Genomic DNA, 72,089 nt, shown 5'->3' on the forward strand with positions numbered 1-72,089 from the left:
CCTCAAAGGGCCTTTTTTTACAAAAAAAGAAAATAATTTTAAACAAAATGAAACACCACAAAGTGCCCTTACTGTACATTGTACGACACATCATAAAAGGTTATTAAATTAATAAAAGCAAACATTGCGTTTTTAATAAAAACGCAATAAACGTTGAACATTTGATCGATCGTGATTTAATTTGCAGACATCACCGGCTCCGTTATCGAAGGACCCTTTACCCGGGCCGTTACCATGGCGACGCATCTGCAGCGAGACGCGCTTGTGTGCGTTTTTCTGGCAATATTAGAACGTATGCGTCATTCTTTGAGTAATTGCTATTTATTTTACAAAAGAAACGAAAGGTGTAACGAGTTACAATATGTTAAAGAGCTTTATTTTCTTTTATAATAAAGCCCCTTAAACAAAGATTTGTCTTTTATGACTGATATAGGTCCTAGTTACAAATTACAAAATAACACTTTTAATCATGAACCTTTGTAGTTGTCAACAAGGACATCTTTTCTATTGCGTTTTCTTTGTTCTTTTCTGTGTGATCTCTTCATTATCAAAGGTAACTGATATTTCTTGTGTTACAGCTTTTGTCGTAAATAGTTCGCGTGGTAATGCAAGCTTTCTTATCCTGTCATTTAACATAGTGGCTTAATAAAGGTGTCATCCGAGGAGCCATTAAAAATGACACATTATTTTCATGTTAAATTGTAGACGTCTAACGACTTTTTCTGAATTAAAAAAAATTAATGATAACAAAAAAATTATGTCGGGTGAAATCATACTATCATACTTCATACTAATATTATAAATTTGTAAGTTTGGATGGATGGATGGATAGATGGATGGATGGATGGATGTTTGTTAGAGTTTGTAGCCTAAACGGCTGAATGGATCTGGATGAAATTTGGGATAGATGTAGAGGATAGTCTGAAAAAACACATAGGCTACTTTCTTTTGTTTTTTTTTTTAATACCACGCGAACGGAGCCGCAGGCGGAAGTTAGTATAAATATAATTAAAAAAAAATAAAACAGTATTTTTAATTACTTTGCTAAAACATTTTTAGTTTTATACAATGATAACAGATAACAGATGGCGCTAGTAGTTTTGATTCATTGACTACTTATTTATAAGAACTACATATTTTAATTACTAAAGTGTCTTGTAATATTTATTACATATATATGACTAACTATACTGGTTAGTAGGTCAATAGGACCCTATCAATTTACTATTTGATAATTTAAAATCTATTTCTTATATACTAAAATACTACAATACGCACTTCTATAAAATTATTGCTAACTAGCTTTCGCCCGCGACTCCGTCCGCGCGGAATTAAAAAAAACAAATGCAAGTAGCCTACATGTTTTTCCAGACTATTCTCTACATCTATGCCAAATTTTACCGAAATCCGTTCAGCCGTTTAGGCTACAAACTTTAACAAACATCTAGCCATCTAAACTTTCGCATTTATAACATTAGTATGATTAGTATAATATAAGTAGCATGAATAATGAGAGTAAAATGGGTAAATTCCATAACTAGAAGTGATATAATTGAGCGAACTGGTAGTCGTTAGCTCATAAATACCTCGGAGAGGCTCGGAGTATACTATTAGGGGTGACTAGGCTAGGGTAAATCACACTGATCCAGTGCGGGTTCTTACACATGTCTTTGAATTTGTAGATTGCATCACGATGTTTTCCTTCACCGTAAGAACGTCGGATAAATGTCCTTACATATGTAATTTAAATATAAAAAAAACTGTACTTCTAGATTACGGTCTAGTCTAGTCAGGTTTTTAACAACTGCGCAATCGTCGCTCAAACAAGCAATCTAAGTTAACATAAATAAAGTCTATAGAATTTGCATTAATATGAATAAATTAAGTTCAAAAAGCAACAGGTATTTGTAGGGAATCTTCGCTTCAAAGATCCCGTCCGGATTTTAATTCAGTCTAGACGTTTGAAGTTTATTTCTTAGAGAGAAATGTTTAGCTCGTAAATTGGCTTCCGGCGACTTGTTCAGCTGAAATAAGCAATACCATGAATGCAGATTAAAATAAAAACATGTATAAAAATATTGATTAAACTCTAGTGATTACATTTTTATAGGTAGGTTTGTAAAAATCAATTACTTTCATTAACGTTGTGTTTTGACACGATAAATCCGATTTCAATAAAATGTGATTTCTCTGTAACGATATATTACTTTATACTTTATTTATATTAGCTTAAGGGCTCCGTAAAATAAAGTGCAATGCAATTTGTGTGTCAGTAAACTCGACCTACTTCGTCCCTTTGGCAGTAGGGTAGAGTCGTAACTCCTTTATATTTAATCAACAAGGGCAAGGTTAAACAAATCTTGTATTCAATATTGTAACCGGAGTTCAATCTGAAATCGAAGTATACTGTGTTCCGTTTTTTAAATTCATGCGACGGTAATGTACTTTAAACGTTAACGTAATTTGAACATCTCCATTTCAAACGAGTTATTACAGAGCTCAAACTGTAAGAGAGATCAATTTAAAGTCTGGAATTAATTTCGCTCTTTGTTGTTAGGATTGTGAATTCCTGGAAGTCAGAGTACCTATTATGAATATTTACGTGACTTTGCGGGAACGTATTCGTAACGTTATCGATAAAATTTTTATGAGATCTGTTGGTATACTTTACTTGCGCTGGGAAAATTAAATACAAACATTGTCGATGAAGTTACGAAAACGGTCTCAAGAATTTTCTTGATAAGCCCTCAGGTGTGCAGGAGACCTATTGAAAGGGCGCGTTTGATAAACTTTACCTAGCTATCGCTCATGAATCACTGCACTGTAAAATACAGCTACGTGGAATTTAACTATATTACGAGAAACTATTTTCTGAGTTCGTCTCTTCGTTTTACCGTCGTTTTCATTATATTCATTTCCTTTGTCATACGATAAGGTACAGCTTTTTAAAATTTAATTTCGGTGTAAAAGGTTTTTTATAAGCACGGATGCAATATATGTAATTGCAAAAAAAAAAGATTTTATAGCAACATGTATATGGCGTTAATAATGCCATTAATTTAAAAACAAAATTGCCTCGACACTTAAAAAAAATATGTACAGTTCTGTTTTGTATTTCACAGTCTTACTGAGTTTGTGTGTTCATTTTAATAAAAAAAAATATGTATTAGATGTCGTGTTTAATAGAAATTTATGGCCACCCTATTCTCAAGATTTTTCAAAGTTGGTAGCTCACCTCGCTGCGCATTCCTGTCAACTACAGAACCCATCTTTGATGCTCACTAAATCATTTCCCATCTATTTCCCTTTGAAAATTTTACATTACATCGATTTTCATACAATTTATTCACATTCGATACATTAGAGTTTAAGGGCAAATAAATTGACATTGGGTTCACATAAAAATGTAAAAAAGATGACAAAATAACATTAAATGTAAGATAACACATTAAAAAAATACGTACACATCCCACCTAACACACCTTACAGGGGTTAGGAAAATATGTTAGAAAGCATTTGATAATTGTCGATATTACGAATACGTTCTCACTAATTTTGTGCTCCGCACTTTTAAAGTCGATAGATAAAGAACACATTTAGGGCCTGTCCCACCAAATTGTATATTTTTTGATAACAATCGAACGTTTAAAATATATGATAGAAATCCTTATCCGACAGTGATGTCATTATTTAGTTATCTAAGCCTCTATCGAATTGGTGGGACAGGCCCTTAGACTTATAATACGCAGACGTAGGTACTTGTGAATTTGTAAAAGCTCTTGTCCGACTCTTATAGGATCATAAGGCTCATAATAGAGCTCTAATCGGATTATTTCATTTCAATCATGTTTGGGGGAGCGAGTACTGCGTTGCAGTCTATAGTCGAATTATATGGAAATTAGAAATTATATTTACACATTTCATTGGCTGACAGGGTTGCTTTGTCTATGGATTTATTTTCGAATGTTTTAATTATCTGTGACAACCTTATAAAAGACTAGCTGTTTCCGTGCGGCTTCATCCGTATGAAATTATAAAAAAAATCCTTAGTGACGACAGTTTGTAGTCTATGGTCCCTTTCACACAGGTTTTTTTTTCAATTTATTTACCTCCTAAGTTTAATAGCATGAAATATATAGTCTAAAGCGTTTCGTAAGTGTAGGGCTTTTTAATAAAGAATGATTTATTCAAAATGCTGTGATTGCTGACATCCTACGCCACGAAGTAGTATGTGTTTACTTTTTATTATATTCATAAAGAAGTTTGCATATAAACTGTTTTGCGACATTATTCAGTATATAGAAAGCTTTAGCTTCAATACAATGCAAGGATACTATTTTGCCGGTTACAAGATTGCGTGAATGATATTGAAATAATAAAACAAGCTTTTAATTAATATTCCGATATTCAAGTTCAGACTAAACAATAATAGATGTTAATTTATTCGTATAAAGACAACCTGAAAAATGAAATTTACATTAAATCTAGCTCATTATTTTCTACGCTTAAATATACTTTATTAAAGCACGAGTTCAGTCTCGTTAGTTAGTTTAGAATCGTTTAATCTCTTCATACTTTATCTTCAAACGAGTATAAAATAGGTTCGGGCTGAAAGGTGTGCGGGTTGCAGGGTAAGGGAGGGAGGGCATTAAGCCCCAGGCGCAGGATGCAGCGGAAAATGCTGGGAAAACTTAAACAAGATTTATTCAGCGTTTCCACGTTAGTGTAATACTCTAGGATATACAAAGACGAGAGATCATTTTTATAAAAAAGATTGTAAGTTCTTTTATGTCGGCCGTTTGTTATGGAAATTTCTATTTTAATCTTCTTTACATTTTAATAGTGATTTAAACATAAGATTTAACTTTATAACGTTATTTTATTTAGAACTAGCTGCTGCCCGTGACTTTGTCCACGCAATATTAAGATAAAAAGTAGCCTATAATATGCCCGTCTATGACAGCTACCTTCAGTGAAAGTCCGGTCAAAATCGGTTTAGCCGTTTCGGAGATTACCCGGAACAAACGTGGCTTGCGGACAGACAGATAGAACGACAAACAATTTTTAAATGCGATTTTTGTTATCAGCAACGCAAATACATCATCTACCCGAAATCTGGACGTTTTCTGAAGATATTATAATCAGACACTCCAATTTTATTACATGTATAGATATAGATAGATAAATAGAAGAATAGAAGAAAGAAATAGAATACAATAGAAGAAAGATTTTATCTTTTTGAGTTTGAGAGTAATTTCCATGCTAACATTATTTGGTTCTTTTAATCTGTCTTGACGGAAAAAAGTTTTATGAAAGGAAAATAACGTGTTCGGTAAACTTGAGAGAACTTTGCGTCATGTCTCATTACTTAAGTGCAGTGAAGAAACTTTTAAAACAAACTGTTTGACAACTTAGAGACTGTAAATAGTTTGGTTTTCAGTGCATTAGGAAGTTATTTAATTAGTATTAGTAGTGTTATTTCAGACCGCGTTAGTACTTTGTCGCTTGCAGGCACCTTCAGTTTTACTGCACAGTTAAAACTGGTGTGTAAGGAAACATTTTACTATCAGTTAAAATATACAGTTCTTATTAAACACGTCATTTATAACAGTAGAGATGGATAGTTCAGTTATATCTGTATAGTTGAAAATGTACGTGTGTGTGAATATAAAATGGAAAATGGACCAAATTTATAATGGAAAAATTTTAAATAACAATATAGACGTTTCTAACTTTTATGTCACTTTGCCAATAAATACTAGTGAACGATGTCTTTAAAGGACAAATTTAAAATTAAATAGGCCTAACTACGATGAGCGGATTATTCATAACCGTCAACCAGCTCTGTCCCCACGTGAGTACAAAATGTTTCATCTGTCCCACCTTTTAGTCCCACTGTCACCAATAACGATTAGGGAATAGAATAAGTTCCAACTGTTTCATCGTCGCAAAAGATGGGACGGATGATTTTTCTATTCTCATCTGTCTCCACGTGGGGACAGAGCGGGGTGACGGTTGGGAATAATCCCGATGAGCATATTGAAATTAGAAACAATACACATGTTAAAAGGTCCGTCCTATTTACCATAAAAGACATTGCTTGATTTGTGTTAATGTTGGTTCAGTCAATATTGCGAATGCTACGCCACTCATTTTGAATGAAAATGTTTGGAGAACTTTGAAGCTTAATTAATTATACTTGAAGAGTACTTCTTGCTTTGACGTTGGAGTATCCTAATATTACTGTGATTCCATAACTTAATGAAATATTCCAATATTGTAAAGGAAGTAAAGGAATGTCTCTTTTTATGTTTTCTGACATGAAAGCTCTGATTTTTCTGTTTTAGTATTCATGGTGTAAACTGGCGTAGAAACAGTTAATAACTGTGATAGTGTAGATGGATGGAATTTAGCCACCTAAACCGATGAACTAAACAATGAAATTGTATTTATGTAAAGCAGTGTATGGGAACGCATGGGCTACTTACTTTTGTTTTTTTTTTACTTCCATGCGGGAGGAGTAGCGGGCTAAAGTTAGTAGACTATATGTTTCAACTATAAGAGGTAAAAACGAACAGTAGTGACCCTTTGTGTTAAAAGATCAACGATTTCAATGGATATCCGTAACACCAAGGAATTTGCAGATGCGTGGCCGGTCTTTGACAGAGGTATGCTTTCTTTAGGTACTGTCGACGATATATCTTAGTGTTTTTTAAGACTTTGTCCAATACAACAACATATGTCGAATTTGTATTATTTATATTTATTTCTTTATATTTATTAAACTGTAGCGCCAGTGGTGGAGAAATTGAGAAGCAAAAGGTTAGCGTGGTATGGACATATTATGCGACGAAATGATGGGGACATAAACCAGAAAGTGTTGAGATTGAATGTGGATGGCTACAAAGGAAGAGGAAGACCGAAGAAAGTATGGATGGATTGTGTGAAGGAAGATATGCTTAAGAAAGGAGTGGATTCAGATATGACGGCTGATAGAGATGTATGGAAGAGCAGCACATACTGTGCCGACCCTCCATAAGGGATAAGGACAAGTGGATGATGATATTTATTAAACTGTATTGTGTACAATTTATTACCATTTGTTATCTGTTTGCTACCGAGTTCTACGACGGTAGATGGATATGATGTTGGTGGGTTTTGAATATAAAAAATAAAGTGAATGTGAATAATGGCCAAACACTAGAAAAAAGTCAGCGGTTGGAATCCGAACTGTACCAACTTATTTAAAACAAATGTTTCATTTTGTCTCCTCATCGCCGCATCCCTTATAGGTACCTTTAATGTAATGTTTTTTACAGTTAGTAAATGTAATTCTTCTACTGGGAGGTATGTACTAGAAATTGGTAAGCGACGGTTGCTTTTATATTCACCGTTATTGGAACATCATTTAAAAGTAAATAAAACAAGATTGTAATTAATTATTTAAAGTAATATTACAATTTAATTATGACTTAAGAGAAGTTAGTAAACCTTTATTATTGTCAAAATTTTATTGTAATAAATATGCACGTGGAAATATATGTAATTACATTATTTCCTACGTTTTTTTCTTATAATTTAAATACATGACTATTCAATTTTAATTCATTACATCAAAGTTTTAATTATTTAATTAATATCAAGCAAAAATAATTAAAATTCACTATAAATACTAGACTTAAGATTTTCCTAAACAATTATCATTACAATCTTTGGATACTATTAAATCTATTTGACAATATCTTTTTCCCATAAACCGTAATTAACATTTAATTACAATTTACATATAATATAATAATAATAATAAATTCATTTATTTAACTTTAAACTTGTTACAAAGAATTGAACCAGGGTCCCCGCACTAGGCACAGCCTGTGTCGCGAAGACCCAGCTCATCGGAATAATTAAAATACTACACATAATTAGACGGCAGCTAATTCAGCTATAATTACAATGTAAAAGAAGTTAAAAAGGGAATAAGAAAAAAAGAGAAGAACATGCAAAATTACGATTCTATCCATTAATAAACGGTTATTTACTCTTACTTACAGCAACTTAAGCATATAAACTTTATTAACTAATGTTTAAATACAATTTACTTAAACTTTTATTAATTGACATTTAATAAAAAAATACATAAACCTTTTAAAAATCACATTCAATTACATTTTAGATTAATCTTAATTATTTTTAATATTTAATTACAATTGACATGAAACTTGATTAATTAATGTTTAAGTAAAATTTACGTAAAGCTTCGTTAATTAATAATTAAATTTTATTTAATTAATTTACAATTAATTGTTTTTTTTTAATTTAAAAATCGGTATTTAGTACCAATTTAGAAAAACTTATTTAATTAATATTTAATTACAATTTAAACTAACCTTAATTAATTAATAACTCATTACTACTTTCTACTTATTTTAGCTCGATTATCTGTACCCTGTAAGTTCCCTTCCCTGTCCCTTCAACTGCCTTCCTCATTAAATCACATTATAATGTATTCGAAATTAGTTCCATTTTTCCGCAATATGGCGGGAGTTTTTGTTTTCCTGGTCTGTCTATACTAAATTATGAAGTTATTTTTAAAGGGGGCAAACGAGCGGGAGCACCGATATGATTACCAACATCCATAAACATCGGTAATACCAGAAGAACTGCGATGCGTTGTCAAAGTAGACATTAATAAAAGAATAAAAATGATTAGAGGTATTCTTATCTTATGCTTTATGATCTTCGAGAAATTCGAAGGCTTCAAAGTCTACAAGAAGAATCCTCTGATTGTATTCTTTTGATTATCGATTAAACAACGAACAAACCCGAATGATATTTGTAAAGAGGTTAAATTGGAATTTTATTGTCACAAAACAATTGAACGGTTATATCCAGTTGATATAAAGATCGGTGTTTTCAAATTTATTTCGCAATTCTTCAACCTTATAACTCGTAGGCATTCCAGTTAATCGAATCTATCGCTGGTTTACAACTAGAAAATAGTGAACCCAGACTGACAACACCACACATTTCAGTGTGGGTTCACACTTATTCTGTTGTAATCCAGCGCTGAACAACCACTGCATTGGAATAAAAAACTGGGCATAACAATGAACATGAGATACCTATGTACGATTTCGTCACCATCATATTTGTTCTGTTGTCTATTTTTTTAATGAATCGACTACTAGCACCATCCTACCATTTTCACGACGGAAAGTCGGCACAGTACTTACTTTTACATCTCTATCAGTTGTCATATATAAATTCATTCCCTTCCTACGCATATCCACTTGCACACAATTCATCCATACTTTCAATCTCAATACTTTGTTGTTTATATAATCCTGGACGTAATTACAAGCACAAAGTAATAATCCATAAATGTTTGCTTACTCTTATCTAAAGCTATTAATATACTTATTTAGACACGTTTATTTTAGCTCCAACTTATCTATCTTATCATAAGAGATCTAGTCTTAAATACTTATACAATTACTTACCTAACATTGCATTTTATTTACATTTTTTAGTTAATTAACTTATTGAGGTTTTTGGATAGCTTTTAAATTTTGTAGCTGTGGTAGAGTTGATTGTTATAATTTCCACTTCTAAATCTTCTAGAGTCGCTTTTTTTAAAATCATCATGTCCATAGGCTTGTGTTATTGTAAGTTTTTCCTCAAAGGCCGGCAACGCATCTGTAGTTCCTCTGGTGTTGCGGATGTCCATGGGCGTCGTTGACCACCTTGGTGTACACGCCGCTCGTTTGCCCCCTTTTACTATAAAAAAAAAGTTGTTCAGGTTCAAACACAGTTTGTACAATAGAACATATGAAATCTGCAATCTGAAACGAAACGCATATTGAACTAGCGTCAATTATAACTTAAAAATTGAAGAGGTAACTACAATCGCAGATGAGATAAAACGCTGCAGAGCTTAACACCTGCACAAGCCGGTGTAAACCGGTTTTATTATTCTGGTTTTTCGCAATAACGCAACCTCCGCCTTATTCGGCTAGTAGATATTCAGACATATACCATACCGTAGTAATATACAAAAAGATTGAAATAACTTGAACGACACAAATATAGAACACTCGAAACCGACGTTCATTTAGACCTTTACGGATGTGAAACAGAAGAAAGGGGTGTGTCAGGACCGCAATGGAAGACTGTAGTCTCTTCCAGTTTAGTTGTAATTCAGATCTATTAGATCTATCCAAAAGGCCAGGGTGTTGACTATTTGACATCTTTGCCATACCTTATAGTATTAAAAAATTCTGAAAAACGCTAGCTTCACAAACATATAAAAGTAAGCGATATGAAAAATACTTACGTTTCAGCAGACTGACTCTCTCCTTTCCTTGTATGTCATATTTTGGTGGGTTCAGCTTTCTTTCTTAATTTCACTCAATTTGCTTTATCCTCGACATCTCTGCTGAAGTTTCAGCAGGCTGGCCTTACTTAAATACTGAAGCTGTAATTTATAGTTTTTATTTAGCAGTTGCATTGAAGAATTCAACCAGAAAAGACCACCTTACTTGGATTCAAAAAATAAATTACATCTTCATTATTTCTGTCATAATGAAGTTGAAATTTGTAGGTTCTTGAATCCAAGTATGGAGGACTTATCGGGTTGAAATCCACGATGCTACTGCTGGAGAAGCTCGTCTGAGACGCTGTTTTATTAGTGGGGAGTGTTGCAATCGCTCGTCCGGGTCACGTTGCTCACGTTTTTGAATATGTCAACCATAATTTTAGGATAATAAATAACATTTATCAGGGAAAAAATATTGAAGATATATTTATGAACGTACAAAGTTATACTTTAGAATTACGTTTATGTCAGAAATAAGTGACTTGACCACATATGTTGCTATAAATTGCATGTTTAATGCTAGATGTATTAAAGTCATAGGCGTAATGTGTTGGAGAGTGTTTAATGCGTAAAAAAGAATTGTTTTAATTTTACCCAAGCGCACTAGCTGGTGGATGTATGTGATGTGATGCCCACCGGTGTAAAACACATAGAAAACAGCCCTAAAGGGTAAGTAATTCTGTGTTTCGTCTGCAGTTTGTACCGGAGACCAAATTCTTATCATATATCCCTTTTCAATCTTTTCTTTCCTAAGGAAGAAATTAGAAGTGGATACAGATTTGAAGTGGGAGAGAACTAAAGGAATGATAATTGTTCTTATGAGGCAAAATCAGATGGCTGATTGGTCATATGCCACCTTCTACTACATAAAACAAAATAAAGTCATTATTTCTTTCCTTTCGGATATTACTAAGAGAATAGTATGATATATCATCATCATCATCATCATCTCCTTATCCTACTCCCGTAGGGTCGGCGCAACAGGTTTTTGTCCTCCACATAACTTTATCATACGAGAATAGTATGATATAATGATAGCTAAATTGTGACATGTGATATAATAGTAATAACTTCCCAAGAAGCTCTCGCTAGACAGTTAGATTAAGGGCCTGATTCAAAAGGTATTATTTTAGAAACTGCACGCATTGTGAGGAGGTTCCTGTCTCCGCAGTTTCTTGAGTCATCGGATTCTGCAGCCGGTGGTGCTCTATTATTTACATGATATATTTTTTTTTATTTTAATACAAAACATGTAAATAAATCTATATATATGTAATGAAATTGGAGTGTCTCTTTGATTTTCACAAAAATCGCATTAAAAAATTTTCGTCTGCCTGCCTGTCCGTCTGTCCGCAAGCCTCGTTTATTCCGGGAAATCTCCAAAGCGGCTGGGGCGATTTCGACCGGACCTTCACTGAAGGGTAGCTGACATAGACGGGCACATTATAAGCTACTTTTTTATCTTAATATTGCGTGGACGAAGTCGAGGGTAACAACTAGTAAGTAATAAAGATGTAATTATTATAAACTATAGTATATTAATAACGACATCCCGAAAAACAAATACGAATAATGGTTATACTAACATACGATTTCTTCATTCGCGAAATTTTAAGGGATTATTTCCCTATTTTCAGGTAATGACGCAAACGTGACTGAAATTGCGTCCGTCGTTACCTCGTTTCGAAATACTTTCAAACTTCACCCAAAGATTAAAAGCGGAGGACCGAATGTTTTCACAATAATTTCCTGTTCCTGGAAATCGCAAAGGACCGTTGGCTTCCACGAGTTCCGACTTATGTAGTTTATTTCTGGAAATATAAAATACCCGAGTATTTTATTCGAATGTCTTAGAATTTTTTATCAGTGTTAAATTGTAAGTATGATTATTTTGTGAAGTAAATTTTTGTCCCATGTAAATGTATGGAAGAGCAGCACATACTGTGCCGACCCTCCGTGAGGAAAAGGACAAGTTGATGATGATGATTCTAGTCCCATGTCCGATCCAAAGAAAATAACAACCTACAAATAGCAATACAATAAGACAGTACGAACAAGAAAAATACTAACGTTCACTCTATAACAAATTTTATATTTCAATCTTTCCACAACCGTGCGGTTTTCGCGCACAGCCGCGATGTGAAACAGTCTGTCCTAGGCGGTATTTCCAAACTAATACGACTTAGGGTCCTTCAAGAAGCGAGGCTATCTTGCCTCAAAAGTGTTCTCGCCGCTCGTTTGCCCCCTTTTATTATATAAATAATCTCTTTTTGGTTAGTCATCCATTGCGTACGTCCATGTCATTCATTATTTTTTTTTTAAATAAAACCAGAAACATCAATACTTGCGAATACATATGTCACGGCAGTATAAAGTTTTAATAATAGTTAAAAACAGATTTTCGCATACTGCAAAAGTTCTAAAGGACATACGAGGAATCTGACTACAATACTTTGAAAACATCGTTAAATGTGCTTTCGAACTTTAAAGGATGGATTTCTGTAGAATTTGTCAAAGCTTTTCGTTAAAAGTTTGTGTACCTTTAAATAAGTACAGAAAAAAATGCATTTTATTAAAGAAACTAGCTGTTCCCGTACGGCTTCATCGGCATGAAATTACGAAAATTTTATTTTATTGCTTACATTTGTCAAATTATCAATAGCAAATGTCAAAATGACATGACATGATAAACCTTAGCAATCTTGCTTTCTTGATGTTGGCAGCAACTTATGGTCTCTTTTCCACATTACGGTTCTTTTCCAAGATATTTTCCCCCTAAATTTGCCGTAGAAATAAATAGCTTAAAGCGTAATGTAAGCTTTTTATTAAAAAATGTTTATTTAAAAAAATGCTGTAAATGCTGACATCTCAGGCAACAAAGAAGTGTGTGTTTAAGCTTTATTATAATATAATAGTATAGATGAGCTTTACATGATGTTCACACACTAGAGGAAGTATATGTTACTATCTTTAAATTAATAAAAAAATAAATGAACACATTAATTAATTCTGTAAAATCGAACTCAAAGCTAGAGCTAGACATTATCTATACTATTATAATAAAGCGTAAACATACACTTCTTTGTTTCCTAAGATGTCAGTAATTACAGCATATTTTTGAATAATTCTTTTTTAAATGAAAAGCCCTACACTTACGTCACGCTTTATGCTATTTATTTTCACGCCAATAAACTTAGGGGGTAAATATTTTGGATAAAAACCCAAATGTGGGAAAGATACCATAAGTCGCTGCTAACATCAAGGAAGCAAGGTTACCATGCTTGGTCATCGTGTCATCATTTTGACATTTTTAATTTATAATTTGACACATGTAAATAATAAAATAAAGTTTTTATAATTCCATGCGGATGAAGCCGCATGGGAACAGCTAGTTAAATATAAAGAACTATCTTTTATGGTTAGTAACGCTTTGATTGGGATGTGTTTTAATGGTTGTGAAAAACAGTAAGGTAAAATAATAAGACTTTCAAAAATACCGTTTGTGTTTATTAGGGCGGGCGCACACCGTAACTTAACTATCGCACAACTGTCGTGCGTTTGTCGATTGTTTCGCTGCACATTTTAGTTGTACAACTAAAAGTCGAGTAGTTTGTGCACCTCCATATAAGCTTATAGGAATCAAAGCTAAACTGTTGTGCTATAATTTAATTTTAGATGTAACGCTTTTACGTTTTAAATGAAAATTGTCACAATAATAATTTACCGAAACAAAAAAGGGATCAGCTCTTAATTATTATGTTCTCAAATATCCCCCAAACGTACCTATGCTATTGCACAGTACCGCTGTCCGTGAGGTATTTAATAACAGTTCATCAGAGAAACTATGCAGGGGCGAGTATTTAATATTGCTTTATTAGTAGAGTCCGATTGTTTGCGTTCAGCTATGCATATTTAGGTTTGTTAATTTAAGTTTACGTTTGTGTTGACATATTTGGGAATGCCGTGAATGTTGACGCCGAAAAGTTTCGTTTAACATTAGTCATTGTTAGTAAAAAAAAGTTTTAAGTTATTTGACTTTAAAATATCATTGGTATTTAATTATATCTATTAAATATGTTGTGTAAATTTTCTTCATTGTATAATATGAATAATCACAAAAAAATGGGTATTTTATATTTACCATAAATGGCGTTATAATATATATTGAAGCCATCTTTAAACTGCGGCGTTTATTTATGTTTCAATTTGATAAAAACATTTTTTTAAAGAAACTAAAGAACCAAGCCTCTTTTTAAAAAGAAAAAGTTTGTTCCTATGTTCGTTAACAAATTAAATTAGTTCCACATAAATAGACAAATTGCAATTACATCTGCCTTCGATGTGAAGTCAAACTTAACAATCACTGAATTGAACGGATAAGTACAAGTTGAATAGGTGGGATGCAGCGAAAGAAACTTAAAACCAATTACTCTAATACTCCCACAATACAATGAACAAAGAGAAAGTCTGCAGACTGGACTGAAATGGATCCTCACTTGAATCAAAGTTTTGATGAAAAGCTGAAGCACTAAACACGATAGGGCAGGGTCTTCCGTTTTCATTTCGTTCGTAAACTTTTAAAAGAAATAAATGCAAGTCCTTAAGGATGTTTGTGAAAAAAAAGACAATGTGTTTTTTTCAATGACATTTATTGAACACTATTACTCGTGACCTCGTCTGTGTGAAATTAAAAAAAATAATAAAGAACATAACCAATATCACTCACTGATAACGCAGCTTTTTAAAGAATTTTTAAAACCTGTAGTTTTTGAGTTATTTCAATACAAAAATACAAATATTTGCTCTTTAAAATATTAGTATTGATATAGATTTGTTTGGTGATGCAAATGCATCAAAAACGAAACAGTTTTTATGTTATTAAAATACCTTTTGTTAATGAACTCTTTCATCACTAATTCATTACTGTCATGTTAAAATTTTTCGATAGCAGGGTATGTACATCCTAAACCATTTGCAGCTTTGACGTTAGATGTCATCGGCTTTGTAACAAAGCCTTTTGCAATGAAGCAGTAGTTATTCCACTTGGCCGCCCTTTGTGCCTCCCATCCCCTTCAATAACAATTATATTCGGTCCGGCTTTGTCCCGCAACACCAATACTCCGATGGTTACACTAATTGGCATCTGTGTGAATGGGACTGTCCCTATTAGTCAAACCCTCCACATGTTGTGATTATACAAATATTCAAAGCCTCAATTGAAAGCTTTGATTCAGAACGGATGCATTGATTTTATGGTATTAGTTTCCCTTATTGCCAGACTATGAGGGGATTTTCGTTGATTTAAAGGTTGTTGTAGAACCATTTTATACTAATCTATTTATAGCTTCAACGGCCCAAGTAAATTTAAGTCGTTAGTTAGTCGAGTATTTTTGTGTTTTGAATTTAATAGCTCCGTATTAATACCTTTTATTTGGACTGCATAGTTAATTTGGCAACGTGGTCTAACAAATTCCTCATCATCATCATCACCAGCTCACTATACGTCAACACCGAGGGTTCAAATCCCGCCATGTACCAATGTGATTTTCGATTTTTCGAATTTCATATGTACATAATTTACCCGACGTTCTCACGGTGAAGGAAAACATCGTGATGCACCCTGCATATACCGCTAACTTAGCGGTGACTAGGCCATAGTCAACTACGCTGGCCCACTACGGGTTGCTTGGCTTCACACATGTCTTTGAATTTCTTCGCCGATATGTGTAGATTGCATCGTGATGTTTTCCTTCACCGTAAGAACGTCGGGTAAATTATGTACATATGAAATTCGAAAAATCACATTGGTACATGCCGGGATTTAAACCCAAGGCCAAGATTACAAGTCAAGTGCTTAAACCACTGAGCTACCGTCGCTTAACTTACTGACTGGCAACCTCCATTTTAGGGGACAGATTTTTTAAAATGTTAACACAGATTTGGAATATTTTCCTAGCTGTATTTTTAGGTTATTAAAAAAACGTAAGCGTCGGTACGGTTAGTAACGATGTTAGCCCCGGAGCGGAAGTAAAGCTTGTTACCGATGCGACCAGATGTAACTCGATTATTAAGCTAGAAAAATATGTGGGCGACGTGAAAAATAAATATGAAAAAATACCAATACTGACGTAACACAATTAGCATATTTTTTTTTTAAAATGAACATATTTTCTTTGATTTTCAATTCTATTCGAATTATGCTCTAACTCATGATGTAGTTGAAAGACAAAGAAAAACATACATTTTTCATATAATACAAGGTGGCAAACGAGCAAGCGGCCACCTGAATCCGCAAAACGGCGAAGAGACCGCTGCCCATAGACATCCGAATTGCAGATGCGTTGCCTACCCTTATCCGACAGAGGAGGAGACGCACATAAAGAGGATATTTCCCCTTCCTTATCCGTCAAATGCACTTCCCCTTCCTATCATCTTATAAGAAAAGGGTGGTAAAGAGAAAGGGACTTAATTTTATTTTTTATTTATTTATTTTAAATCGTGTAAATTAAATACACATAATTACAATATATACAATAAACAATAAGAAAAAAAAAATATACATGTATTCTTAAACAAAACAAGACCTAACGCAGGGTATGTTAGGTCATGTTACGTTAGGTACGTGTCCGCGCAGCCAATGCCTCGTGATCGGGCAGTCGGGCTTATCACTTAGCCCTCTTAGGATGCTGTTGGTGCTCTCCCGGACTCTGCGTAAAAGAGAAGCCGTCCGTTTGCGCAGTATGGCATTAAAGTAAATTAGTACATTTAGTAGTTAAATTAGGCCTTAATTATTAAGTACCATAAAATGTCAAGATACGACAAAAAACAAAAAACAGAGATGCACTATCACTAAAGTTGCAATGGGCGGGCCACGTCGCACGCTGCACAGACAGAAGGTGGACAACAGAAACCACGAAATGGACAGGCCCACCAGGCACAAGGAAAGTCGGCAGACCAAAACAGCGTTGGAAAGACGATATCGTACAAGAAGTGGGAAAAGAATGGATGAACAAAGGGAAATTTAGGGACTTATGGAAAAGGTTGGAGGAGGCCTATACCCAGAATGGGGTCCAGTTACTGGAATAAAAAGGCTAAAATAAATAAATAAATATCTATAGAAAAAGCATTCAGAGTTTTGTGTGTTAAATACACTGCAATTTTGTTTCTAAAGTTAAAATCACCGTGAATGTACCAACAGAATCTGTGTAGCTCAATATGTTTTACTTTAACCCTTATGATACATACGTTTCATGTTTGAAAGTAAAACAAACAGTTTTATAGCTATGGAAAAAGCGATCTTAACTTATTGCACATAAGCCTCAAATTGAAATGCAGCTAAAATTGCATCCGTTTAAATTACACCCTATTTGATCGAGGGTTTATTGACGCAAGGCCATAGGTACCTCTGCCCGGGCGAGCTGGGCTGGGAATTCCAAGAATCGAAAGGTCAGCCAGCTCGGATGTTGCGCAAAATAGGTCGCTACAAGGTTTTACTGAAGTTTCGTTTATCTACACCTTCATAACAATTTCAAAGGAAATGTCATTTAAAACTTGTACGATTCATTTGCCTATTTACAGATGTTTTTCATATGTACTTGTGTATCACCATCCCTTTGTAATATATTGCCGAATACTGAAACGAATCTAAAACACACTGACATGTGACAGACCTACTTAATGTAGGAGTTTAAGCGTGGCCTAGTAATTTGAGACGTTACATTTTTAAATGTCGTTTCAGAATTTGGCCGTTAGTTTAATACCAATTAAACGACTTCAAATGATATAACTAATTTTGTGTAACATTAAGTATTTTTTTGATCTAAGTAAGTACTTTGCGGTAATTTGCTTTCAAACTATAATCTAAACCGACTGTAATAATAGGTTAAATATTTATAAACATTGTACGAAGGTATGAAATATGAATTGAAGTTCGATTAACTTTATAGTCTACCCTCGTAGGGTTGGGAGGGGGTAGTCAGCCGCCGGCAGACAAATACGAACTGGTGCAAATTGCTCCGTGTTCAACACGAACAAGTTAGATTCAACTCTTGTTTGACGTTTAATGGAGGAAATTAACTAAAACTTGATTAAACACGTAAAACACACAATTTCAACAGTGTTAGTATGAGATTGATATTAGCTAGTTAATCTAAGAGATATTTTAGTCTAAAACTGTTGCATTTGACTAAATATTATTAAACTAGTTGATGCTAGCGACTTAGTCCGCTTGAAAGTAAAAAATATAGCGAAAGAATAATATAAAAATATAGTGAAAAGTTTTTTAAAATAGGCCCAGTAGTTTTTACGTGAATCGAATACATACAAACATCAAAAATACAAAAATACAAATCTATTCTCTTTATAATATTAGTATAGATACTCGTATAGATTGAAATCTCTACAACTCTAGCCTTGTTAAGTCTAAATTGATATTCCCTTTAGTCAAACACTCAAACACGAGCATTTATAGTACGAATACAACGATATCTAGAACCATCTTATAACTTCCTCGGTTACTTTACCTCGGTATCTAGAACTATTAGATACTGAGTAACTCGAACAAAATGTTATTTCGCTACGCTGGCATTTCAATAAGTACACGATAACATGAATTACAAAAATTTGATTGTAAGTCGAAGTTAGTAAAATATAGAGCCTCCACAGACTACAGACTGCCGATGGTTGAGACCTGCGTTTAATTAATGTGAACATGTATGGAATAAGCCGACTACACTGTCGGCCGATAAAAAATCTGTAGTCTGCGGAGTCTTATAATGATGTCTTACTAGGAATTCTCCGTCATATATCATTCTTTGCACTTTTATTAGGTCGATGTTATTTACCATTATTAACATTTGAATAACAGGATTCTATTGTATAATGTCTTGCTTATTTTGAAATCAATCATGATAAAAAGTCAAATTAAGATTGTTATCAAACTTTATCCACGCCTTATCATACTTCTCACTTTTTACTATATTACTAATATTATAAATACGAAAGTTTTGATGGTTGGATGGATGGATGTTTGTTAGAGTTTGTAGCCTAAACGGCTAAAGGAATCTCGATGAAATTTGGCATAAACGTAGAGGTTACTCTGGAAGAACAAATAGGCTACTCACTTATGTTTGTTTTTTAATTACGCGGACGGAGTCACGGCCGAAAGCTTGTTAACATTATCTAGTTTCGTGCCGTTTGTAGGAGGTAGCAGTTGATATTGCATGATAATTATACGATTCGGAACATGGAACATCCTAAGCTACGTCCGTTATTAATGGGTTGCATTGTAAGCGGCGTTTCAATTTAGTTGCTTTAAGCCGGTACGTAAATGACGTTGTTACTCGATGAGCAAATTTAATTATTGATTGTATATTAGTAATTGAATTTAATTTCCAAAATTAATTAAATTCAGTGAACAGTGTACTGTAAAGTTTTAATCTATGATACTAGCTTTTGTTGGTGACTTCAGCCCGAAATTAAAAACAAATCTGCTAATAAATATAGCCTATATCACTCAGTGATAATGCAGCTTTTAAATGGTGAAAGAATATTTGAAATCGGTCCAGTAGTTTTTGAGTTTAATAATAACATACAAAAACACAGAAATTAAATCTTTCCTCCGTATAATATTGGTATACATTGATACATAAAGCGATAACTTTATACCCTTGTTATGCACAACTATATCCTCGTATTAAAAGTGTTTGCGAAGTTCAAGATATTGTAAAGAAGTGCATAAAATTATTTTATTCAACAGTACAAACATTTCTGAAACTACGCTTAGATTTGGATCACTGGGCGACCACTAGATTATATTAAACACTACCAACTTTCTAATTGAATTAAAGTCACTCAAAGAGCTTGATGTGAGTTACTTGTTGAAATTACAATTCTAAAATGAATACCATCTAAACCTATTTACGTAGATTAAGATGTTTTAGTAACATTTTAAGCAGTTTATCGTTTACCGAATGAATATTCAATGGTTGCATGTTTTAAGAAACAATCTCATAAAGCTGTTGCTATTGAAACTTATGCATTCCAAGTCCTACAGAAAACATTGCTACGTTGTTTTCAATTTAAAGTGCGCTTAGGTTTATCCATTTCGGAACAAGTTTATTGTTTGCCAACACTATTGAATACAATTATTTCGCATCGAATTTGTAATAAATTTCACGCTAAATTGATACTTTGAAACTTCAAAGTTTGCAGATTGAGAAAAGCTCCGAGATAAATATTGAGTGCTAATTGTGATATTCAATTCTTTGAAAGCTTTTGCATAGTTTTGTGAGATTTAATTTCATGTATTCGGAGATATTTCATTAGGGTCCGGTCGGGTTCCCCCGTTCCGCCCGAGGCCAGTCTGCCGCTCGCATGGGGTGGCTGTTATTTTGATACCTGTTATTTGAGATACCAGTGCTTGTATAGCTAGATAAAATTTGATTATTATGTTACAAAATGCGTATGAAAATTTACTTGTTTATCTGCTGTCTGACACTTAGGTAGTTACTAAGTGAATTCCTCATGATATGTACTTGTTTATTGGTCGAAGTACGAGCATGCTAATTTTACATAAAAGTTTGGATGGATGTATGGATGTTTGTAACCTATCTACAAAATGGCTTAATGGATCTCGATAAAATTGCAGTTTTTATCGTAATTACGTTTGTATTATTGTATTAGCAAACGGGGTAAACAAAACCTCTGTTTTTGGTTTAATTAGAGTAAAGAAATGGATAAGGGGCAAATAATAACAAACTTTTTGTACCAAATTTTTTTGATGATAAACCCTTAATGGATTCGAATTAACCTTAAAATGGATTAATGGATAAACAAACAAGACGATGTTATTTTGACTTATTTTGAACGAATTTTATTTGACAAACCGTATTTAAGATTTTTTGCTACAAGTCGATAATGGTGTTTTCAAAGTAAACGTAAATAATGTCCAATTTATATTTTCTTGGTTCTAAAGGACATGTTTTTATAAACAAAAACAAAAATATAACGAGAAGAAATTTGTACCCGTCTAATGGATTCTAATTAGTAAGATTCTGCGAAGAGTTGAGTTTCTAAGTAAACAATGCTAATTAAGAGGGAAAAGTTTATTTTTTTTAGTCTTTACGATTTATTAACCACATTCATATCTGAGAATCTGATTTAAGATTTCATTTCTTTAATTAATTATACACAACTAGCTTTTGCCCGCGACAATGGATTCACACATATTTATCAGTTAGCATTTTTTTTTAATCACGGTTAGTTTATTAAAAAACGTAGTTACATTTAATGGTAAATTAAGGTCTTTGTTCCTACTTTTCAACCTATAAATTAGTAAAGAGGTGGATGTTGGTGTATACAGTCCACAGAAGCGAACATTAATTCGCATTTGTAATTATTTTATACTATGCACGCTAGTAAATTTACAAAATATGTCTAAATAAATCTGTAATAGATCTCGCGGACGATCAGCGCTGGTACTTCAATAAGGAGCATCCAGCATTTATAGCTGAGCGAGGACCCAATCCAGTCAGCATTGCAACGCTAATTGTAAATATTTCTTTTTTTTTTATTTCATTTCAATAAATTTTGTGTATAATTACCTTTTTGATTCATAATTGTAGTGTTGACAAGGATTGAATATTATTTTATTTTGTTATATTTTATTTTTATTTTAATATAATTGAATTTGAAATCACGTTCATAGTTTATCATGTAAGTTAACTTGGGTTTCGAAATCAACGTTTGTTGAATCAAAACATTCCACGCGGGCTCCTGTTCTGGTTTCCTATTTAACAAGATCTACGTTTTGTCACGTACAACCGTAGACTGTGATTTTTTACAGAATTTGTACAGCCGGTGCGTCCCATTTCCAATTCGAACAGACTCTACAATAGTTTCATTTTCTAAGTGAAAAGTGGTATGAAATCTGCACGTGGAACATTACAATGCTAACCTAATCTTGTACTTAAAGACATTGGTTTAATAATGAACCGTCACGTGAAATCTTACTAATCTTCCTAATATTATAAATGCGACATGAATGGATGTTTGTTAGAGTTTGTAGCCTAAACGGCTATCGATTAAATTTGGCATAGATGTAGAGGATAGTCTGGAAGAACACATAGGTTACTTACTTTTTTTTAACATGATCCAGTTTCCTTGAAGCATATTTAATCGTCTATTATTTTATTCAATGATCATTATTTCCAAAAGCAATTTTTCAATGACTATTAATGATCTGTAGGCCGGTTATTTTTGAGATATTATTATTCCTATAAAGTACTAGCTTTCGCCCGCGACTCCGTCCCCGTGGATTAAAAAAAAACAAATGAGTGTGTGTTTTTCAATACTATCGTCCACATCTATACCAAATTTAATCGAAATCCGTTCAGCCGTTTAAGCTACAAACTCTAACAAACATCCATCCATCCATCTAAACTTTCACATTTATAATATTAGTAAGATTACTTAAGTAGGACAAATAAAACAACATTTCGAGATAAAGACATCAATATATTTAAAAATGTGTTACACTGAAATTTCAAGATTACATAAATATCGGCTAAAAGTACACGAAGCGGTAATATTAGAAAAAGACAATTAACACTCAGATATATATCGTTTAAGAATCGCTTAAATTTCATAAATATGCATTGAATGCTAAAGAATATCGCATAACAGAAAAATGCCTTTTAAAAAGCAAATTTATAACATCATTAGGCGAAATAAAAGGCACAATAAATACGTTTATTCGTTGTTAATATAACCTGCGAAAATTAATTATCAATAATGTATTATTCGATATATTAAAAGAATTATATTCAATACGATAAACATAAATACAAATATTCTTTCAAAGGTAACAAATACTGAAATAAGATACTATGTGACATTATTTAGGTCTGTGGCGCACAATTAAAATGTTTATAAAAATAATCAGTACTTTACAAAGGTAATGGTTTTGGTTGAAACTTTTTACATCAATTTCAAACAAACAATCTTTTTAAAACATGTTAATTTAAAATAGATAAATTCTTCTTCGTTGTACAAAAGAAGGATTTAGACACGTCCCTAAAAAGTGAGCACCCATACATTAACTTGTTACAATTTGTAGATTTACAGATTTATATTTGTGAACACTAAATTGTACCAAAATTTTAATTTTAAAGATAGAAACGCGTGCAAAAAAATATTAAGAGCGTGACCTTTGACTAAACTATCGCACAACTGTTTGTTGCTTGTTTCGCTGCAACCAACTGTTTAGTTGCACAACTAAAAATCTAGTATTATGCACACATATAGGAATCATAGCACGACTAAACAGTTGATATTTTTAGTCAAAGGAGGGCGCGCCCTCTAAGAATACATCTAATAAAATAAATTTACTTACTGCGTTGGCGCAGCGACCCAAAGTGGGTCTTGGACACGAGAGAGATAAATTTAGAGTACTAAAATTATATTACCTAGTTTTTATATATAACAAGGTGGCAAACGAGCAAGAGACCACCTGAAACCGCCAAAATGGCGAAGCAACCGCTGCCCATAGGCATCCGCAATTGCAGATGCGTTGCCTACCCTTATACGACGGAGGAGGAGACGCACATAAAGAGGATATTTCCCCTTCCTATGCATCTCCTCCACCGTCAAATCCACTTCCTCTTCCCAACCTCTCCTTATAATAAAAGGATGGTAAAGAGAAAGGGATTTAAATTAGGCCTTCGGTACCACACTCATCAGACGAAACACGGAATTGTATCCATTTCCCGCCTGTCTTCTGTGTGGTCGTGGTATTACACCGGGCGTGCCGGCCCTGCAGTGCTAAGATGTTAAAGCGGGCACTACCACTGTTAAAACTAGTTTATAAACTAATTATAAACGCCTACAGTTAGGTTAGTCGGCATTAACAAGTGCCAGACTCGCCTTGAAAATTATCCTGCATGAAACTAAACGGCGCAGATTAAGTATACGTAAGTATAGCAGTTAATTAACTCATTAAAAGTTAGGAATGTTAGAAAACACGGCTTAACTCACGTGTACTGTAGGTACCGAATACAAGGACCCACGAACCCGAAACTATTTAGTTAGAGCACAGAAGTGCACGTGAGTTAATATATTTTTAATTAGTTAACTTTTTTAATTAGTTTATAATAATGCATTAAGAATGTCTACATCATATCGATAGGTGAAAAGCTATTTGTTTCAACCGCCATTTTAGGCGAAATTGACTTATTTTATACTAGCTTTCGCCCGTGACTCTGTCCGCGTGGTATTAAATAAAACAAAACCAAGTAGCCTATGTGTTCTTCCAGACTATATTCTACATGTATGCCAAATTTCATTGAGATCCGTTCAGAAGTTTAGGCTACAAACTCCAACAAACATCCATCCATCTAAACTTTCACATTTATAATATTAATAAGATATATTCAGATTCAGCGAATTTTAAAATTTAAAATAAATAATGAAGTATGTTATAGGTATTTTTAACCGGTCTAAAAATCTTTCATTTGAAATCATTTTCTGTATCTTTTATGTATTTTTTTCTAAAAATGAAAACTTTAAATGGCACTCCTGAATCTTTAACCATTAGGTTAAAGATTCAGGAGTGCCATTAGGCGCTTAAAACAAATGGCCTTTCACCCATCGATGTTATTACTTCATTATATACTACCGTTACACTAATGTTTATACAATTAATATTTAATATAATGTACAGCTAATCATATTAAAGCATAGACCAATTTTTTTTCCTCTTAAATTTCAATGAAATTTATTATTTAATGAATGACGATGGATTACTTGACCATAAGGATTGTAGATATGTTATGTGTGGAGTATATGTGGGCATTACATTATTTATTTCGACAAGCTTATCAGGCCCGATGACAGAAGTCCTTTTTTAGAGTTTACTATTGTCAGAAAATATGTTAAGCCTATGAAAATGACATTGACAAGATATCTACAATGCTACAAGGAGTTTTTAAATCTTTTATTACATTAAGAGATAGCGCTTGTTCACTCTATGCCCATGGTGAATATCGGGCACTGGTAGGGCGGCCATTTTGCGTGAGTCGTCAAATAGTTCGATTTGAGTTGCGCCGGAGTGCGCACGCGATCTTGTGCCCGGTGGACGCCAATTCAATGTAGACGTAAATTCAATATCTTAATCGGAACGATATATTATTTAGTGGAAATGCGAACTGTGATATTGAGGATTACAAATACACCAACTATTAAGAGTTATTTCATTGAAATACTTAAGTACCACGCCTACAAGAAAACTCGAAAGACTTCAGGTAGATAAAGAATAAATTATGACTTAGTTTGACTTATGATCATCGGGTCAGTTAATTTTGTAGATCTATATATCTATTGTGTATATTTGTAACATAAACGGTTCGATCAAATATAAATGTGACGGTATCCGACTATTATTTCAAAGGTGTAATTTTTACATTTCAAGAATTTCAATGTGGTTTATTATGGTCTATTAATAATATGATTGTATTAATATTGTAATAACTTTAATGATATGAACTATATATTACGTTTTAACCTACATTTAAAGTACAGTTTTTTTGTATCATAAGGTGGTAACGAGCAAGCGGTCACCTGAGTCCGCCAAAATGGCGAAGCGACCATTGCCGTTGCCTCCCCGAGATCGACGGAGGACGATAATTCCTCTTCCTATGCGTCTCGTGCAAAGTAAAATCCACGTTCCCTTCCCGTGTGTTATGTATGAGAAAAAGGGTGGGAAGGAAAAGGAACTAAATTTGGGCACCACACTCATCAGACAAAACGCGGCATTGCTTTCACTTCTCGCCTGTCTTCTGTGTGGTCGTGGTATTACACCGGGCGAGCCGGCCCATTCGTGCGATGATGTTAAAGCGGGCTCTACCACTGTTAAATAGTAAATACTTTGCGTACAAATGTAATATTTAAATTAACTTACGAAGTAGTTTAGTACTCTATCTATTGCAATACCCAGCCTATGTTTGATACATATGTACAAGAGTACGAAAAAATAATGTAATAAACATAATTACACTATTTAAAGAAAATAAAATCTGTAATACTGGATTTTGAAGGAAATTCGAAGAGCTTAAGGCAGAGTTTAAATTCCTAAATTGTCTTAATTTTTAAAATTTCTTATTAATTGGTAATTATGTTAAGAATTGACCATGTAGGGTAATACTGCAACCAGCAGGTTCTTAATTAGTTAAATTTTAAAATGATGATTTCGTAAATAATTCTCAGTGAATAATGATTATGCAAATTTATAATAAAGAGCCATGAAAAAACCTAATGCCTTGTGTCTTTACTTTCTTTACATCCTGAATATATTATTTTATAAATTGTATAAGGTAACAAACAATTGGTTAACAAAATTCGAGTAACACCAAAGTACCTGCTGAACATAGACATCGCGTATTTGCAGATCAACAAATGAGTATACTTCCCCTACCTATGCGTCTCTTCCCACGTCAAATTCTTCTTCTAATCCCATTTATTAATACTTTCATAAAATAATACATGTAGTTAAAAATATTTCAAAAAGCGTGTGACATAAAAGTGAAGATATAGTGCTACCAACTTATCTGACATGGTTGAAAAATTTGTCAAGTCTAGAGAATCTGTTTTTGTCGTGTCTTGTCTTCTGCTTTTGCCAATTATTTTCGGATCATACCACCAGACCAGATAAGTTTTTGGGACTATACAAAACAATCCTGTCCATTTCTACATGTGACATGATCTTAATTTACTTTAAATCTAAATGTACGAGAATTTAAATATTAAAATTTAATAAGCGTTTTATTTCCCCGTTTATTACCGTCTCTTTATTTACCAATGTATTAGTATGAAGTAATTAAATACTTGAGTAACGGAAGATAAACCAGGAAAATATCAAAAATTAAATTGAAAAAAAATATGTGTCATTAAATTTCAAGAATTAAACATATTGCAAGATATTTAGAAGATTTAGTCAAGAAATAATAAAAATACAATAAACATATTAACAATATAGTACTAAGTGTAGAATTATTATGATATATAAACTATTATTTAATATTACCAAGTCTTATTAAGGTATCATCATCATCATCATCCACTTGCCCTTATCCCTTATGGAGGGTCGGCACAGTATGTGCTGCTCTTCCATACATCTCTATCAGCCGTCATATCTGAATCCACTCCTTTCTTAAGCATATCTTCCTTCACACAATCCATCCATACTTTCTTCGGTCTTCCTCTTCCTTTGTAGCCATCCACATTCAATCTCAACACTTTCTGGTTTATGTCCCCATCATTTCGTCGCATAATAAAATTAAGGTATAATAATTACATTTATATTTTACTTAACGTAATACTGTTCTAAGAGATTGTCATGCAGCAGTATATTATATCTACAAATCTTATTTAAACCTAGCCTTCGACCGCGCGGAAATTAAAAAAATAAAAGTAGGTAGCATAAGTTTTCTTCCAGACTATCCTCTACATCTACACCAAATTTCATTGAGATTCGTTCAGCCGTTTGGATTACAAACTCTAACAAACATCTATCCACCCACTTACTGTTCGCATTGTTATGTTAATAAGAAGAACCATAACACAATGTTACGTTTTATAAAAGCTGAATTCATTTTCGCATAAAGGGGCTTACGAATACTCCATAATAACAGTGTGCCTATACTACAAAATAAATTGAAGCTAGTATTTTAGAAAATCATTATTGAACAAATCACAATAAATTGAGCAATATCTATGTAATTGAAAGATACAATTTTAAATTTCCATATTAATAATTTCTCTCTCTTGTCTGAGTGAAGGGAACTAAATATGTGTTGAACGCATACTGTTAATATGGTATTTAACTATAAAGATCAAATAAAGTAATAATTTCGTAGCACATTGTACTTATCTATGTAGCAGCGTAGCATGGCCGTAGTAGCGTAGAGCGTATATTTCCTAACAAAAGGTAAATACAATTTGCAAAGAAAATCCTACTAAACCGATACTGGAAATACTTACTACTAGAAACGACTTACTAGTAATATGGATTTACTTATTTTTAGTTCATTAATTATATTTGACAACTACTGTTTAGGACGGAACCCTATTTATTTTCATTTTACAATTTTTACGTAATATTAGAAAGATTAACACTAACATAGGATCTAAGATAGAAAATTGAATTAAAAACCGATTGCGAAGCGATCGCTGCCCATAGACATCCGCATTAGCGGATGCGTTGCCTATCCTTAATCGACGGAGGAGACGCACATAAAAATGACATTTCCACTTCCTATGCATCTCCTCGACCGTCAAATTCACGTTCTCTTTGCATCCTATTCTTATGAGAAAAAGGGTGAAAGGGGAGAAAATTGGCTAAAACTGGGCTTCCAGTACCAAACTCATTGGAAATCGCGGAATTGCTCCCACTTTACGCTTCTGTGTGGTCGTGGTATTACACCGGGCGAGTCGATCCGTTCGTGCGAAGCTGTTAAAGTGGGCTCTACTGTTTGAAGTAATGGTAAGCATAATTAGTACTAATGCATGTAATTTTGTTGATCTTTTTAAAGTCTATATACAACGTCATTTAATGACTTGCCATACCAAATTGATAATTAAGTAATGGGGTTCAACTTTGTTGTTAAATTAATTATTTAATAATGATGTGTAATGTGTTAATTAATTAATTAATTAAGTTAATGATGTGTAATAATGATGTTCTTTTATTTAATGGCTATTAAGTTTAAAATTCTTTAATAATGATTCAAATACTACTCATTTATCACATCGACTGAGTTTTAAGCAAATGTACACTTACATCCTAAGTAATAATTAAGTTATGGATATTAATTTGAAGTTTTACTAACTAAGGATATGTTCAATTCTATTGATGCGACTTAAACCTTAAATACTATAAAAACTTATATAAAAAACTAACTTTTTAAGCTAATAAGTAATAAGTTTTGTTGTTGTTTTAAATATTGTATTTTTTATGTTTTTTATTGATCAAGTAAGATTTTATAACTAAATGTTATAAAGGATGTTTTACATTTTTATCGGTTCTGTGCGGATTGTCTACATTGATTACCCTTCTTAGTCCAGGGTATGGTGTATGTACACTTATTACCTACACAAATATAGCTAAATACTTAAATAGAGGAAGCAAACACGAAAAAAATCTGGAATAACTTTTGAAATTACAATTTTAAACGTTGTTAATCCATTTTGATAAATTAATCTATCGTAATAGCAACCGAAAGATTAAATCGTTAGGAGGGCGATCAATCCGTACCTAATTCCCATAAAAACATTAAAAAAAACATTAGGTAGATCTAAAGACGAGATAGATCTCTTAATCTTTTTAGTTATAAATCACTGGAAATAGCACATTTAGACATTTTCTAGAAAAACTTAATAGTATAAAAAGTTTATGTATAGGTGCTCACGGTTACAATTTATAATAAATTTTCATAGGAAATTGGGGGAGGGCAAACGGGTACTGTATTCTTTATTAAACAGGACTTAACTTATATGAAACCTCGGTCACTGACCATCGCAACGCGATAGCGAACAGGAACGTAAACACGCCCTGATAAAGGACCCCCGACGGGTCTGAAACTAGTCGGTGACTACACCAAATGTTTCACTTCAGTTAGGTCGTGTTTAATAATTGATATTTTAAAGAAACATGTGTAACAACATAAATTTGTTATTAATTAAAAAAAACACAACTTACAATTATTACTGAAATAAAAATAAAGATACAAACTCTTGGTCAAAAGGAAAAGGCTCAGCTGATGCGGCCTCCAGCTTGTCACTGAAGGCCGCGCTGGTTTAAGCCTTTTTAGGGACAGCCATTTTAAGACATCAATATCTTATTCTGGTAAAGTAAGAACATTGGGACAAGAGCAGTGAGACAGTTCTGTCAAAAAATACAAAAACTTACAAATAAATAGGAATTTAAAGTAAACATGACAACATTACAAGGATATCGTGACCCTTTTTGGAATTGATGGGGTGCGCTCGGAAGCTATCATAGTTTGACTTATACCGAGAGGATCACCAAACTTGCCGGTCTGTAGTTCCAATAAAGTAAACGACAACGTTACTGTCAAGTTCTACATTAAGAACGCGCACACCTTTAACTTACTGTTTATCTATGAGCTTATATGAATGTGCACAGACTACTCGACTTTTAGTTGTGCAACTAAACAGTTGGATTGACTCCGAAACAATCGACTATCGCACAACAGTCGTACGATAGTTTAGTTAAAGGTGTGCGCCCTCTGAAATTGGTTTATATACATAACAGTTTTACATTTGTCAGTATACATTGACAAGTAGTGGAAATTAATTATACAAACATATAAATAGCCCAATTTCAAAAAAGTTTTCCTGAGAATACAATTTATTTTTAATATTGTAGCCTTTATTAATATATTGCAGTCACATTTTATACTATAATTGTTTACAATTTAAGTAGAAAACACATCTCAATAAATTAATACAAACAGGACCAGTGTTCAAAATAGACGTATTACCTGTTATTTGCTAGGTGAAGTTCCGAATTTTCCATGCACGATGGTATTTGAGTAATCTGTAGTTTGAAATTCGCATATTTGATGTGGTTTTTGGTTCTTCAGTTTCGCTGGCTGTAGAAAAAAAGTAATTAGATTGTATTTTAAAAAATACTGCAGTATTTAAGTACAAATCTTTTTGTATGTTACTGATATTATAAATGCGAAAGTTTAGATGGATGGATGGAATAATGTTTGTTAGAGTTTGTAGCCTTAACGATTGAACGGATCTCGATGTAATTTTGGCATAGACGTAGGGGATAGTTGTAAGAATACATAGGCCACTCACTTTTGTTTTTTTAATTCCACGCGGACGAAGTCGCGAGCGAAAGCTAGTAAAACATAGGACTTTAATTATTTTACTCGAGATTTAAATAATGGATTTTATTTAACTGATATAGCCCTTTGAATAAATACTGGGTTATTTGTGCTGCTCATGAGGGCAGTTAAGGGATGCTTAAACGATCTTACCTGATTATCCGCCATTGGTCGCGTTTCATAATATTCAATTTTTTATATATATTTTATTTCCATTGTTATAAAGTAGCACCAAAACTTTGTAGCCCATTTTAATTATGAATACAATTTAAAATACAATTTGACAATTGACATAGTTGCTGTTAATAAAAAACAAATGAATAGTTGAATTTAAATTAAACTTTTTTTTAGGTGTATGTGCATGTTTTTTCAGAGACAATATTTCTTATAAATATTATAGTAATGTGGATAAGAAGTACATAAAGCTATTTTTTTATTAATTAAAATAAAATACACTATGTTCTTTATGAATTAAGTGTGAATTTCGAACCAATATATTTGAATTGTCTTAGTAGTCCAGAGATCTTAAACTACAAATTTAGATAGACCTGATTATTGATTTGGATTAGAAATAAATTAATATAAAAATAGGAGACTAGAATGTAAAGAGGGTAGTTTGATCTTATTGCGTAGATATAATAAGCAACAGCGCCATCTATTATTTGATACTGAAAGCAAGTCAAAAATTTTTATTTAATGATTTTTATAGTTTTTGTAGTTTTTTTTTTCATTTTTATTACATTTTTATTTGGTTAATTAAAATCTATTTAAAGTGATATACGTCAAGAGAAATGAGATAAAAAATAAACAGTATTTAATGTTATTGTTACTTTCTATTAGGTTTTATGGGAGCATACAAAGTTGGTGGTTGTATAAAATAATAAATTTCTTCCCTATATCGTTGGTAGTACCTGAAAAAAAAAATATTTTATTTTTCTATTCACTTCATTTTCAATGTTAAAAACATTCACAGTTGTGTTAATGAAACAGTCCAAATTTTTTTTATAGTACAAAATGAACATCACATTCTGTACGAAAGCTCTCAACGGAAGAGCTAATAGAAACGCGGATTCGAATCCCTGATCAGAAATTCAACAACACGAACGCTAAAATCAATTTTGATGTCCTAATACTAGTAAATATGTTACGTCAAATTATACAAAACATAAATTATGTTATACGGGAAAAGTTACTCTTCAATTATTATAATAAAAAAATTAACTCCAAACACATATTAAAATAATGAATAATAATCTTGCTCATTTATTAACCACAATAGATGAAAGCAACAATAAATTCCATCGATAATACAGTAAAATAATATTATCAAGGTACTTACATGATGACAGGAAGCGGCACCTCAACTCTAGGCCGTGTTGGCGCGCAATTTTCTTTGTTGTTTATCGCGAAATTTCTCTGACTTTCAGACATTTTCTTCTCGATTTTATCGCAAAATTCGATGCCACTAAAATTACAAATATTATAATTGAAAAAAAAATACAAAACATTAAAAAAAATATTTTTAAATTTCACAACACTAAAAAATTTACCTTAATTATCGTTGTTGTTATATTAATAGTTATTTAATTATTTTTTAATAAAGAATTTATTAATGCTTTTGTACCGGGATGTTGCCTGTCGGGTGTAATATGCGATACTGACGATGGACTCTCTGGTTTCATGTTTTATTTGTGATAGGGCGTAAGCAACAGCCGCCCGCCCAACTCGAGGGCTGCGTTCACATTTGAGATTGTTAATATAACAAAACTTTTTCATTTTCCTTTTCATGTTTTTATTTTAATATATCTACGAGTATTTAACTTTCATTTCAACAACCGAGTTAATGTGTCGTATATTTAGTATGTACCTTATAATAAAATTTATAAAACTCTTTAACACAAATTAAATTAAAAATAGGGATACTGAATAACATTAAAATATTTACCTTTTAATACTCTATGACAATTTTCAAGTTTATTTTTAAAAAGACAATTATTTCGTTGCCATCCATATTTGTATGTAATATAAAAAATATTTAGTGTACATAGTATATTTACCGTTATTAAAAAAGTAAAACCAGTATATCAAAATTTTGTTTTCTTTTTATACGAGGTATTGCTCGCGACTTCGTCAGCGTACAGTTAAAAAACATTTCTGTTCCTTTCATACTTTCATTACTTTTTTTCATATTTCATTACTTACATAATCCATCTATACTCCCGACAGAATCGGCCCAGCCGTTTAGAAGATTAGCCGGAACAAATAGTATTGCGGACAGACAGAAAAGTAATTCTTGTTTCATTTATTTATTAGTCATTTTTCATACTGTTTTTGTCTGTTATAATCGCTGAAAAAATAAATGTTGCAATTTTCTGTAATTCAGCTATTTATAACAACTACACTAAAAATGAGTAAGATATGATTTTTTTATCGTCAAATATTTGTAATGATTTTTACTATGAATTTTAATCTTATGACCTTGAACATTTAGTTATCAATTCTGAAATATTCAACTTTCATCAATGTCTACAAATTTAGTTTTATTGGAATTTCTTTATTAACTCAGCATATTTTCGGACTAATAACAAATAAGCAATTAAAATGAATTACTTATTATAAAATATTCTTGAAACTTTACATTATTTCTTGAAACGTAATTTTTATCTATTTGCATAATATGCGTTTATACCACGTAATATTTCCATCAAAAACCTCCAGGTTCAATCTCTTTGAAGCACGTTTTTCAAGAGGTTTTGCGATCGATGGTGCTATTTTCATATAGTAAGCCTTCTCAACACGATAAGTCTGATATAATGATTGGAAAAATAACACCAGAAAAGTGTTCTCTTATTCTTGATACTATATTTTATAGCCAATTTATGATGATCAGACTAGGAATTAAAAATATATTTTTTTTTTTACATAAAATCAAGAACTATGTTTTAAAGATGTCACTACTTAGTTTATTTTTTAAATTGTAAGGTTATCATAACTTTTGAAGGAGTGCGTGTAAAATGGTCGAAGATGTTTGGACAGAAGAACGCCGCGATCGTCCTATTGTTACGGCCAGATGATAAGTGCAGTCTTTTTTGACGGACTTTCCAAAAGGAAGCACTCAATTTGTCTTATTCTTTTATGTATCTAGTATCAATACTATTTAGTCGGACTATACATAATTACATTACACGGTAAGGGTAATAATTTTGAGTATCTAGTACCAATACTATTTAGTCGGACTATCATTACACTCAACATCAATCGAAATTAAATTCTACCTGTAACAGACAGATTAAGCCTCGCACCGGCACAGATACACGAATGAACGGACAGTGCTTGCGCGGTATGTTTACAAAGCAGGGACGCAGGTTCAAGCCCCAAACATTGACCAGATTTATTAAATCCGCGTCTTTGTGTCTGCAATAGCATTCAGTTTGTCCGCGCTCTGTATAAATTTGATTATTTGATCGGAATTGCTAATGAAAAAGCAACCTTTATGAACTGTCTGTTGTTTGGTACAACCAAAGTACTCAATATTGACTATTGTCTACACACTGCTTTTTAATCATATTTTTATGGTAGTTTGGTAAAAAGTAATTTGTTTACTAAGTCCCTTTTTCCCTCTTTTATCTAAATGTAAACGTAATTATTATAACGTAACGTAATTATTTAATTCTTACAAGCTTCTCACTTTTCAGTTAAAATTCACTTAATTAAAAAACAAATCTATGTCTTCACATCACCCTGGATTTAAGAAAACTCTGGAGCAAAATCATAAAAAAAATGAGAGGACACTACGCTTTTATGCAGGCAATTCGTGCTGATCCCCCACTGTAAGAAGAGACAGAGACAAAGGAAATCAGATATTGGCAAATCTCATTAGCATCTTGTTTTAGTCAAATCACTTCTATATCAATTTACATCGGTGCAAACATCCGAGGCCATTAATATAGATCCCTTTGCCCGGGCCGTAGCCATGGCAACGCATCTGGCTGCAGCTTACGTGCATCTGTGTGAGTATAATTGACAGGTGTGCATATGTGTGCAGCTCTTTGTGTCGATTCCGAGTATTTTGAAAGCCCCTCCATATTATACACGAATGGAATAAGTAGTATTAATAAGAGAATTATAATGAGCATTTTAACAGGAAGTAGAATAATTATATCTTTGGCATCTGTCAAATAATATTTACTAGCTGTCGCCTGCGACTCTGTCAGTGGACTTAAAAAAAAACAATAGTGTGCCTATGTGTTCTTCCAGACTAACATCATCGAAAATCGTTTAGGCTACAAATTCTAACCAACATCCATCCATTCCTCTAAACTTTTGCATTTATTAAATTAGTAAGTATTTATTAACCCTTTCTCCATACATCTACTTATTATTGTGATCTTGTACATAATTATGTATGTAAAAGATAGAATCAAGTGACTGCTAACTTTTGCAAGTCGAAAAAGCTCCACCGAAAAACGATGTTTTTCTTTTGAAAACTAAGTAAATATTAACCGCCATAGTAATGATGTAACTTACAGTCGTTTTTTTAGTTTTATTGCAAAGTTAAAATAGGTATGTTCGGAGGACAACTAATATTCCATATGCTATTTTTAAAAAAGCAAAGTGGATAGCACTCCCCGTGCATCAACGAAAGCTTTGTTGTTTTGTTTGCATTCGTGTCCGTGCATTTGATCGATGTGAAGCTTTTTACATTGTAACAAGATTTTTTAACATTGTTTTAGAAGAGTATACCATAGTTTGTGAATATTGTTTCCATGTTCAACTATGTTACGTCGAATATTTTTTGGTCAGTGTTTTGTTTTTCAAATTTACATGTCACATTTTTATTCTTTCTTTTTGAGTTTTAAATGTGAACATTTAACTATTTGTCCATTTTTATTAAGGAAATTATTTTCTGTTGAATCTTTCAGCCATTTTCGCATACATATAAAAAGTTGGAAAATTAATAAAACACCATTAACATCATTTAAGTCATTTATTTATTTTGAAGTTTACAAAGCTAGTCGAGTAACAGTACAAATAATATCATTAAATTGTTTTAAAAAAAATGTTCTCATAAATTTTTGACGTTTTAGATATAAATTTTAAACTTTTATTTGATTCAATGCTAAAAGTAACATTATTACAATAAAATCAGAGATGCTATTCTTGCGGTCGGTGTTTACTTTATCTTCTTGTTATTTCAAACTTCTAGGTAAAAATAAGCTGAAATAAAAACAATTGAATCATTGAATACGGTTGTATTAACAACTAGCTTTCGCCCGCGACTCCGTAACTGACGAAAGTGTGTAGCCTACGTGTCTTCCAGACTATCCTGTACATCTATACCAAATTTCATCGAGTTCCGTTTAGCCGTTTAGGCTACAAACTCTAACAAACATCCATCCATCCATCTAAACTTTCACATTTATAACATTAGTATGAAGTAAGATTACCATCATCACCATGCTTTAAACCCAGTCATGTAGTATTGGCGTACAAAGTTGTATAAAACCCTCGCATGTCGGGTATCGCCAGTCGGGCGCTTATGCTCGGTTCACATTTGGCCAGTTCATTGCCAGTTTAAGTGCTGACAAACTGTTCTGTTTAAGTATGAACCGCATATTAATTAGTAAGAGTATAAATTTCCTTTTATAAAAAAAATTTTGACAGCCCTATGCGATCAAATTATTGGCCGTTATACTCTGTAGTCTGCAGATGCTCTTCTATTGGGTTGTATTAAAATCAAATGATTTGTGTACATATTTACCTTTCCTAAATTACTGTAATGTGATTCTAGGTTGTCGTGTTTGTAACGCTATTGGTGAGCTGTAGAAATTCTCCTCTGTGCCTTCTACTTTATTGCGTCTGGCTATATGCATTACTGGACTTCGGTGACTGCACGCTGTGCTTGCGTGTAGTACTTCTGCGTACCTTGATTGAATGAAATATATAATCTTTCACCAAAGATTAGTTAAAAGACAGTTTAAAAGATTTTTTTTAAGATAAAGTAGCAAAAAAACAATTAGTCAAAGAAGAAGCGACCGCTGGCTATAGACATTTGCAGATGCGTTAATTATACATTATGTATTTTTTAATTATTCAATGACTAAATGTGGTAAAAAGGCAATAAAATAGGTATGTGGAAACAAGGTACCTGTCAAGCTTAGTAATTTTGTAATCTATGGTATCTGCAAAAAGAAAGAAATTTAATCATTAAATTATTTTCACACTAGTAAAATATGACGTCACAAGACTCACCTCTCTTCCGACGACAGCGCATTATGAGGCAAAGTAGCACAAGAAATGCTGCTATGACCAGCGCCGCGGCAATAAGAGGTGCCACGTTAGTTGTCTCTAAAGATAACAAAACATGTTAGATTAAACACAGACAACACGGAAGAATATAAATTGAACAACGAGGTGACATAATTAAGAATGATGACAAATGGATGGTAGAGTTATTTGGAGGATGAAAACTCGGTGCGCCGAAACTACGGGAGTAGGATAAGATAAGGGAGATGATGAACGAGCGGAATTTAAAACCACTAAAGCCTTTAGATTCAGGTGGTCACAATGAAACAGATTACATACTTTTATTTTTTTAGTATCAGGAGGAAATCTAAATTTTTAATATTTACTAATGATTTAAAACAACCTGATACAGTCTTCAAAAACAATGTTTGTAAATTAAGTTCACCAATGAAGACTTACCGTGCACTTTAAAGGATACAGTATGAGATGAAAATCCTTTGTCGTTTCCGACGCGCAACACGTAATCTCCCGCATCCGAAGATTGAACATTCTGTATTGATAGAATGTACTGGTAACAATCATCTATGCCTTCTTTTTGAAAAGCTTTATATCGATCTATAAGAAAAGTAAATAATAAAATTTAACTTCATTTAATTTGTTACAAGGTGTTCTTTAAGTTAATACTTTACCAATTTCTGAAGGAATATCCAATCGGAATTTACCCCAGAACCAATAAGCCATAGTTGGTGACGGGTCGCAGCATACTGTCGCTTGTATGTTTCCTGTACTGCCTTGCCAGCCGTCAGCTGTTCTGATGTCTTTACCAATTGGCGGTCCAAGTACGTTCAGAGTAATTGCTTTGGATTTGTGAATTCTATAAATGGACCAATAGTTTAATTGTATTCATTTTCTCATGTTATTGTTGAACGTTGAAGAGTATGGTTATGTATAAATTGCCTTACCTTTCCTCACCTCCGATATAATTTCTAGCGATACAAACAAATTTTCCCCGTTTAGAGTAAGTCACGTTAAGTAACTGAAGTTTAGATGCAGATGATATTAAATATCCGTCTGAACAAACATTCTTCGTAGCTAATGATTTGGGACTGAAAAATAATAAAACATCAATTGCTATCTTGGTAACTCGAACTTATAAAGTGCATATGAATGAAATTGTAAAGAATTATTTGAAAGAGAAGTAGGTGAAACTCCTTTGCTTCTTTAAAAATTATTTCGATCCTAGGTTCATGGTAATGAAAAAACAGCAGCACTATTGTTAGTCGATTGACTTACCAGTGATACCATTGGTAAGATGGAGCTGGGTTACCATCGGCCTTGCACTCCAGGTTAACTTGTGAATGCAGTTTCGCATTAACCAATAAACGAGGACCGACCCAAGTTATTCGTGGAGGGACTAAAAGACAGAAATCATACCAAAAGGCTATGAACAGTGGAAAATACGCTCTGACTCTAGACAGACATTTATTTGGCCAGGAAGAGATAATTTACTAGTGTAACGTGGCCAAGGGAATATTTAAGTAACAATTAGTTATACTCTGAGTGCGGGATTTAAGTATCACGTTTGCATAAATATTATCGAAGTCATGAATGATAAAAATTTTACTTACATTTAACGTCTATTTCGATTTTAACAGAATCTGATTTACCCATAGCGTTTTTAGCTAAACATTTGTAAATACCTGAAAAAAAAATATTTTGATCTTCTTAAAACTTTGAAACATTTGAAGTATGTTAATGTTTTAAATCAATTTTGTACAATAGTTTTAATACCTGAGTCATTTCTTGTTACAGTCACAATTACAAGATTAGGACCGTCAGTGATTATTCTTTGACCGTCTTTTGTCCACCATACATTGGGTTTAGGATTCCCATCTCCTTTGCAATATAATGTCAAAGAACTTAAACCTTCTTCTAGAGTCGACAGTCCTTCAGCATCCGCTCCCACGATTGAAGCAACTGGAATGACTGTAATGATTATACTGATTTGAAATAGTAATTTATTCACCAAGGTTTCACTGATGGATGTGTGGTATGACAAGAATGGATAAAGTTAAGAATGTGTACATTAGAGGAAGTTTGAAAGTAGTGCTAATGGTGGAGAAATTGAGAAGCAAAAGATTAGCGTGGTATGGACATGTTATGCGACGAAACGATGGGAACATAAACCAGAAAGTGTTAAGATTAAATGTGGATGGCTACAAAGGTAGAGGAAAACCAAAGAAAGTATGGATAAATTGTGTGAAAGAGGATATGCTTGATAAAGGAGGATTCAGATATGACGGAGATTTATGGAAGAGCAGCACATACTGTGCCGACCCTCCGTAAGGGATAAGGGCAAGTGGATGATGATGATGGTTTCACTGATTGCAATGAACTATGTAGTCATTATTTAGGCTGTTTAGTGTTTTAAGTTTTTGCTGAAAACTTCTGACAGTTGCTATAACATCTCATTGTGTGGGTGGACGATTTTAGTATGTTTTCCTCTAGGAGTTAAAAACAAAATTAAACTTGAAGAGATAAAAGTATTTTATTGACAGTTTAACATTTGAATAAGATACGAATTGTGAATATTTCATTGAGTGTAATAAAAAAAAAATACTAACATTTAACGTCTAACGTAATATACGCATCTTTATAGTATGGTGGCGGGTAAGAAGGATGATGTGCTCGACAGACTAGTTGCTTGCGGTGAGTGGCTCTGTTGGGGACCATATCTAACATAGCGCGCGCTTTCCAAAGACGAGGCTGGTTTACTTCTGACGTGTTTGTTTGACTCCATGCTATAACCCGTCCCTTTTCTGAAAGACGTTCATAATTACGACGTGATACTTTCTTGGTCTACACTTTTATTTAATTTCTTTAATATTTCACCTAATAACCATTCAATGTAAGCAGGTGGGTTTCCATATCTAACTTCGCAAAAGATGGTTGCTTTCAACCCAGCAGCTAGAGCGATATTTTGATCCGAAAGAACACGGGAGCCATTGTAATAAATTCTTGGTATCTGTGGAGCAACACGCACGGCGAGTATGGCTGGTTGACTTGAAAGTGCATCCTGAAATCAAATGGAAGTTATAGAGAGCATAGTGTGTCTTGAGTCTACGACTCTTAAATAGTAATAACCTTCATGTTATAGTTGCTAGCAGTGACCTGGCATCGCCACTGTCCGTCATCAATGTGCAGCTTTGCCGATCGTATGCGAAGCGAGCAGTCAGTGGCCATGGCTATTCGAGGGGTCGCCCACTCGTACTTTCCACGATACATACCAACTGGCTGGAAAACAAAGTGATTACACAAGGAATACTTTTGGTTTATAACTAATATATGCGTAGCATATGAAAGAGAGATCAGAAAGCCTTATATATAAATTGGTATAAACCGTGTGCGAATAGCACATACAGATAATAAGGACATTCTGAGCTCGCGACGCCGACAAAAGGACTTGGGTTGCTCGTTATGAAATTGAAGGCGAGAGTCCGTGAATATGCGTAACGTAGCAAACGGGGAACTCGACGTAATAATCGGATCACGTTATCAAATAGGATGGTGGGTAACTTGGAACGTCTGTAAAGTTTGTTACGACTTTAAAGTTCGTCGTGCAACTTGACATTTGAGTTAATTAAATAATCTGGTAAAGTCACCTATCATTCACACGACTAATAGAATTATACTCTATCTATCTATTTAGTAATGAATACATATATCAGTTATTTATGTAATTTCCCAAATAAGCAATTCTCTAATGAACTGCAGTAATGCTAACACTTGTCTTGAGCCTGAAGCAATTCACTTGATATGAATGTCAGCACAGAAGGCATCTACGTAGTTAGAATATTAAATTTGCTTTTGTTTTAAGAGCAAATATTTGCATTAGCGGCAAATATCATAATTACTGAGAGCAGACACAAGGCTGTCTGACTAGCTCGAAGGTCTGCGGTATAACGTTTTGGGGGTAATGAAAAGTCAATAAAACTTGAGTTTCGGTGTCTATAGGAGTATCTAAACTCCGTGACTAATAACAGAACATTCCATTGTAATAAGTAATTTCTGTACGTTAAAATGTTTTATTGTACTCAAATTACTTGTTTTAATATATAGAACTTTTTAAAGGCCCGTTACCTTGTTATCTTTTTGCCATGAACAGATACCTCTCTTGTCTGATATTTGACATTTCAGCAATGCATCTTCTCCCGGATTTACTTCCGTATAAGAAGGTTCTTCTGCGAACCGTTGCAAGCCACCTGAATAATATTTAAAAATGGAACATTTTCTTATAGAATGGAGTCAGGCCTGAATTCTTTTGATATTAGTTAATTCGACGTCGTCGAGTCTATTCTTTACATTTTTTTATATTTCACAACAATTATTTTGTGAGGAATGTCCTAGTCTACGGATATTTTTATAAGAGTCGTGTCCTATTAAAATAACATTGAACATCTATACTACTATAATAAATTGTAAACACACACTTCTTTGTTGCCCAAGACGTCAGCAATTACAGCATATTTTTGAAAAGTCTTTTTTTTAATAAAAAGCCCTACACTTGCGTCACGCTTTAGGCTATATATTTTAACGTCATTAAACATAGGGGGTAATTATTTTGGCTAAAAACCCTGATGTGGGAAAGAGTTGCTTCCTTGATGTTGGCAGCAACTTACCATAAGTTGCTGCCAACATCAAGGAAGCAAGGTTGTCATCATGTCATGTCATTTTGACAGTTGTAATTGATAATTTGACACATGTAAACAATTAAATAAAATTTTCATAATTTCATGCGGATGAAGTCGCACGGGAACAGCTAGTATTTAATAAAATTCGTGTAAGTATTTTAATAGTCATTCTTTTCTATACCTTTCTTTGGATTTACTCAAGATAATAATTCTCGAGGATTATAAATAGCAGCTTTCATTCAAAATATTGTAGCGTTGTCCTTTTTATAATATCATTTTTGAGCGAAACGCGTGGGGCAGAAATCTCAGTAGGTCAGTAGGATTCGGGCGCTCGCTTTCAATTAAACTTTCAGCATTTAGGATGCACTTTTACTGAAGCGAGAACAATGCATACCAAGCTCCTAGTGCAATTTTGACGAGCGAAAAAATACTAACAGGACGCTTTTTAAAAGTTGTTTCCACGAAACGATTTTATATTAGAAAAAAAGGACAAGGAAATATATTGTATGAATTCTTTTAAACTATACTTAATCCCAATTTATTAACATACTAGCTGTTCCCGTGCGACTTCATCCGCATGAAAGTTTACTTTATTGTTTATATCTGTCAAATTATCGATTACAAATGTCAAAATGACATGACATGCTGACAACCTTGCTTCCTTGATGTTGGCAGCAACTTTAGTCTCTTTCCCACATTAGGGTTCTTTTATCCAAAATATTTACCCTCTAAGTTTAATGGCGTTAAAATATATATCCTAAAGAGTGACGTAAGTATAGTGCACTTTATGAAAAAAAGAGTTATTCGAAAACATGCTGTGATTGCTGACATCTTGGGCGACAACAAAGTGTGTGTTTACGCTATATTATAATAGTATAGATATGTAGTATAGATTGACTACTAATGATTATAATCATAAAATTAAATATGATTTCTGTCTATATTTTCGGAATACGATGTCATACCACTGCGAAGCGTCGATTTGAAATTAAAAAAACGTAACATTTTTCAAGTTGTACTCTAGAAGTGTGTGCTGATTATTTTGCCTTTCAATGTGATTAATATCGAAAAATAATGAAGCCGCGGCCTAGAACACTGGGAATATGGGATTGAAATAATGAGAACATTTTTACTGAAAATTTATGTTGTGTCCACATGAGAGGATTGGCTATTATGACTATAAAGCTATTTTTCCTATCTTCGTTTCCTTAAAAATATTACTTGAAAATATACATGTAACCTGTCATGTGTAGTCAGTGGTATAATCGAATTCAATGGAACGGAAGAAATTATATGTACATTTGAGGAAATTCACGGTGTTCGACTTTAGGAAAAATTGCTTTATTCAACGCAACGAGACAAAAAACGCCTCTTCTTACAAATAACTAATTGGATAGCAGTGAGTGCTGTAAACGAAGGGATATGCAAACTAGCCGACTTTTTTGTACAGTCACATTTATAAGATGCGTTGTTTTGATTTTTGTTCCAAGTCTCGTTTCTAAATCTTCAAACGATTGTAGCTTTTAAGATGGTGACCGCCAGTTTCCACGACTGTACTTTGTTATATTATCTGTGATTTTGTTTTGGAATGTTTCAGTGTTTAAATTGATGTTAAACATGATTGTTTTAAGTCTGTGATTGCAGAGTTACAAACGTAAAACCATTTAGATAGGTTTTGTATTATATTCATTTCTGTTGAAGTCGTCAGAGAGCTCCTATTCACAAACCCGTGACACCATCTTACTAATGTTATAAATGCGAAAGTTTAGATGGATAGATGTTTGTTAAAGTTTGTAACCTATACGGCTGAAGGGATTTTAATCAAATTTGTAGAGGATAGTCTGGAATAACACATGTGCTACTTGCTTTTGTTTTTTTTTTATTTCGCACGGACGGAGTCGCGTGCGAAAGTTGGATATAATAAGTGAAATGAATACGCTTGAAAATGTTTCAAATTAGCAATGAAAAATAAAATATGACCGTCTGCCCTACTAAGGTGAACCACTAACGTTAGTCAACAACTCATAATTATAGTTAATTCAAGCAAATAATTAACGGAAAGTATACTCACCGACTTCAACTGTAACCATGAATGAAATTGCTAACTGAATAATTCGTGTACCCATGTTGGTGTTCCGTTGCTTTTTACTCTTTTATATTTACTTTATCTAGCATGAAATTATTTTATCACTTTTTATAAACACAGAGTTACTGAACTTTGTTAAGCAACGATAAAACCTTCCGTAATGGTAGGCGTTAGGCCAACGACTGCCGGTAAAAGCTCTGCAACGTTATGCGCCTTATGACATATTTTTTATGTTAACTATTTCCCCTTTAGAAATGACGTAACTACAGATTAAATTGTTGGAAAGTTTTAATCTGTAGAATTTTTTATTTCACTTTCAGATTAACAACACTACTGCAACGTATACGCTTGTATGGATGTGATTGTGTTCGGTCGTTTGAAAAGAAAATCTTTTTTAAAAATGGAAATACAAAAATACGATTGCTAGGTCAGTGACCATATTCCATTGTTTTTTTTTTGTGTTATGAGTTTATCTTACTAACATTATAAATACGAAAGTTTAAATGGACGGATGTTAGTAGCTTGTAGCCTTAACGGCTGAACGGATATCGATGAAATTTGATATAGACGTAGAGAATAATCTGGAAGAACACATTACTTACTTTTCTTTTCTTTTCTTTAATTCAACGCGGACAGAGTGGCAGGCGAAAGCTAGTTGAAAAAGATGTATCTTTTTTAAGAAATTATTTCAAAACACTTCAGGCAAATTCCATTATAGCCTTAAGTCTGACAAATTAAGAAAACAAGTCAAGTTTCAAGCACGTAAAAATTGACGTGCAGTGAGTCGGTACAGTTTCAACTGACGATGCAAACAAAAATAGTTGCTATTGGTTGGTTCTGTCTGATTTTTTTTTAAATCTATTTGAACATAAAAAATGACAAAAGGAGGGCGCCAGTGAGGTATCATAATTTAGTTTCACTTATGCCCACCGGGTCAAATAACTTGTCAGTCTATAGTAGTTTTGAACTAACTTTTTATGATATTGACATGAAGTGTCACTAGTTTTAACATAGGTAAAGCTAAAGTATACCATACTATAACTTTATTTATTTAAAAATATAGCAGAAAACAAATATTCACCAGTTTATAAGATATAGGCCTGTCCCACGAAATTGTAAATTGTCTGAAGACAATCCAACGTGTATAACATGTGATGGAAATATCGAATTTTGTTCTCTTATCTAACAGTGACGTCATTCTTAAGCTATCTGAGCCAGTGGTGGGACAGGCCCTTAAACTAAAGGAATGACAAGAAATAAAATTCAATAGTGTTAAAAATATTTATTGAAACACACCGTACTACATAAGAGCACTTGAATTGTCAGTTTTAATGCGTTCGTTCATGCACTTGTACACATTAAGGCCAACTTACATGGACTGCAAGTATTTGGTTCAGTTTCATGCGATCATACAGAGTGTGCAACTGTTTTAACGAGTCCGTGTATGGCTGCCCTTACAAACAGTGACGTAGAGTGAAATGAGGTAAAAAATTCATCATATACTTTACACGAACATTATGTTCAGACATGTTATTTCGTTGTATTATTTGTAAGAACTAAAGGTTAAATGTGAATAATAAATTAAAAATAATACTTAGATGAAAACTATTAAAAAACTTCCTATTCATCGACAACATATTTATATTTACTACAATACTTTAACAGATTACATTATAGGAAGTTTGAAAGTAGCGCCAGTGGTGGAGGAATTGAGAAGCAAAAGGTTAGCGTGGTATGGACATGTTATGCGATCAAATGGGGACATAAACCAGAAAGTGTTAAGATTGAATGTGGATGGCTACAAAGGTAGAGGAAGACCGAAGAAAGTACGGATGGATTGTGTGAAAGAGGATATGCTTAAGAACGGAGTGGATTCACATATGATGTCTGCTAGAGATGTATGGAAGAGCAGCACATACTGTGCCGACCCTCCGTAAGGGATAAGGCCAAGTGGATGATGACTACTTTAACAGATTAGTAGATAATATAAAATATCCCCAAATTACCTATGTTATTTTTGCCCATATATATTATTAATAAAAAACTATAATTTGCTAACATATAAAAACATCCACATATTGATTTGTAGAATTAAGTACTAATGAAAAAGATAATTTAGCCTTTCAAAATAAATTAAGTTTGACACTTTTGATTTCAGTGTCATTCAAAATAAGAATATTTTATACAGAGCATTCGTGGGTTTCTTTTATCAAAAAATATCAATCTGTCATATTATGTGAAAGAAATTAAATAACAATCTATGTTATTATTAAAAGACATAAGTATTTTTATGTAACGAAAAAACTCAAGACTTAAAAAATCACTGTTCTGTCATACATAGGCTTTATTCATTATTCATTTCTTTTTACTTTTGCGCGGACAGTCACAAACAAAAGCTAGTATTATTATAAACGTATCAAAGGTACTCAGAAATTGACTTATCAAAGTTATTCATGTGAACATAAACACGTATGAAATTTTACAATAAACAGATTTTTTTTAGGATTTTTTATATCAAAAACTATATTTAGAATGTGAAGAATGTCTTAACTTAATCTTTCGAAACAATTTAATAAAAAATTCAATGACAAACAGTTAAATTCAATCCAGTTTATTAGTCCAAAAATCATGTACAGAATGAACTTTATGTCCTTGAGAATAAGGTTGTATATCCAATGTTACGCACTCATATGCAGCGGTCTTACATTCCTATGGTTTTGCAAACAGCGTATGGAGCAAAATTTGAACTTGTCATATTCGAACGGCGGTTTTGGAAGACGATTCGCGCAGAGGAAGCAACGAGGCTCGTCCAGTCTTATCTATATGGAATAGAAGATTTTAAACTAGTGTTGTCCAAATCACCAAGGTATAAATGGAAGTTAAGCGAATTTTTAAACCTAAGTTAAATAAAAAAAAAACTAATTTTGAACACCTAAAGATATTAATGATGGGTGCTAAATCAACCGTCACAAACATATACTTTATACTAATGAAAATGTGAAAGTTTGTATGTATGTATGTATGGATATTTTTTTACTATAAATCTCCAAAATAACTTATCGGATATTAATGAAATTTGGCACAGATACACATTTTAAAAAAATCTGTAAAGCAATTTAATTTAAATTGAAATGTGAACAAACCTTTTCCGCATCCGTTAGCTGCAAATATTTGTTAGTTTTGATCTTCTCTACCTGTTTCACTTTGTTTCGTTGCCTTTTCAACTTCTTCTGCTGTGCTTTCTTCTCTTTTTCCTGTTCCAGCTGCTCCAGAGTGACAGGTCCTGGGATTTGTGACTAAATACAAAATAAAAGATAAAATAATTGATTTATTTTTATTACGTTCAGGAAATTATAAGATACATGTGAAGTCATTATACTAAGATCCTTTGCATGAGATTCACGGCCGTATACTGAAACGACTGCGGAACAATTCGCCTAAGCAACGCTTACAATCTGATAGACGTCACTTTAGTAGAATTTGGAATTACAAATTTAAATGTCGTTTTAATATTCTACCGTAAGTAATGACTTAGGATTGAAGAAAATCTATTTTCAATTAAAAAGAAAATCAATGGATTTAGCAAAAAATTGGAGATACTGCTGGAGAAAGAAATTAGAATCTTAGAAAAAATTTTTTTTTTTATAATAAGCAAACGAGCAAGCGGCCACCTGAATCCGCCAAAATGGCGAAGCGACCGCTGCCCATAGACATCCGCAATTGCAGATGCGTTGCCTACCCTTATCCGATGGAGGAGACGCACATAAAGAGGATATTTCCCCTTCCTATGCATCTCCTCCACCGTCAAATCCACTTTCCCTTCCCATCCTCTCCTTATAAGAAAAGGGTGGTAAAGAGAAAGGGACTTAAATTAGGCTCAATTTTACCTTATTATAGTTATATCTGTCAGGAAACTGTCCTTGGAAAAGTCTGAATAAAACTCTGATATCACTATGAGCCGCAGCGTAAGGAGTTTGCAGCTGATGGTTCTTAACGCAAGGATCACCGCCCGCTGTCAGAATTTGCCTACAAGAAAAAAATCAAATGAATTTAATCGATACCAACTACTAATGAGGTAGTTTACTTCATACTTTTCATTTTATCTTCCTAGTTCCCCGCGACTTCAATTCCTTTAAAAAAATAATAAAAAAAACGTAGCCTATATTACTCCTTGATTAAACTACCTTTCAAACGATGTAAGAATTTTTAAAATCGGCCCAGTAGTTCGAGTTATACCAATGCATACAAAAAGACAAAACTTTCCTTTTTATAATATTAGTAAAGATGAAATGTATGAATGTTCGGTGCAAAATACAACCTCTTTGGGTGACAAGAAGTATGAACTTTTGGGTACTTCATTATTAAAAAGACAGTGAAAACAAAAGAAGCGGGAGATGAGTATAACGGGCAATATGAAATTGATTTAGTTTTGCAGAATAATATTGTAAATATGTATATAATTGAATAAAGTTGTTTTGGTTCTTTTTAAATAGTGTACTTTTGGTTGCCGCGCTGTCGGTTACAAGTAAAATATGGAGCGATTTCTTTATTTATACTCACGTGACCATATCTCCCTTAGCAGCAATGGCGGCTTTGTGTAGCGCGGTGTTACCATCGGAGGGGTCTTGAGTATTACAAGCTGCTTCTAAATCATCACCTTCCCACGTTTCAATTATAGTCTCCAGAGATGTAAAATCATTGTCTTCAATTAGTTTCCACATCTAAAATTAAAATATTCCTTTAGAAAATCTAAAGTTACCCCGAATTGTCTAAAAAGTAACTTTTATTGACAATTTGTTCTCAAACTCTGACATTCTACCTTTTGAACATTCGCTGGAATTTTAGGCTGACCCTTTTTAGTCGGCCTACTTTCCTCTGGCTTCTTTTTGTTCTTCTTCTTTCTTACTTGTTCTTTATGCTCTGGTAAATCATCTTGACTTTCAGAACTTCTACAACTTGCTATCGCGGTGTCATTGATCAGATCTTTTCTAGAATTCGTTAGTATACCAAGACTGCTCTGTTCTGAGAGTGTTTTGATCCAATCTAGTGGTGTCTCAAGGTCGATGAAACAAGGTCCCTCATCTTCGCTTGATATTAACTGAGTTGGTAACTCTCGAGCTGGACGTTCCCTATTACAAAAGGAATACTTACTTTTAAGAATGATTTCTATATGAATATGGTTTAGAAAATCGAATACTTAAAGCAAAAGCGAAGCAATTACCTGGATTTAGCTCGATTAAAAGTCTTGCTAGGACTCTTTTGCACCTTCTTACTTTCGTCGGTACCCGACTGTTTGGACGGTTTAGTTGTCGAGGCGATCAATGCTTTTTGGAAGAGCTCCATAGAATCTACAATAAATTTAAGTTTCCCTAAATTTATAACAGCCACAATCAACGTGAATTGATTTATAATAATTTAAAATTTCCTATCTCACCATAAACTTCAAAGCTTGCTAAAGTCTCGTGTACTCTCTTAACTTCTTTAAAACTGGGCTTCTTTGTGGGAAACGGTAATGCCCTCACACGAAAATCATCTCTACTTAACGGAGAATTTTTCCCGAAAAGCGCGGCTTGGTTCATCGAGCCTACCGCACGGTACAGAATGCACGAGCAACCTTTTAGATCTTCCGCCCAGCTTCCTACGATCTCTTGGACGTGCTAAAAGATAGACAGTGCTAAAAATATATCTTTCTTAAAAGGAACGAAAGATACGCTTTGTGCAATCATTGACGCCTTCGTGAACGTTTTGTTGGCAGCATTGAAGGACGTCGTAAAAGAATTTTGTTAGAAATATGATAAAATACAATGAAACAAATAGAAGAAAGCGAATACCTCTAAAAACTGTGCCTGATTGTATCTTCTTAAACTAGCTCCTGCCGATCTCGGAGCATTGCCATGGTTGTCTCTATTGACCTGCGCCTGTCCTTGACCTCGGCGGGTCACGTAAGAGTGGTGCGTTTTATGTAACACTACTACGCCACCAGAAAATATGGCACCCGCAAAATGGCCACCAGATACCATAAGCACTGCCCAACGTTGGAACCCTGGGATAGAAAGACGGGTGCAACGATCCACCCAATGTTGACCATCCCCGTCTGTTGACAGCTCCTCCTAATTTAGGTGTAGGTTTATTTTTTTTTTTATTTTACAAAACATGTTACAATTTTGACAGAATCCGCCACTATGGACCTAAACCCACTGTAACATATAAGACAGTGGAAGGCCTAATGATATATTTTTTTTTCTTTTGATACATACCTTTTTATGGTGCAGAACACATCTGTAAACACAGAAGACCTGTCCATAACGATTAGTAAAGAATGCTTTACAGTGCCTAGTGGCAGCTGCAAACAGATCACTAGCTGGATTGGTCCCACCATCATCACCTTCTGAGTCACTTCCAGAAACACTTGAGTTATCATCTGTATCACAAAGACATATCCTTACTATTGGAATATAAGCATAACTCGATATTACCCAAAGTCCATAGCGGATAAATATTTGTAGTTTGAATGGCAACACGGTCACTGTCATTCAATCTCTTCCGCTTATGGCTGACATAAAGCACACATATTCTATCTTGTATATTAATCTATGTAATATTAGTTTGTACTTCCTATTTAAGCGTGTTTTAATTCATCAACACTTACTATTTGGAAGCCATAAACAAGAAATTACTAAACAATTTACTAAATCTGAGTACACAGGTAGGGGTAGACCGGGAGAGTATGAAGAGTGTCAAGTGAATAAGGACATGTATAGGAAGGGAGTGATTTCAAATATGATGCCTGATAGTTGTATGGAAGCTTACTGCATACTGTACCACTCCTAGGAAAATGGCAGGACAATATTAAACAACTAAAAATCAATGTATAATATATCTCATTCCTCATTCATACAAACGGGATTGTCAAACATCATACAATTTTAATATTGGATATTAATTAATATTTTTAGAAGGTAGAGGAAGACTAAAGAAAGTATGGATGGATTGTGTAAAAGAGGATATGCTTAAGAAGGGAGTGGATTCAGATATGACGGCTGATAGAGATGTATGGAAGAGCACATACTGTGCCGACCCTCCATAAGGGAGAAGGGCAAGTTGATAACTTTATATTTTTAGATACTCCATAAAACATGTTTATTTTTATAAAGTTAAATTATATGGTACAAATTTTATTGACTATAGTTTTATAGGTATGAAAGAAAAATAATTATTATTACAATATTTATGAAGTTAGCTACTGAGAAAATATGTTATATTTTTATTTAAACAATAAAACTAAGAGAACTCAATCACAGAGAACTATTAGGATATGAATATATAAGAAAGATGTGAATTCATATATGACTAACTGTTTCTCGCAACTTCATCTGTGTTAAATAAAAAAATAATAAAAGATATAGACTACGTTACTCACAGATAAATTGCCTTTCCAATGATAAAGAATTTTTGAAATCAGCCCAGTAGTTTTTGAGTTATTTATATTATTAGTATAGATTACTTACCTTGTCTAGAATTAAATTGTCCCAGAGTTAATGCTGGTTTACCAAAGAGTTTCCTTTTTAAATTATAAGTGTGCCAATGGTCTTTGTAATGAGCTGTCTGCTTTGCTCTTGTGGCAAATGGTCCCACACCGCAACATGAGCAGCAGTTACCATCAGAAGGACCTCCGATGGTCAAAGCGTTGAGGCGCTTAAGGACACTTTGTTCATCCACTGTTAAGGAATTTAATAGTAAAAAAGGGATGATAAAACATAAACAAGTTTTAAATTTCTTCTTAATTTATTTAATGGTGTTAACTATGTTTCATGTTAATTTGTTTAAAGTTTTTCCTCTAAGAACTTAACATATTCTGGATATGTAATATTTTAACCAATAAGGCATTTTAAAAGATTCTATTTACTTGTACATTTTCCCTCCATTTATAAATTTCTAATAAAATGTAACTTACCAACTACGTGTGACTCAGTTATCATACATGCTGGCACTCTTATACCTCGAAGTAACCTTTCGAAGGCGTCTAATTCATAAACTCTAACGATATGAGGTTTTACTAGTTCTGTTTTATTAGCCATATTTATTCAACAATTTGGTTTACATTCTACGTGAAAAAAAAATTGTTTTAGAACGTTCACACAACTATTCTCTATTACACTTTTGAACAATAAAAATAATATTGTGCAATAATTTAAAAAGTCAAATTGTATTACACAAACATAACCTTAAATATTTCTGACAGCGACTGTCAAAAGTTGGCAATTTGGAAGTTTAGGGGTGTTGCTATATAATGATAACTAGAATTAAATAGCCTTGATTGTTTTATTATTTTAATAACAAAAGCTCGTAAACCTGTTTAATGCTATTTAAATTGAAATATTAAAGTTTTAACACAAATTAGGAACATTGGACACCAATGATTACAATCGGCCAATAAAAATAAACATCTAAAACAGTTTAATACAAAATGCTAACTTTTGTTTTTGAATTCTACCGATATAAAAATAACAAAAATCAGGTACAATATTATCTTAATATTGGCACAGTAGTAATTAACAATTTATCATCATAACCACAGCATCAATATGTTATATAATATCATCTGCTAAACGAGGGATTATCACGATAAAACTGCCATTACACAAATAAATGAAATAAATTTCAAATCACAAACTAAAGCTACTTAAATCCTATACATCGGTGAAGCAGTTGCTAAGCTCTTAACTGGACCGAAATCTACACGTTCCGGAATAATCCCCGCCATTTACCGTCGAAGAAATTCAAGGATATGTGTGACGTCAACTAATGTAGTAACCCTAATTTGGATAGGATACAAACTTATCGGTTAAGACATTATGTGAGTTGACGACTGTAAATCCTAAGAGCCGTTTTATTGATTAATTATAGATGTTAATATATTTTTTTTCTACCAACTCTCCAATATTTGCGAACGAAGTAAGGAAAACAATATCGATTCGTAAAAGGTCGAATCTAAAAATAAAATGTGGCCACGTAAGTGTCCTCTATTGGAAGACATTTCATTACAAAGTTAGATATTCACACGAACTATTGATAGAGTTTGAAGAGTACGAGAAAGTGTTTTATTAAGTTATTTTATAAGCGTCATCCTTTTTCGTTAAAATGTCTATCTTGGAATTGAATTTGATGTAGGCCTAAATGATTGTTTTGGATGCGGGTTCTTGGGTGTATGTTTAATATTATTTTTAATAGATATTAAATATTAGTAAAAAAAGTCTAAAACAATACATCACATCATACCATACTTCGACTTAATGAGCATGAAACATAATTGTAATTTGTCTACTGGAACGTGTCCCCGTCACAAACTAATTGAGATTCATTGAATACTAGCTTTTGCCCGCGGCTCCGTCAGCGCGGAAATAAAAAAAAACACTAAAAAAATTCCCCTGTGTTATTCCATATGTTCTACATATGTGTCAAATCGTTTAAGAGATGCCTTTCAACTAATATCCATCTTAACTTTCACATTTATAATATTGGTAAGATGTAATGATAAGAAGCTATAGAGAACTCTACGAAATACCTGTGTAACAGTGAATATTACAAAAAAATTATAAAAACTAATAGTGAACATGATTTTCATTTTAGATGTATCCAAACGAGAGACGGATAAAAAATATAAAAAGGCAACATTCGAGTATCTCAGAATATCAAATTACGACCCAGTCGTTTACAAAAAGTTCTATAAAAATACCAAGGGCATTTTGGTTGAAAAATTTCGTTCGTAAACTTTTTTAAATATGACATTAACTTCAGGATATTATAATCATCATGACATTTATTTAAAAAATAATAACTAATTTTAATCAACTTATATTTCAAAACCTTTGATGTCTTAGAAATACGTCTACATTGTGTCGTTCCTTTTTGATGTAATACGGACACAAAATAAATCCCTGTCTAGACATCTTACTTGAGGGCACGAAAAGAAAGAGCGTGGGTCGGCTTTAAATATAACTGAAAAGAAATTACCTATATATCCAAAGTTATACGAAAGTGTAAAGCAAATTTATTAAATAGTACAATTGTTAATAGAATATTTTATTGTAATTACAAATTAAGTGTATTGCAGTGTAATACGCGCATGCTCTAGTGTTGGGCGGGCATCTGTTGTTTCGCCGCCCTTACGAACGTCCGCTCTCTTCAGTCTGTCCGAAGTGTACAACACGAAAGCATTGCGTGTTTTAACGATAAATTGAAAAGTTTTGATCTGATATCATTTTGTTTGTTATATTTTGACGTGTAGAACTCATTTTTAGCACAATAATTACTTTGTTCTGTATATTTAAGTTGAATATTGACTTTGAAGTTATCGTTTATTGTGTAGTGTTTGTTGTGTTTTTATATCAATAGGAAGTTGGTTAAAACTAATCTAAGTAAGGGAAAGCATATTCGCTTACTTTAATAAGTTAGGTGATTCCAAGAAAAACTTGTATAAAATTTTTTGGTAAGTAAAATTGAATTTTTATTTTGATTACGTTAATTTAGAAAGTCTATGATATATTTTGTAATTGTTAATAATATTATACGGAAAATAGGCGTAGTTGAAGTTAAGTTGATTATTAATTTATGTTCATTTTAAATATTAAATAGGGATCTAATAGTTTCAGATTTTAAATAATTAGACTGAAGCGAAACCGTACCAATTGACATTTTTATTGAATTTAATAATTTATTTGAATCTGTAATGTTGGTATTAGATTGTAAAATGATTTGTTTGTTAACCATGAGTTGTTTGTTTGTATTTACATGGGATTTCATAATAAAGGAAATTATCTTACATGTCCAGAGTCCATTAGATAGTTTTAACAGTAAATTGAAGGATTTAAGCTTTTTATATACAATATCGGAAGAGAACATTACAGTTAGACAGATATTAACTTAATCTTTTAAGAAGAGAAAGAAGATGTTTGATAGTAAAACTATTGTTTAAGTTATATAACCGCTAATTGCTTGTACAAATTATTATTATCGTTTACTTTAATACTGCTTCTAAATGAGTATATTAGAGGAAGTTTGAAAGTAGCCCCAGTGGTTGAGAAAATGAGGAGTAAAAGGTTAGAGTGGTATGGGCATGTTATGAGAAGGGATGAATCGCATGTAACAAGAAGGATGTTAGTTATGAACGTGGAGGGGTACATCGGTAGAGGTAGGCCTAGAAAGAGATGGATGGATTGCGTGAAAGGTGACATGATCAAGAAGGGAGTGATGACTGAGATGACGGATGATAGAATGCTTTGGAGGACGAAAACCCGGTGCACCGACCCTACGGGAGTAGGATAAGGCAGGGGAGATGATGATGACTTTAATACTGCTTCTATGTACAGTAGGCAGGTGACAATGCTAATTTATTCTGACTAAATTTATTTCAGTTCTTATAATCAGTAAAGATGAGTTCTAACGAGTACAATAGTTACACGGAACCCAACCAAGACATGCCATACAATTACTTTGTGTCTGTAAACAATAATTTGCCTACAATGGAAAATAACAATCTGATAGATCTCTCAAACCGTGCTGCCCGCGCGTACGATTTAACAGTGTCAGAGAGCACGCAAACCGATTCAAGTAACAATGTGGTTATTCGAACCAAAGGGGCAAAGAAAATTATAATTGATAACAAAGGAGCTTCCTATCAATCTGGGCCATCGAAAACGCCAACAGAAGGGGTAAATTATGCGATAGAGACTAGAAGAGTCCAGATGCCATTGAATGATATACCCCCTGTGGAAGTACCTCGGGCCGAGTGCATTTATGATATGGAAGGCTTAAATCGGCTTGCATCATTCGAAGATATTTCATCTGACGAAACTCAGAACGATGAGAATAACAGTCAAAGCGATGAAATTGATCAACCCTATTTAGCGCTAGATGAATCCACGATGGCTAAAATAGAAGAATGCAGCGAAATTAATAAAGCGGTTATAAATATTTTGATGAATAAATTATCGATCGGAATGCTGCCTACTCTCGAAGGGGAGCCGAGTACGGCAAAAGGAAAATGTTTGTGTGATTCGAAAGGGTTTCGTTCGTTACTGAGCTGTTTCATGGACATCATTGCTATCGCACCACTGTTTATAAAAAAACCTACAAGTGAAAAATGTACACAAACGGTAATAGAATTCAAGGAACCACCTGTTGTTACTAACAAAGCTACGCAGACAGTTGTTGAGTCAGTGCCTAGAGTTAAGATAAACACGAAAGTACATCCAAATAAAGATCCGAATAAAGTTCAACAAAACAAAGAACAAACGAAAGAAAAAACCGGGCGCAATTACTATAATACACAGACATCGACGCAATACACAAATGTGCCCAACAATCAACAAGAACAGTTTTACAATAAACAACAATTTTACCCTCAAGTACCAACGAGCCAGAGCCTTGTTATGCAGGTACGCATTCATATTCATCATCACCGGCTGTGCGTCCCGAACAAGGGGCTCGGAGCCTACCCTAAGTGAGGGGTGACTAGGCCATAGTCAACTACGCTAGCCCAGTGCGGGTTGGTTGACTTCACACATACTTTTGTGCAGGTTGCATCACAATGTTTTCTTTCACCGTAAGAACGTTGGGTAAATTATGTACATATGAAAATTAGAAAAATCTAAAATCACATTGGTACACGGCGGGATTCGAACCCAAGACCTGTAGAATACAAGTCAAGTGCTTTAACCACGGAGCCACCGACGGCAGCATTCATATTATGGAGATACAATTTATTAACCTAATAGATAATTTATTACATACATTTTTGGTTTCAATAGGTCACTTTATTCATACAGTCTTCTAGAACTTAAAGGTGTTCATCGGATTTTAAATTGAACAACAAGGTTTCTCCAAATTCTAATTTATTTTGAGTACGTACGAATCAATCTTAATTTATTTTAGTTAAAGGAGGAAATTTCTTAGGAAAAGGATTATAAAGTTACGTGATGTCAATATACAACTAAGAGTAGACACACTACTCATTAGGAAATTTTGTTTTTCTAATTTTATTGTAAGAAACCAAAGATTCCTTAAACATTTACAGACCGAGTTGAACAGAAACAATATGCAACTGCCAATGATGCAATATGGAATGCCTTATGCACCGAATGCTATGCAGGTAACATATTCAAATTCGTAAAATGTATTTAACTTTGTTATTATACAACTCTCCCCTACTTTATCCTACTCCCGTAGTGTCAGCACATCGGGTTTTCTTCCTCCATATAACTATCATCCGTCATCTCAATCACTCCATTATTGATCTCACCTTTCATGCAATCTATCCATCTCTTTCTAATAATTATGTTACTACAATATTACCTGAATTCGATCGCCTTCAAAACTAAGTTCGTACATTCTTAAAGCTTGATTATGTTGAGGATAACACAATCATCATCAGATGGTTTTTGTAAATTCAACTCTAACTACGTCAAACATTTTGAGCTGTTAATTTTGCTTCTAATTGTTAACAAATTTTCAGGGAGCGGAATCGGGCAATAAAGGAATGGAGGCGTTGCTAGCGATGAACCAATATGGAATGACTCAAACTCAAACTACAAATACTATGTTGCAGGTATAAATTCTTACCGCACGTGTAATGTAATTATCACAAAGAGTGATTCGTCCCTTAGTGTTGATTTGATATGAATTGTAAATACAAAATCAGACATGATTATAATATATTTTGTGTTTATTCAAAAGTTGGCAATGTCGAATGATGGCGCCTTCGAAAAGTGCATTAGATTTTAACCATTCCTTTAAGTTACTGTCAATTTAATTTCATAGTATAAACTGTATTCTAATTAGTGAAGGATTCATCGAAACTTATATAATTTTACCAAATTTGAACTTCTTTAATTTTCACTAACATATTAGCTGGTTATAAGTCTTTTTTTTTGCAATTCAATGATTACAATGACAAGGTAGATGAAATCTAAAATAGAGTACGTACTCTTTTTTAGATTTTCATTTCCAGGCATCCACACGTGTGGATAACAATTTTTTTTAAACATACAGAGAGACTACCGCATGACTGGGATGCAAATGCCGCAACCTAATGTACCTCAACCTAACGTACCTCAACTTGATCCATCGGTTGTCCAGGTTAGTCACAGGTGTTCCGTGTTTCTTTTACTATTATCTTACGAAACTTGGATGCATATATTAAACGATACCTTTGTGTCTTCAGAATTCATTCTTTGGCTTTTCAAACTACTATGTTTTTATTTTTATGAAATACTAGCTTTCGCCCGCGACTTCGTCCACGCGGAATTTAAAATAAACAAATGTAAGTAGCCTATGCGTTGTTCCAGATTATCCTCTACATCCTTGCCAAATTTCATCAAAATCCGTTCAGCCGTTTAGGCTACAAACTCTAACAAACATCCATCCATCTAAACTTTCGCATTTATAATATTAATATAATATTGAGTATTATAATACTGGTGTGATGAGGATAATAGTCATCACAATCTGCACTCCTGTTGACGGATGCCACCTATTTGTTTGTTGATTCTCATAATTTTGTAAAAACAAAACATTACTTAAAAAAATACTTTCCTTCTTCCAAACAGAGAAAAAGGTTGATCACATCTTATGAATGATACATTAATTGTTTAACTTTTTTGACAGGCACAGAGAGCGGATGTCAGCAGAAATATGATGGAAAAATTGCTGCAGTCTAAATCATATCATCAATTTAACGCGGCTCTGACAGCCACTGTGCCCGTAAGTAGACATTTTTTAGGAACTTATCAAATCTCTTTATGCAGTTTCGCACGGTCCGTGAAATACCACGACTAAACAGAAGACAGGAGACAGGCGTGATATGGAAGTAATTTCGAATTTCGCCTTAGAAGTGTGTATGTTGTTTCGATTCCCCTTTTTACCCTTCTTAAAAAATAAATGATGGGATGGGGAGGTGCATATGGCAGGAGAACTGTCGTTACGGAAAGGGAAATACTCATGTTGCAATCTTTTAAGTTGTAGTATATTTTAATTAGCTGTGCTAAGATCGTTATTTTAGCGAAATCAGGTGGCCATTAAGAAAAATCTATAGCAAACAGATAACAATCGATATTTGGTCAATATTAACATCCAAGTTTCCATTCATTCATCGATGTCTTATATTGTACTTAAAAGACAATTTGTACTTAGCCAACATTCTACCAGCGCCGCAACTCTGCTACCGTACCGACACAGGAAATACCAACAGAGGTGCAACGGAACCAACCTGTGACGCAGACCTTAACTCAAGCAACTACTTCGTCTGCAGGCCGCGGCCGACGCACTCACCCCTACTACGAGACCGCAAACTCTCCCTACCCTTTAAGCAATCAGTGGCAAATGCCCAACTACGACAATCAATTCCGTAATAAATAAACATTCAATTAAAAAACCTATTACTCTAACTATTATAACACTCCGGGAAAGAATATCAGAGGAATAATTTTTGAAAATCAACGAAAAATTACCGGTTAATTTTAAAAATGACAAAAGTACAGTCGCTTAAATCCGCAGTGTATCATTAAAAAACAATTGCCTTGTTTGTAGCAACGATACGAATTCCGCCTCCTCTTACAAATAACCTATAATCATTGAGTTACACAAACGATGGAATAATAATAAAAAATAGCAGCGTACCACCAATCGACCTATTTTAATACACATTTAAAACCTACGTCCTATTGGTTATTGTTACGCGTTGTCGTGAGTACGAAACGTTCAAACGACTGTAGGTTTTGAGGTAACCGCTAGATTCTTCGATTGTACATATTCGCTAAAACATGCCCCGTTTATCAATCTGACATTAATTTAAGCCCTCGCTCACTCACCCATGATAAGGATGTGTGTACTACAAATTTAAATAATGGTTATCGTATAATTTCTCGTAGATAATTTGTTTTGATAATGTCTGGATTTCTCAGTAAACAAAATTGATTAATATTTAAGGTATTGTGTTTAGTGATACTGAAATAAAGATGTATGTTTTTGAAAGTACATTTATGAGAGACATTGTGATAACTATTATGTGTGATTTGAAAGTACGTAGATAAATCTACTGAAATATTGTAAATAAAGAAGCTTTCCTTTAAACTCGTAACAGTAAGTAAGCAAAAGCTATATCTGTACTTGGCGCTTACTTATTTCGCTGTTAATGTATTTTATAGTATTGTCTTGAGAGGTTGCACGAAATATTCGTGAGATAGAAAGATAAGATCATAGGATCATACTCAAGATTGTAGTTTTTGAAACTTTTGTGTCTATTTAAAATTTTTGGGATTTAATCTTGATGTCTTAAAATACACCTACAACAGGGATGGCAAACCTTTAATTATTAATTTCCTACTTTTCTAAAGAAATTTTAAATAAAGTTGGAGCAATACCATTAATTAATCTTGATTTTTTTATTGATACCATTCTTTGACGTAAAGATCACTCGATTTTACACTCTTTTCGTAATGCGTTTTGTGATCTGCAACGTTTTCAGTTTCGCGTGCCAATTGTTTGCCATCCCTGCAATATAAGCCCTGACCTCTATATCCAGTGGGATAGGCTACAAGCCGTTGTTTATTGTGGCTATAGTTTTCACCATTTCATTAGTGGTGTACTTTTAAGTCGGATTGAAGATTTTTTTCCAATCAGAAACTTTCTTATGTGTAGAGGTCAGTGACTGCGTTAACGTTTACTAAGCTAATTAAATCGCTGTTTTATGTTTCAATATGATAAGTGTTTGATCGATGTTACATGTATTTTTCTGTAATAAATGTTGTGATGAAATATTTTTTGGTCTGTTTCTTTTCCACTGTAAAAATGAGCGTTGCTAGCTGATGACCTTTCTTGGCATGGGGGGGGGGATCTTCAAAAAGATACCCTTTCATCTAGGGGGAAGACAAGGTTATGTGAGGTTGTACTGAGTAAAATCCCCTCGGTGGCCAGCCTCTATTGCAATAGAAGTGGGTTCCGGGATCTCCGTGGAACTCACCGGAATCTTCGGCACTTTACCACAATACAGGACGTAGGGCAGCTGATGACCTAGGCTAAGTATAAGGAGGGGGGAAAGTTTATTTTCTATTTAACATATTTCAATAGCCTAGGGCCTTCTACCTAGAGTTTTCATTCTGGTATGGTAGTATAAGTATTTTATTTTTAAAAGAACAATTCTAAATCTCATCAAAATGTAGTCTTAGAGCGGGCGCACACATTTGACAAAAGCATCGCACAACAGTTGTGCGATGTCGATATGTGTCGTAGTTCAATTGTTTAGTTGCACAACTTAAAATCGAGTAGCATGTGCTCCATATAAGCTCATAGGAATTAAAGCGCGACTAAACAGTTGTGCGATAGTTTAGTCAAAGGTGTGCCCGCTCTCTGATCGCGTAATTTAATCAATGATCAACATCCATCGATATACCATAAAAAAATACAAATCAATGTTTCGTGAACCTTCCTACTAATGATTACAGAAATCCAAGTATTACTTGAGACTTGGTCCGAGTTTTGTATTGGATTGCTCGCTCTTTTCACAATTCAGATAAACTTTTAACTACTTAAGGGAAGACGACCGACGAACTTTACAGGTATTTTTAAAAGCAAAGCATTGTACATCAAAGGTCTGACCGTCTCGAATTCACCGAATCATTTTTAAATTATTCCTCTCTAGCTATTCACTATTCCTAATTATTTGACTCTGGTATTAAATTTACTATAAAATAATTTGAAAACTATAAACTATGGGTTTACGCTTCTGAAACAACCATAAAACCTTAACAGTTCAAAATAAAGCTAAAATGCTTTACTTCTACTCTTTTAGGTACGGCGGAATGCGTTTACATATTAAACAGCATTGGTTGCATAGTGTGTTTACTTGTATCTGCACACATTTTGAACCGCCAAAGCCAATACGTGGAAATTCCCTTCCTACCAGCGCTTTTGGCATCGCTTTGATGTGGCACACTGACTTGTTTAAAGACTGTAAACGTTTTTATTGAATAAAGCTGTAGTTTAAGAATAAAGGCTTAAATTTTAACTATTTACTTACTTTAGCCCGCGACTCCGTCCGCGTGGAATAAAAAAAAGTGAGTAGCCTATGTGTTCTTCCAGACTATCCTCTATATCTGTACCAAATTTAATCGAAATCTGTTGAGATATTTAGGCTACAAACTCTAACAAACTTCCATCCATCCATCTAAACTTTCGCATTTATAATATTAGTAAGATTATAGTAATAGCATCTTATAAACTAAATAAATTAATTAATTGAAATTAACTTTTTTAAAGTGTATACTTTTAAAACTAAATACTACGATAAAAAAATCATTAGGGAAAATCGAAAGCTTTCATCTTCTACCAATCTTACAACTAAGCACAGCTTTTAACGTAATGAAGTTTGAGTAAGTTCTGTTAAATAGACTGGCTTACAGGATGTCACCCTTTCAGACGACTAAGTATATCTCCGCTGCAGCAAATCGGACAACACGTTACACCAGTTTTTGTTGAGCGTCTTTAAGTGTTTTGCTTTGAACTATTTCAATGCTGTACATTATAGTTTTGGACAACCCTATTGATTGTTCCCAACCGTCACCCCGCTCTGTCCCCACGTAGGGATAGATAAGAATAAAGTTTCATCCGTCCCATCTATTGTGACGAGAGGACGGTTGGAACTTATTTTATTTCATAACGGTTCCATCTATCACATAATTGGTGATAGTGGGACTAAAAGGTGGGATGGATGAATCTTTTTATACTCACATGGGGACAGAGCGGGGTGACGGTTCGGAATAGCCCATTAATTGGAGCTATAGATTGATACAACTGAACTGGGACTCGGGCAGCGATCGCAAAGTATTGTATCTAAGGGCCAACATACACAAACTGCTTCAATCTATCGGCATGGCAAGATGTCGATAATTAAGAATCGCTGTACACGGAACTCGGTTTACTATCGTCGTTATAAAATATCGATGTGTTTGTCGATAGCTTGAAGCTGTAAGTGTACGGAGGCCTGTAAGAATACTAAAACACGTCTGGGAATGCGAGAGTAAACATATTTTCAATTACTGCGTATTGAGGCCCTGAGCGTCTATAGTTTGCCGGTTACACAAATATGGAATTTATTATTAGGAACGATATTTTGTTATTATTGCTTTTATGTTATGGCAACAGATTTTCGCTATACTCAACCATTAATCTTGTAGTTACATCTTAAAAAAAACGCAACAATTTACAATATTAAGTTGTTACATTTTATTTAAAACCAACTTTTGCTCCGGTCCGTGGGAAATTTAAAAATAATTATAAATAAATCATAAAAATATAGCCTTTGTCACTCACAGATAATTTACCTTTCTAACGGTAGAAGAATTTTTAAAATCGGCCCAGTAGTTTTTGAGCCTATTCATTACAATAAACAAAGTTTTCCTTTATAATAATAGTATAGACGTAGTGATATAATCAGAATTTATAATAATTCCATGACAATGTTAAATTTTCGACCCTAACGATGAAACGTTCATTAATTACGGCCTTTGTGTGGCGTCTCGTTCACTCAGTGCAGTACCAAGTACCAAATGAGATTATTAGATACTTGACTGATTCAATATCGATCGATACGTCTCACGCTTCTCGCTAGATACAAGCTCATACTTACTAAATGCGAATATTCAATTAAATTTACGCTTAGATAGATATCACTAGCGACTTAGTCCGCGCGAACTTAAATAACATAATGTAATTAATAACAAAGCTTTCTAAAGGTCCAATTACAGTGGTTTTGATTTTTTTCATTATATAAAAAAATACTATTTTTTTTCTTTTCGATGCGTCGAAATCGGCCCAGCTGTTTCGGAGATTACCAGGAACAGACAGACAAAAATCTTTTAAATGCGATTTTCGTTATCAGCATCGCAAGTACAACGTGTTTCAGAAATCTGGAATTTTTCTTTTGATATTACAAAAGGATAGTCCAATTTTATTAAATGTTTAGATGTAAATCTGCGAGCTGTTGTCTTTCAGAAGAGAGTTTAGGCGTTGGCGGTCTTTGGTCTTTGGTCATTGGTCATGAACAACTTTGTACAACTATACAAATATAATTCTCTAGTATTTTTGTGAAGTTTGCTTCCGTAAATGTCCTATTTGTATAATTTTATATTAATAACTAACTGTTGTTAGGACTTCGTCTGCGTCGAATAAATAAGAACACAGCCTATGTTACTTACTAATATCGGAGCTTTTTAATGGTGAAAGATTTTTTTTTATGTGAAAAGGCCAAACGAGCGGCGGTAACATAAAGGTGGTCAACGACGCCCATGGACATCCGCAACACCAGAGGAACTACAGATGCGTTGCCGGCCTTTGAGGAAATTGTAGGCTCGCTTCTTGAAGGACCCTAAGTCGTATTGGTTTCGAAATGCCGCCGAGGACAGACCATTCCACAACTCGGCTGTGCGGGGCAGAAAGTTCCGCGAAAACCGCACGGTTGTGGAATGCCAGCCATTAACATTTTTTGAAATCGTCCAGTAGTTTTTGAGTTTCAATACATACAAAATTACAGATTCCTCATTATAATATTAGTAATTGAAGAAATAAATATTGATTGTTTTATTATTATTGGTTTAGTGTTTTGGGACTTACGTTAGATTAATAATACAATATCATAGGTTACAACATTTATTAAAAGTAATAATAGTAATACATATGTTTGAATTAAGATAAAGTTATTTAAATGAATACAATGAAAATCATAAACATAATATTGGTTTCACAATAATTATTTGTAACTTAAATGTAACGAATTTTATAAAAACAGTGTTCAACGAATCATAACTAACAATAAACATTAAACAAAACAAATTAATATATGACAATATTTATTTCTAAAGTTTAGCGTCTAAACTTCCTAAGATAGTCCCATGCTGTCTAATAGTTTGTACATAAACCTTACCATAAACACTAAGAGCGAGGCACACCTTTAACAAAATTATCGCACAACTGTCAAGTCTCGCTTTGTTTCCAATGAACTTATATGGATGTGCGCACACTACTCGATTTTTAGTTGTGTAACTAAATAGTTGAATGGGCTGCAAAACCATCGACAATCGCACTGTCGAGCGAATTTTAGTCAAAGGTGCCAACTCTAACTGAACATCGAGACTAAGCTTACCAATAGCGTCATCTTTTATCTCACAAAATGGAATAAAACAGCACTTAATAAAAACCTATTACCACGTCACGTTCAAACTTCATACTTGACTTTATAAATAGTTGGTACTTTGATAATGCGTTTGTTGTAAATGAAAATTATATTTTAAGAAAACTGAATTCTGATGAATGAATTACATTTACATCTATAACTGTTGGTTGCTTAAGGGCCTTAAGTATTTGAATGAAGTTTAACACATACAAGCGACAATAAATTTTATGTGTTAACCCCCATTGCTTAAGTTTAAAAATACATTAAAGTTACATATAATTTTATTTATAGTAAGACTTTGGTAATGAAAAGTAATATTGAACGAATGGCGATGAATGAATTAATGAAATTATTAATGGATGTCGAATGAATGAATTGCCGGACGAATTGATTTACAAATGAACGAATGAATGGCCGGACGAATTGATGTACAAAGGAACGAATGAATGGCCGGACGAATTGATGTACAAACGAACGAATGAATGGCCGGACGAATTGATGTACAAATGAACGAATGAATGGCCGGACGAATTGATGTACAAATGAACGAATGAATGGCCGGACGAATTGATGTACAAACGAACGAATGAATTGCCGGACGAATTGATGTACAAAGGAACGAATGAATGGCCGGACAAATTGATGTACAAACGAACGAATGAATGGCCGGACGAATTGATGTACAAATGAACGAATGAATGGCAGGACGAATTGATGTACAAATGAACGAATGAATGGCCAGACGAGTTGATGTACAAATGAACGAATGAATGGCCGGACGAATGAACTAATTAATGAATGCCTGAAAGAATTGATGCACGAATTAATGAATGATTAGATGAAAATGTGATCGAAAGAAAGTATAAATAAACAGTAAAGAATTGTTTAGAACATTAAAAACACTATACTAACACTAACCTAACTTACCTAGTTTCGAAGTATATTTTCCTATATGGTACAATCTTCGAAATCCATTGCATTTTATCTAACTACAGAGCATGGGGCGATTTTTCGTACTTCAAAGTATGTACATTATCATTACATGAACTACAAATATAGATTAATACTGACGCTTGGCGTTACAAATACTAGGCCTGGTATACACTTGGTTATACAACGGCGACGTTCAAATCGAGGTAAACCGGTTTATTTATTTTCCACAAACTGACGAAAGATGGCAGCACATTTGATGTGAATTAAGGTGAGTTGATTTTGCAATTGCAAGTGATTTGTTCACGATTTCAAGTGGATACCAGGCTTAGATAACTAATTTTAATCCTAACCTAAGCATGTTTTCCAATGTCGAAACACTTGTAATCGTATATAATAGAAATAGTTACATTTCACTGAATAACAATGTCTTTTTTTTATAATATAAAGTGGCAAACGAGCAAGCGGCCACCTCAATCCACCAAAATGGAAAGCGACCGCTGCCCATAAACATCCGCAATTGCAGATGCGTTGCCTACCCTTAATTGACGAAGGAGACGCACATAAAGAGGACATTCCCCCTTCCTATGCGTCTCCTCCACCGTCAAATCCACTTTTCCTTCCCATCCTTTCCTCTTGAGAAAAGGGTGGAAAGGGAAAGGGACTAAAATTATGCCTCCGGCACCACACTCATCAGACAAAACGCGGAATTGCTTCCACTTCACGCCTGTTTTCTGTGTGGTCGTGGTATTACACCGGATGAGCCGGCCCATTCGTGCGAAGATGTTAAAGCTGGCTCTGCCACTTATATATTTACATTTTTTGTTGTTTTAATAGATGGTTAAAGTTTTTAATAACTTTGTGATTACAGCCTTATATAAGTTAAAAGTTCAGACGTGTTATAATTTCTTATTTCTATAGAATTCATCATTGACTATGAAGATACGAAAGTTAAAAATCATAACATTATATTTTGTAGTTTTAAAGAAAATAATAGATACAAAAATTACAACTATTTCGACAGTAGAAACTCACATGCACGTACAAACTATACAGGTTATATATACTAAAATTAATCACAGCACTTCTTTTTTTTTCCTTTCTTTGTATAGTCTATTCCTTAAGTTAAATAAAACCTTACTAATATTGAAATCCGAAAAAATTAAAAAATTTTTTTTTTACTTTTTTATTTTTTTTTTAAAAATAACTCACATAAAATCAATTTAAAACTCCGCTGATCCCTCACTGTCAACCATAGCAGTTTGTGTTGGCTTTGAATTTTGCATAAAAATAAATTATAATTATAATTGCTTTGAAGGGTTGGAATACACACTTCTTTATACACAACAAGGCTACGCTAATCAGTGACTTAAGTCTTTAAGAGACTAACGCAATATTTTCGTAATAATCGCGTCGTGTAATTGATTCTAAAATCGCTGATAAGTATAGCCTTGTATTGAACGGCCTTAAGTACTGTTGAAATACGGCACGGCTGGTACGTGATTAGTACATGACTAGGCTACATGTAGGTATCAGAGGATAAATAATATGAGAACTAATATTAACAAATAATTTTAACAAAGCACTTAAAATAAATAAAAGTAATTAAATCAACTAGTTAAATTTAACTAAATTATTAATGTTAATAAAGTTTAAAACTAAAAAAAAATATTAAACCAAAAGCTACTGATTAAATGACTGAAATTATCCGAAAAAGCTATGAAAGCCTTATGTTATCAGTATGTAAAACAAAGCGTTGAATACAAAAAAAAAATTAAACCGCAAACATTAAAATCTAACTACCTTATTTTGTACCATAATTACACTATATCTTACTGAGATTCTTTGAATCTGTCTACATTTTATAGATACAAGAATAAATTATTATTTAAAAGGGATTTATGTATCTACAATCTATGTACAAGTAGTTTTTAAAAAAACAAAATGGCAAAGAATAAGTTTAATTAGGTAATAAAATGAGACAAAAAAACAAAATAAAAATAAAATAATTTGGTCTATTGGAACAAGTAACAATTTTAAAACTACATTATCCTATATCCGAGGGATATTGAAATATATACAAACCTCGGAAATGTTTTCATTATATTCTAATAAACTCTTTCTTTGGCATATTTCTCGATTCTTTTATTCCTAATGCCTCCGCATACTGCAGACTTAACCGGTCTATAATTTAGTCGGGCGCTTTATCAGTATGAACACTGATTTGGTCTTATTTTTGTCGTGTGAGTCTGACCCGATCATACTATCGGCCGATAAAAGCCTACCGTTTGCGGAGCTCTTACAGTAATTTTAAATTTTAATTATTCTTTAATTATGCAATTATTTAAAGAAAACCGGTCAAAAATGAAGAAATAAGTCAAAATAATTCACATTTTTAAAACATCGATGCATAATTATCGTTATTATTTAAAAACTGTTCCGAAATATTGAAAAACTTAAATGTTTGGATTTCATTTGATCAAATTACAACTAATGAAGAACATTTGGATTCTATTTTGTATATTTACAGTTAAAAATCGACCTATAAATAAAAATAAGTAATATCAAAACTGTATACAATCCTCAATATATTACAATACTTTTTTATAAATAACAGTAGATTTTTGTTAATTTACTAATATTCCCTTTAACCATTCCAACTATGCTCTAGGCTTGTGCTAGGATATGGTTCACGACAATAGTCGAATGTCGGGATTCGAACCCTCGACCGTAAGATCGGTAGTCCGTACTCCAAAACATAAGGCTATTGGCACTTCGAATTACATTAAACTAAATATTTGAAATTTCGTTACACATTTTACAAACTACATATTAAACGATAACACGCAATCCAATGCCGGTACTGATTAGTTACAAACCTATTGGTGGCCCTTCTTCAGGGTAAGTGGGACTGGTATTATTTCCCCTATATGTATAGTCCCATTCACCCCGAAGAGCCCTGGATGGACTCGAAACAAGTCAGTGCTGACATCGGGTAATGCGTCATTGTTAGCCGTTGGGTAATTAGTTTATAATATTGAGTTGTTAAATATTCCCCTATTTTTTCCTATTTGACCGATAGAATCCATACGATCAATTGAACTAATGGGAAAAAATCCCCAATATCCATCGATTGGTGGGTTGTTCCAACGGGAAATATGCATTCTTAGCGTAAAAAGTCTTTCAATTGGAATTTGATGTAAAAACTATTGTACCGGACTTGAGGTGGCCAATCGCAGAGAGCGCTTAGCCTTACCTTGTTTAAAAACGGAAGTAAATTTGCATAAGACTGAAAATATATCTTATCTATTTTAATACTAACTGCGAGAGAGTGTCCTTAAAACGAATTACAGAAATTATTTACATCATCTACTGTTTTGAACACTATTAACTCTTCGAATAACTTACTATTATTTCACTTTTAGTGACTTATTTATTAAATTTACGTATATACATTATTTACAATTTTTTCATTCATTTGGGAGGAGCCCAGCTATTCAAATATTGTTAAAGTCCGAATAATAAATCATAAGATTTTGCCGGTAAATCTTGAGATTTAGGTTTTACCCGTAAATCCCAATGTTTAGGTGTAGTTGTTAAATCTTAGGATTTTTCATAAATCGTGATTTTACAAAAAAAAAAATATTCAAATTTTTTACAATTTTGGTTGACATTATTAACTGATTTTTAATGATTATGAAATATTTCATTATTTCATCCAAATATATAATCATATTTGGATGAAATAATTGATCAATTGATAAAAGTATCGGAGGCTGAAATCAGCTGTGGCTCGGCAGCGCAGTAAGTAAAGAAGAGACATTGTTGAAGGAAACTATAGATTGAAATAGAAAATACAGAACTAAAAGTGGATTTAGATTATGCTTACCGAAGCATCAATGATCTATGAATTATAATCTAGTGATTAAAAACTACTCAATTTAAAGCTCAAACCTTTATTGTGACTTTACTTTTTAAATGTCAGATGGAAATAAGTAAAAAAAAAAGAATATTTGTGAGAAAAATAATATAAACCCTCTCCAATCGAAGGAAATGAAAACGAAATAGAAAAAGTTTAGAACGAAATAATTTCCGCGCGATAAAAAATGTAAGTTCAAAAGTTTAGACACTTTTTTCCTTGTGGCAATGTTGATTTTTTGACCGACTTCCCAAAAGCAGGAGGTACTCGATTCGTCTGTATATTTTTTATGTGTTACAGCATAACTCCGCCCCTAGTGAACCAATTTTAGTATTTTTTTTCCGAAAGGCAGTACTTGCAGTTGGCCCTCTTTTTTAATTTTTTGGAGTCAAAGACTACGGCGTAGTTAAATAATTTTTTATTATTAAGGATGAGGGTTTTCCGGTAAGTATAGTAAATTTTTTGATCAGATGTTTCGTTTGTCTCGTTGTTGTTTTTTTTGTCTATTATTTTAGAAGTTTCGTGTATGGATAAATCTATTAAACAGCAAGGGACTTTTCATTACTACTTATAAGATATTGAGTAACATATTGATTACATCTAAGACTGTTATCTAGTTACTTTTAATTATTAAAGACTATTAACAAAAGAATGTCTTCAATAAGCGAACAATTTAAGATAAACGAATTTCTTTCAGTGTTGTCGTCTAAAATATTTTTCTTTATTCTATATTTCGGTGAAATTTTGCTGAAAAATGTATACGTACGTTCCGTGTTACTGCGTCCAAGAATTTTATTTCTTTGTATATTCAGGTGATTCTGGTATATTATGATAATTACATTCCGAGAATATTGTTATTATTCTTGCGTCTCTGACGTCTGCAATCTTCTTCCCTGCAAATAAAGTGATAATTTTATTTTTTTATATCAATTAGACGTCAATTAATATTTTTCTTGGAATGTTTTATATCTGTTATATTTATGAGCTAACAATTTTATATTGTATTTAACTGAATTATTTTTCTTTCTTACTTTTTACGCATTTTTTCAGCCAGCAGTTAGAGAAACAGTAAAAAAAAATATTGCTACATGTAAAATAAGAAAATGCGTACTTACGTTTTTTCCAGGAGTAAATTTTTGAGTGTTGCAGATTCGTCACTTTAAATAATTAGAATGTTTGCATTTGTATTATTCCATAAACATACTTTTGATTACAAAAAAACTTTTTAATCAATTTGCAAAGTAAAAATTAAGAAAAAATCTTTTTTTAAATCTTCCTCTACATTATCAGTTCGAATGTTGCAGAGCCGAAGCGTTTGTGCTCCGGCTCGGCAACATTCGACACATCCGTCGCCTTCAACTGTTACTGGGCGACTGAGGATTGGGCGGATGCAACGGACGCCCGCCCATCTCGAGGGCAGTGCTTACCTCGAAGCTTCGAGAACCTCCTACCGTTACAAGCAACAGCATTAAAAACAATATCGTTGTGTGCTCACACATACAAATATCAAAGTATATAATGATTTATAAAATACTCAATTTTCCTTTGTTAGCTTTTCTCTGTAAGGATTTTTGTTTTGCTTGTTAACTTTAGCTTAATTAAATAGAAAAATATAGTTGGCCATTGGTTTTCACGTTATACTGATATTTTCCAATTTTTTTTTCATAATAGCAAGCAAACGGGCACACCGAGGTACTCACCAACGGCCAT

The 72,089-nt window shown here is 33.3% G+C and overlaps 2 protein-coding genes and 1 long non-coding RNA gene across 3 annotated transcripts; all 3 read right to left on the reverse strand.

Annotated features, from left to right (window-relative positions):
* Nucleotides 1-37,053: 37,053 nt before the first annotated feature.
* LOC106108514 lies at nucleotides 37,054-37,629 on the reverse strand. The gene is made up of 3 exons (XR_001225946.1): nucleotides 37,537-37,629; nucleotides 37,433-37,466; nucleotides 37,054-37,209 (listed from the first exon to the last, which is right to left on the reverse strand). It is a non-coding gene; the product is annotated as an uncharacterized LOC106108514 (long non-coding RNA).
* Nucleotides 37,630-37,923: 294 nt separating this feature from the next.
* On the reverse strand, nucleotides 37,924-44,347 carry LOC106108416 (immunoglobulin superfamily member 10-like). Its single transcript, XM_013289580.1, has 12 exons — nucleotides 44,293-44,347; nucleotides 41,671-41,792; nucleotides 40,675-40,824; nucleotides 40,423-40,606; nucleotides 40,155-40,349; nucleotides 39,322-39,516; nucleotides 39,159-39,230; nucleotides 38,824-38,944; nucleotides 38,493-38,636; nucleotides 38,220-38,404; nucleotides 37,990-38,145; nucleotides 37,924-37,943 (listed from the first exon to the last, which is right to left on the reverse strand). The coding sequence occupies exons 1-12, from the start codon at nucleotides 44,345-44,347 to the stop codon at nucleotides 37,924-37,926; spliced, it is 1,599 nt and encodes a 532-aa protein (XP_013145034.1).
* Nucleotides 44,348-46,895: 2,548 nt separating this feature from the next.
* LOC106108624 (ankyrin repeat and zinc finger domain-containing protein 1-like) lies at nucleotides 46,896-52,547 on the reverse strand. Its single transcript, XM_013289877.1, has 11 exons — nucleotides 52,262-52,547; nucleotides 51,816-52,025; nucleotides 50,565-50,728; nucleotides 50,139-50,417; nucleotides 49,742-49,964; nucleotides 49,529-49,655; nucleotides 49,127-49,436; nucleotides 48,868-49,028; nucleotides 48,195-48,333; nucleotides 47,451-47,603; nucleotides 46,896-47,126 (listed from the first exon to the last, which is right to left on the reverse strand). The coding sequence occupies exons 1-11, from the start codon at nucleotides 52,383-52,385 to the stop codon at nucleotides 46,986-46,988; spliced, it is 2,031 nt and encodes a 676-aa protein (XP_013145331.1). The 5' UTR covers nucleotides 52,386-52,547; the 3' UTR covers nucleotides 46,896-46,985.
* Nucleotides 52,548-72,089: the final 19,542 nt, after the last annotated feature.

The sequence above is a fragment of the Papilio polytes genome, unplaced genomic scaffold, assembly GCF_000836215.1.
Source record: "Papilio polytes unplaced genomic scaffold, Ppol_1.0 DF821511.1, whole genome shotgun sequence".
Lineage (NCBI taxonomy): Eukaryota > Metazoa > Arthropoda > Insecta > Lepidoptera > Papilionidae > Papilio > Papilio polytes.

Excerpts from the sequence above, each read along its gene's own strand:
- LOC106108624 (XM_013289877.1), bottom strand. The coding sequence starts at position 52,385 with ATGGCTAATAAAACAGAACTAGTAAAACCTCATATCGTTAGAGTTTAT. Across the intron at positions 52,026-52,261 it reads AACTGAGTCACACGTAGTTG|TGGATGAACAAAGTGTCCTT; the intron begins GTAAGTTACATT and ends ATTCCTTAACAG. Across the intron at positions 47,604-48,194 it reads ACAGATATAACTATAATAAG|TCACAAATCCCAGGACCTGT; the intron begins GTAAAATTGAGC and ends TTTTGTATTTAG.
- LOC106108416 (XM_013289580.1), bottom strand. The coding sequence starts at position 44,347 with ATGGGTACACGAATTATTCAGTTAGCAATTTCATTCATGGTTACAGTT. Across the intron at positions 40,825-41,670 it reads CATGGCAAAAAGATAACAAG|CCAGTTGGTATGTATCGTGG; the intron begins GTAACGGGCCTT and ends TTTGTTTTCCAG. Across the intron at positions 38,405-38,492 it reads TATATCGGAGGTGAGGAAAG|AATTCACAAATCCAAAGCAA; the intron begins GTAAGGCAATTT and ends GTCCATTTATAG.